Below are 72089 nucleotides of genomic sequence, written 5' to 3' on the forward strand. Positions count from 1 at the left end.
GTGTGTTAACTTTAAAATCAGCGCTCATCTCTTTACTATCTTACACTGACTCAGCTCCAGTAACAGCAGGCAGTGTGGGGGCGGCGCTCACTCACTGACGTCACACGCCTGCTCCTCCCACTAGGCGGCGCAGGCGTGTGACGTCAGTGAGTGAGCGCTGCCGCCCGCACTTGTTACTGGAGGCTGGAGGGAGCTGAATGTAAGGTAGTAAAGAGATGAGCGCTGTGTTAAAATTAAAGTTACTGTCTGCAGCCTGCAGGATACCGATTTATTAATGTATACTACTGTGAGTGGCGGGGAGGGGGATCTATGGATGACGGCACTGTTATAGGGAGGGGGATCCGTGGATGGCACTGTTATGGGGGGGGGGGGTCTGTCATGTGGATGACACTTATGGGGGGGGGGTCTGTGGATGACACTTATGGGGGGGATCTGTGGATGGCACCATTATGGAGGGGGATCTGTGGATGACACTGTTATGGAGGGGGATCTGTGGATGACACTTATGGAGGGGGATCTGTGGATGACACTGTTATGGAGGGGGATCTGTGGATGGCACCGTTATGGAAGGGGATCTGTGGATGGCACCGTTATGGAAGGGGATCTGTGGATGGCACCGTTATGGAGGGGGATCTGTGGATGGCACCGTTATGGGGAATCTGTGGATGATACATACCGTATATAACATCTTATGCTATATGTGTCATCCACAGATCCACCCCATGACAATGTCATCCACAGATCCCCCTCCATAACAGTGTTCTGTGGATGACACTATTATGGGGGGGATCTGTGGATGACACTATTATGGGGGGGGATCTGTGGATGACACTGTTATGGGGGGGATCTGTGGATGACACTGTTATGGGGGGATCTGTGGATGACACTGTTATGGGGGATCTGTGGATGACACTGTTATGGGGGGATCTGTGGATGACACTATTATGGGGGGATCTGTGGATGACTGTTATGGGGGGGATCTGTGGATGGCACTGTTATGGAGGGTATCTGTGAATGGCACTGTTATGGAGGGGTATCTGTGGATGACACATAGCATAAGATGCTATATACGGTATGTGTCATCCACAGATCCCCCTCTATAACAGTGCCATCCACAGATCCCCTCCATAACAGTGCCATCCACAGATCCTCTCCATAACAGTGCCATCCACAGATCCCCTCCATAACAGTGCCATCCACAGATCCCCTCCATAACAGTGCCATCCACAGATCCCCTCCATAACAGCGCCATTCACATGTTTTTTTTTGAGTGTGTTTGGGAAAAATAAAGTGGGCCGGTCTGGCTGAAGTCCAGGGCCACTTTATTGTCCCAGTCCATCCCTGGCTCAGTCTGACAGCCTGGAGACTGACCGGTCCCTTCTAGAAGCTAGAGGGCTTTCGGTGGAGGTCCTGAGAACAATCTCTCACTCCAGAGCGGATTCTACGAATCAGAAATATTCCCGCATATTCAAAATATTTATGCGATGGTGCACGGATAGAGAGGTAGTTTCCTCAGATCCTCCTCTCTCTGATATTCTTCAATTCCTGCAGGATGGTCTAGACAAGGGTCTAAGCCCATCTACATTGAGAGCTCACGTTGCTGCCTTGTCAGCATGCCTTGGTAAACCAATTTCTCAGGACCCCCTAATCAAGAGGTTCCTTAAAGGTGCTCAGAGGCTTAGGCCCAGCATCCAGAGACCAATCCCTGAGTGGGAGCTGCCAGTGGTCCTAAGGGGGTTGTGCTCCCCCCCCCCCCTTCGAGCCTTTGGAACAGGTAGACTTAAAATACCTTTCCCTCAAAGTTACCTTTCTCTTGGCCATAACCTCAGCCAGGAGGGTTAGGCAGCTCCAGGCTCTGGGGGCACGGAACCATATTTACGTTTTCTGCAGGACAAGGTCCTGTTAAGATTTCTGCCTACCTTTCTACCAAAGGTTCCTTCGTTTGTGAATACCAACCAGACAATAACACTGCCGGTGTTTTCTCCTACTTCTAACACTCCTGAGGAGGAGAGATTACTTTCCTTAGACATCCCAAGGGTCCTCAGAATATACTTGAACAGAACTGAAGAGTTCAGGAGATCAGAAAATCTGCTGATCTCTTATTCAGGGAACAACAGAGGGCTCAAAGTTTCCAAGCCCACCTTGAGCAGATGGATTAAAGAGGCTATTAAGCTGGCGTTTACGTCCCAAGACTTACCACCGCCATCCTTCTTATCTGCCCATTCTACAAGGGCAGTTTCTACATCATATGCGGAAAGGAAACTAATCCCTTTAGAGCAAATTTGTGCTGCTGCCTCGTGGAGTACGCAAAACACCTTTATTTCCCATTACCACCTGGAGAATAGGCGTTCAGAGGGAACAGCCTTTGGACGGTCTGTGTTAAATGCTGCTCGTCCATAGGTCAGCTCTCTAACTCCTGTGGGATAATTCAACTACTTAGTAGAAAGTCCTTTAGCCCTCCCAGAATTTGTGCAAGGTTCCTTGCTACTTCCCCACTTGTGCTGCTGGTTAGGACGAAAGGGAAGCGTCAATTTTGGCGTAAATTTGTTTTCCCTTAGTCCTAACAGCAGCACACAAATATCCCTCCCTCTATGCTGTTATGATTACTTGTTAAAAAAGCAACTAGCCCTATGGAGGGCGGCCTATATAAGGAGGGGGGAATTAATTAACTAATTAATTACTAATGATGCAGAATTTTATTCAGCAAAAATTCTGCCTGTCCTGACCAGCTTCACAGGGGCGAATACCCCACTTGTGCTGCTGTTAGGACTAAGGGAAAACAAATTTACGTCAAAATTGACGCTATTATTTGAATTTGTGATCTCCATTCATAATTTTTTTCAATGCGAAATATCGGCAATATAATTTTTGCATACGCACATGCTCAAATGCACTATAAAGAAAGTATATCGGTATATAACACCCCGCTTCAATCTGTTTTTTTGGGGGACGACTGGTATATCACACCAGTAGAAATTATTTGTTCCAATAACGTTTGTCCCTCTATATACCTGCAGTATCGCAATACAAATGCACTATAATATACTGTCTAACATAGAAAGTATATTATAACATTGTACAAGGAAGGCAATCCATTAGAATATACATGAAGATAAAACGTAACCTTTAATAATGTTACTATGAGGGTCCATTCACACGTCCGTAAGTGTTTTGCGGATCCGCAAAACACGGACACCGGCCATGTGCATTCCGCAATTTGCGGACCGCACATCGCCGCCACTATAATAGAAAATGCCTAATCTTGTCTGCAATTGCGGACAAGAATAGGACATGTTCTATTTTTTTGCGGAAATGGAAGCACAGGTGCGGAAGTGCGGATCCTCAAATGCGGATGTAGATCCGCAAATGCGGATGCGGACAGCACATTCCAGCCCCATTGAAAATGAATAGGTCTGCACCCGTTCCGAAAAATTGATGTGGACCCATTTTGCAGACGTGTGAATGGAAAAGATATCCCTCAAAATGAAAATAAATGAAATTATTAAAGTTAAGCAAAAAGCATAGATGTGGTCGGCAATAACAAGTGCTCGGCGGCACCAAATCAGAAACCATATGTCCACCACAATCCGGGGGGTTCCAGTGCACATCCATGAATCCCAGAGGGAAAGCAAAAAACATCTATCAGTAGTAGCAGTATTATAGTAGTTATATTCTTGTACACAGAGGTCAGTATTATAGTAGTTATATTCTTATACATAGGAGCAGTATTATAGAAGTTATATTCTTGTACATAGGAGGCAGTATTATAGTAGTTATATTCTTGTACACAGGAGCAGTATTATAGTAGTTATATTCTTGTACATAGGGGCAGTATTATAGTAGTTATATTCTTGTACATAGGAGTAGTATTATAGTAGTTATATTCTTGTACATAGGAGGCAGTATTATAGTAGTTATATTCTTGTACATAGGAGACAGTATTATAGTAGTTATATTCTTGTACATAGGAGCAGTATTATAGTAGTTATATTCTTGTACATAGGAACAGTATTATAGTAGTTATATTCTTGTACATAGGAGGCAGTATTATAGTAGTGATATTCTTGTACATAGGAGGCAGTATTATAGTAGTTATATTCTTGTACATAGAAGCAGTATTATAGTAGTTATATTCTTGTACATAGGAGTAGTATTATAGTAGTTATATTCTTGTACATAGGAGGCAGTATTATAGTAGTTATATTCTTGTACATAGGAGCAGTATTATAGTAGTTATATTCTGGTACATAGGAGGCAGTATTATAGTAATTATATTCTTGTACATAGGAGCAGTATTATAGTAGTTATATTCCTGTACATAGGAGCAGTATTATAGTAGTTATATTCTTGTACAGAGGAGCAGTATTATAGTAGTTATATTCTTGTACATAGGAGCAGTATTATAGTAGTTATATTCCTGTACATAGGAGCAGTATTATAGTAGTTATACTCTTGTACATAGGAGCAGTATTATAGTAGTTATATTCTTGTACATAGGAGCAATATTATAGTAGTTATATTCTTGTACATAGGAGCAGTATTATAGTAGTTATATTCTTGTATATAGGAGCAGTATTATAGTAGTTATATTCTTGTATATAGGAGCAGTATTATAGTAGTTATATTCTTGTACATAGGAGGCAGTATTATAGTAGTTATATTCTTAACCAAAACTCTTTTTATTGAGAGTGCAAAAGGTCTGTTCCAAAAATACGTATCAGTATATAGCCATGTGCAAATGGCAGCAGTAGAATGGGTACAAATATTCTTACAGACCATATCATATCTACTAACATAGTGAGTATGAACAAATTTAGTTAACACAAAACAAAAGAAAAAAACACGGACAAGAGTGGGGAATTGGGAGGAGGGGTAGAGTGGGGTGGGTAGAGGAGGGGAGGAAGTTCTTCCAATTCACTCGGGGTTGCGATACTTCTCCCAAGGTCGCCACAGTTCGAGAAATTTGGAACGTGTGCGCGTTTCCCAGTGGGCTAACTCCTCAAATCTAAACAGTTGGTCTGTTTTCTCGGTCCACATCAACATTGAGGGTGGCGAATCATTCTTCCAGAGGAAGGGTATCAACATACGTGCTGCAGTAAGAAGCATGGTCGGGAGGTCAGCCTTGGCAGGAGTAAGGGAATCATTGGGACACCAGAGGAGAACTAGTTTTGCATCCAAACGCACCTCAGAGGCGCATATCTGGTTAATTTTGTTCTCTATTTGAGACCAGAAGGGGTGTATTTTACTGCAGGACCACCATATGTGTGACAAGGAGCCGACTTCTGTTCCACACCTCCAGCACTGCTCCGGAACATCCGGGTTGAGCCTATGTAGGAATTCTGGTGTTTTGTACCAGCGGGTCAATAGTTTGTAAGAATTCTCTTGTATTTTGATGCATCGGTTGAAGCCATGTGAATGAGCTAAGATAAAGGCCTTCTCCGGCTCAGTCAATTGGATTTTGAGTTCCTTTTCCCAGGCAGACACAAAGTGCAGTGCTGGAGGAGCAGAAGAGAGCAGCTCCCTGTAGAGTGTCGAGAAGGGCTTTTTCGGTAACTCGGGAACACAAAGCTTCTTCTCAAGCCAAGTAGGTGTATCATTAGTAAGGGGAGGTAGCTTAAGGGCTTTAATATCACGACCAAATGCCCCAATAGAAAGGAAGGAGAGGGCTTTGACCCTCGGCAGATCGTGGATCTTGTCCCATGCCAAGTCCCCAGATGTAGAAGCGATATCTTGTAAGGTGAGGTCAGATAGTATGCTCCAGACTCCGGAGGGTCTGAGTATATCGGGGTGAATATAGTTCTGTAGTAGATGCAGGGGAAGGTGGATATTAGGGAACCTAAGGTCTTGGGATTTATATAGTTTGGCCCATTCCACCAACATGCCTTTCCAAATGGGAGAGGCATATGCGTTATTCGGGGTGCATGTGCGGATTCCCCATAGGATAAGTCCTTCTTTGTAGGTGATAAGAGCACGCTCAAGTTGTACGCAAAGATTCGGGGGTTGGCGGGAGAGGAGAGAAAAGCACCTGTTCAGGAGCGACGCTGTATAATAAGTTTGGATGTCGGGCATACCAAAGCCCCCAAATCTCTTTTCTCTTGTCAATATTGAGTAAGCTATCCTAGAGGATTTGCCCGCCCACATGAACAAAGAGAACATACGGCGTATCTCCACAAAAAAGGAGCGAGGGAGCCAAATTGGTAGTGTTTGTATTAAATATAGAAGTTTGGGTACAATGAAGGCTTTAAGGAAGTTCTTCCTGCCTATCCAAGAGATGAAGGGGAGTTTAAGGGACTGTAGATGTGTTCTAATATCTTTGAGTAGGGGGGCGTAGTTAAGATTAAATAGGTCATCTTGGTTAGCTGAGATTCGTATCCCTAAGAACGTAATATCACGGGGGGCCCAAGCAAAGGAGGTGGTGCGTTTGAGGTTCTTGACTATATAGGATTTGCATGAAACATTCAGGGCCATGGATTTGCTATAATTAATTTTGAAATTAGAGATCCATCCGAACTCCTCGAACAGAGAATGGAGCCGTGGGAAAGAAATCGTGGGGTTGGTGGTCATAATTAGCAGATCATCGGCAAATGCTGCGGTGGTATGCATACAAGAACCCATCCTGATACCCTCAATGTCAGGGTCTTGTCTGATCTTGCATAGCAGGGTTTCCATTACTATGACAAAAAGAGACGGGGAGAGGGGGCATCCCTGCCTAGTGCCATTGGATATGGCAAAGGCTGGTGAAAGAGTGCCGTTGACCTTGACTCTGGCAGAAGGGGACGAGTATAAAGAGAAAATAGCCGCGATAAACTGATCAGGGAAGCCAAATTTCGACAGTGCCGCAGACATATACTGCCAACTGACCCTGTCGAAGGCCTTTTCCGCGTCTGTGCTGAGCAAGGCTAGCGGAGTTGAAGTGCTCCGCGCCCAATTCATGAGGTGGAGGAGGCGGACGGTATTTTCGTTCCCCTGTCTGCCAGAGACAAACCCAACCTGCTCCCTATGGATGATATCGGGGAGAATCTGCTGGATCCGCTGAGCCAAGATCTTAGCCCACCATTTTACGTCCGTATTAAGGAGGGAGATTGGGCGATAACTACCACAATTTAGGGGATCTTTGTTCTCTTTATGAATAATCGTAATGTGGGCCGAAAGCGATTGGGGGGGAAGTTGACCTCCGTTCAGAAGGTGATTACACATGGAGCGGAAGTGGGGGACTAGGATATCTTGAAAATTTTTATAGTACGTAATGGAGAAGCCGTCAGGTCCAGGGCTCTTCCCTGAGGGAATAGAGGCCAGTACTTTCCGCGCTTCAGAATCTGTTATTGGGGCTACTAGCTGGGTTGCCTGGGACTGGGTGATATTAGGGAGATGTAGGGAAGAGAGGAATTTTTCCGTGGCGTCCGTGAGGGTATTAGACGACTGATTCGAGGGGGGTGGAAGATTATAGAGCTCCGTATAAAAGGTACTAAAGGCCTTCGCAATGTCAAGAGTGGACTTCAGGTGGGTTCCTTTAGCATCTTTGATAGCAGAGATAAAAGAGTCAGAGTGTTGTTTTTTAACTAGCGCTGCCATAAGTTTGTTCCCTTTATCGCCATGAGCGTACGATTTAAATCTGGAGCGTAGGAGCAGTTTGGCCGATGTTACATTTAGTAAGTTCTTAAGCTTAGTTCTTGCATCACTAAGTTCAGTGGCACAACCAAGTGCCTGTGATTGTTTGTGCGTAAGTTCGAGCGACTGAATTTGGGACATAAGGGTGGCAATGGCTTGAGAGCGCTGTTTTTTAACATGGGAGCCGAGGGCGATAAGTTCCCCACGGATCACCGCTTTATGGGTTTCCCATACAATCGGTGGTGAGGGAGGTGTAAGGCCTGCATTATTCCGCTGGAAGAACTCGGACAGTGAGGAAGCTAGTTTCTGGGAGTTGGCTTGGTCTAAAATGAGGGTGTCATTGAGGCGCCAATTCCATTCCCTTTTTGGAAGAGTAGTCAAGGTGAAATGTATAAAAATTGGGGAGTGATCCGACAGAGTAATATTACCTATTTTAGCACGCAGGAGCAGTTGGGCATGATTTGAGGATAAGAAGAAGTGGTCTAGTCTATGGTATGAGGACTTGGCATGGGAGAAGAAGGTATAATCCCTACCAGAGGGGTTTAGAGTGCGCCATGTGTCAAACACACCTAATTTTTTCAAGGCTAGTTTCAAACGCCTTAGACGTACGTGTGTAATAGCCGATTTCCCGGAGGAGGAGTCTAAGCTAGGATCTAGGGATACATTAAAATCTCCCCCTAAAATGACAATGCCTTCTTTGAAGGAGGATAGGAGCGTGAGGGTCTGAATCAGCCATTGGACCTGTCCCCTATTTGGAGCATAAACGTTAGCTAGTGTGATCTGGGTGTCAGCTATTGCGCCCTTCACAAACAAGTACCGACCATCCGGGTCTGAGGAAGAAGCCGAGACTACGAAGGGTAGTTGCTTGTGAATAGCTATGCTAACACCTCTGCTAGCCGAGCTATGTGTGCTGTGGTACCATTGAGAGAATTTTTTGGGTGGTAGGTTAGGTATCTTACCCGACCGGAAGTGGGTCTCTTGAAAGAATGCTATGGAGACTTTGTCTTTCTGCAGTAGAGATAGGATTTGCGATCTCTTGCATGGCTCATTGAGACTTCTAACGTTGAAAGAAGAAACTATGACTTCAGCCATCCCCGGGCGGTAGTTGGGTACATTGCATATCAACAGTTGTAGACCAGTCGAGCGTGGAAGAAGGAGGGAAGGACACAGTGGGAGAAGGGAGGACACAGACAAAATGAACAAAACATCTGCAAATAAAGAAAAAGAAAGTTAAATGCAATAACCAGCATAAAACACAGAGAGATGAAAGCTCCACAGGGCACCCGATGTTAAAGCGATCCTTTTTCATGACGGCGGACAGCCGGGATCCACCGGGCGGGGGGTCTCGTGGAGCACTTGAGGGCCAGAAGGAGGCCATCAGGGGGTAGGGTCGTGAACCAGGTTAGATGCTGGTTAAACCCCAGCTTCTCGGGAGGGGAGGGGGAGGTAATGTGAACTATAAAACTTTAGCAATAACAAGGTCCCAAATAGAACGTAGAGGGAAAGTCTCTAACATGCTGTAACAAGGGACGTCATCTGGGTTGTGGCGAAACCAACCTCGCCACTGGGTTTTGGAGAGGACTGGCTGCTGGCCTCTTGCCCCAGGATTATGGGCCATATACTAACTTTTAAACCCCTGAACCGATTCAAGTGAATTTTGGATAGGTTTGTCCCCACGTTATACTGTTTGAATTAATGTAAGTTATATGTATGGCCAATGTAAACTCACAAAGTTGTAACAATCTATAATAATTGTAACTTGTCAGCTTGGGAGGAAAATGCTGGGTGTGTTTCTATTGTGCCATTGTCCCATTGTGTGTTTAAATGGTGATGTCTGTCCTGTTGTATCTACATGTGTATTGGCGATCTCCCTTTGTTCTGAGAGATAATTGGATTGCTCCTCAGGTTGTCTCCAGACAGAGGGGAGGAGACCATGATGCATTGTGGGGATATGTTGTCCTATGTCCCAGTCTTCATTCTGGTCCTCTGGGGGCGTGAACGATTGGTTGCTGTAGTTGCATTGTATGTGTTGTTAATTACTGATTGGTTGTATTTCAAACCCCTGTGGGCAGTACTATGTTTTTGGTTTGTGAATAAAAGAGGCTGTACGTGAAGTACAGTCAGTTCCTGTTTCACCTTCAACATAGAGCCTCGTCTCATGTGTGTGGGGATTGCTATACGTGTATACTCCCCTGGCTATAACTACTAGCTCTTTTAAGGGCTGTTCCTGATCTCTGGTTTTAGGAGAGGTCCACCCACTGGAGCCTGGAGCCTTGTCGTAGGTCCAGGGTGGGTAGGAGACGGTGAGACCTCAACCAAGCTTCGGCGGTTCGTGGGGTCTGCAGTGCGTACGGCGTCAAGTGGAGTGCTTGGAGTCCTCGGAAAGCACTAGGAGCATTCATTCAACGGAGGTACCCGGTCGGTGTACCAGGTGATCCGTTACATTGGTGGCAGCAGTGGGATGGCGTCCTAGTGTGAGGAGAAGCAGCTCGGAGTCACCGTTCGTGGAGTTACAAATTGAGGGCAACGCTAGTATCCGTACAGCGCCCCTGGGAGCAGAGGTATCCAGCGACTTGGAGCAGACAAGTATGGAAGGCTCTGAAGATGACTGGCTGGCCGAGGTGAGGCAGCGAGTGGCCCAGTATGGAGGTAATGTGTCCATGGATATATACCAGGCCATCTGGAACCAGGTCACAGCCAAGCGACATGCAAGGATGGAACAAGAATTCCGACTGGCGAAAGAGAGCGAAATTGCCCAGCGGAAGGAGTGTTACAGCAGCCGAGCAGAGGCTGCATCCGAGGAGGTTAGCAGTCTCCCCCTGAGGCGGCCAGAGGAACCCGAAGTAGGGGTCCTCATAGACTGGTCCTGTGAGGAACCACAACAGGCAGGTGGAGACGGGACCGAGGTCTCTCCACCGGGATGCTGGGCAGCTGGCCCAGACGCTCAACAGCAGCCGGAGTTGCCAGGTGTGGACGCAGGTGGTTCTTACTCGCAACTGTTGAGGGACCTCACAGACTGGTCCTGGGAGGACCCACAGATGGCAGGTGGAGATGGGACCGAGGTCTCTCTACCAGTCCTACAGGGATGCTGGACGGTTGGTCCAGATCTCCAGCCATCTCCGCAGGGATACCAGGAGGAGGAGGTAAGCGAGCCCTCCCCTTCCCAGGTACGTCCCAACCGAGTTCTGGGGGCAGGGGATGAGCCTGCGATATCCACTGATCTCTCTCCCCAACCACAGGGGGACAGCACCCCTAACTCCGATGGTGCAGATGGGACCACGGTCTCTGCACCAGACCTACCGAGATACTGGACGGCCGGTTCAGATCCCCCACCAACCCTGCAGGAATGCCAGGAGGAGGAGGTAAGCGATTCCTCCTCTCCACAGCCGATCTGCAACAAGGTCCTGGGGATAGGATTCCCTGACCACATCCCAGCGGAAGAGCTGGCATCTGGGCAGAGCGCAGTCGGCCTCTGCCCTCCCCTATCCTCTTCTCCAGAGCCGGACTTCCCACAGGCTACCCCAGCAGAAGAGCTGGCATCTGGGCAGAGCGCAGTCGGCCTCTGCCCACCAAGTACCTACAGCTCCAAGCTGGAGAACCACAAGGAAGCGAGGAGTAGCAGATGCCCACTCAACAGCTGGGGACATACAGAACAGAGCCAGGCCCCAAGATTCAACAGGTCCAGTATTGGGTTGTGGTTGGACTGCCAGACTAACTCCGGTACTGACCGTGAGGTCAGGTATCTGGTTAGTCTTCCCTGGGAGGGGGAGATGTGTGGCGAAACCAACCTCGCCACTGGGTTTTGGAGAGGACTGGCTGCTGGCCTCTTGCCCCAGGATTATGGGCCATATACTAACTTTTAAACCCCTGAACCGATTCAAGTGAATTTTGGATAGGTTTGTCCCCACGTTATACTGTTTGAATTAATGTAAGTTATATGTATGGCCAATGTAAACTCACAAAGTTGTAACAATCTATAATAATTGTAACTTGTCAGCTTGGGAGGAAAATGCTGGGTGTGTTTCTATTGTGCCATTGTCCCATTGTGTGTTTAAATGGTGATGTCTGTCCTGTTGTATCTACATGTGTATTGGCGATCTCCCTTTGTTCTGAGAGATAATTGGATTGCTCCTCAGGTTGTCTCCAGACAGAGGGGAGGAGACCATGATGCATTGTGGGGATATGTTGTCCTATGTCCCAGTCTTCATTCTGGTCCTCTGGGGGCGTGAACGATTGGTTGCTGTAGTTGCATTGTATGTGTTGTTAATTACTGATTGGTTGTATTTCAAACCCCTGTGGGCAGTACTATGTTTTTGGTTTGTGAATAAAAGAGGCTGTACGTGAAGTACAGTCAGTTCCTGTTTCACCTTCAACATAGAGCCTCGTCTCATGTGTGTGGGGATTGCTATACGTGTATACTCCCCTGGCTATAACTACTAGCTCTTTTAAGGGCTGTTCCTGATCTCTGGTTTTAGGAGAGGTCCACCCACTGGAGCCTGGAGCCTTGTCGTAGGTCCAGGGTGGGTAGGAGACGGTGAGACCTCAACCAAGCTTCGGCGGTTCGTGGGGTCTGCAGTGCGTACGGCGTCAAGTGGAGTGCTTGGAGTCCTCGGAAGGCACTAGGAGCATTCATTCAACGGAGGTACCCGGTCGGTGTACCAGGTGATCCGTTACATGGGTGTCATCAGGGGTCACTGGCTGGGTGACCGCCGAAGGAAGTGCCCTTATAGTGGGCTGTAGAATTGGTGTCCCATAAACGTCATATCATCTCAGCGGTGCGGAGGAAATTCGGAAGTGGCGGGAAGATGACGTTCCCGGTTGGGTCTGGGAGCTTTACCCGAGGTGACAGTGTTCCACTGGGCCGAGCTTGGAGGCGAGGGTATAGGCTCTCCCTGGTCGGCGGGCATCCAGGACGGTATCTCCATAGGTGAAATACCCATGTGATCCCAGGCAGCATTTAGATCCTGAGGGGAGCGTATAGTAATCTGCCTCCCGTTCTTCATAACGGCCAGGCCGAATGGGTAAAGCCATCTGAACTGGATGGCAGAGGCCTTGAGGGCATCTAGAAGTGGCCGGAGAATTCGGCGTTTCGCCAACGTAGTAGGAGCCAGGTCTTGAAAAAACAAGATCGGTGTGCCTTCAAATTCCAGGCGTTCTGCTTCTCTACTTGCCTTCAGCAGAGCCGCAGTGTCCACATAGCTTAGAAGGCCACAGATGACATCTCTCGGCGGATCAGAGCCTTTAGGCTTAGGTCTCAAAGCTCTGTGTATCCTCTCAATTGTTATTTTCGCTGCTCTGTCTGTTCCCAGAAGATTCGCAAAAATTTTGCATGCGATTTTTTCCAGAGCTTCCGATGCGAATAATTCAGGTAGGCCCCGGATCCGGATGTTTCGTCTGCGGCTGCGGTTTTCTTGATCTTCGATGCGAAGCAAAGCATCATTAAGCAAGCCATTATGCGAATTTAATGCCGCGCATATTTCTCCCTCGTGGCGAATAATCGCATCATGCGAATTTTCTAAGTCCGCCACCCGCTGCCCCATGCTGCGCAGATCTACCTTGATCTCTGCTAGGTCTTGTCGCAGGGGAGCCAGAGCGGAGTCCAGGACCTCCCGAAGTGCCTTCTTTGAAAGAGTTCCACTCCGTTTTCGGGCTCTGTAATCTGAGATGTCAGAAGCGCTTCCTGCTTCAGAATAGTCTTCTCCCTCAGATTGCTGAGATGCAGCCGGCGCCATCTTGGGAGTCTCAGCCACACGGGTCTTGGGCTGCTTCTTCAGGTATTGCTCCATGTCTGGCTGTTTGGAGCGGACCTGGGTGGTCTCTAAAGGGTCCTTGGTGCGGTCTCTCCCCGCTTTGCCCATTTGCGCAGGTAAAAAGGTGCTTTTAATGGGGTTAATCACCAGCTAGTTGGAGGAGCTCAGCAACAGGCAGCCATTCAGCAAGGCAGCCATAGTAGTTATATTCTTGTACATAGGAGCAGTATTATAGTAGTTATATTCTTGTACATAGGAGCAGTATTATAGTAGTTATATTCCTGTACATAGGAGCAGTATTATAGTAGTTATATTCTTGTACATAGGAGCAGTATTATAGTAGTTATATTCTTGTACATAGGAGCTGTATTATAGTAGTTATATTCTTGTACATAGAAGCAGTATTATAGTAGTTATATTCTTGTACATAGGAGGCAGTATTATAGTAGTTATATTCTTGTACATAGGAGGCAGTATTATAGTAGTTATATTCTTGTACATAGGAGCAGTATTATAGTAGTTATATTCTTGTACATAGGAGGCAGTATTATAGTAGTTATATTCTTGTACATAGGAGTAGTATTATAGTAGTTATATTCTTGTACATAGGAGCAGTATTATAGTAGTTATATTCTTGTACACAGGAGCCGTATTATAGTAGTTATATTCTTGTACATAGGAGCAGTATTACAGTAGTTATATTCCTGTACATAGGAGCAGTATTATAGTAGTTATATTCTTGTACATAGGAGCAGTATTATAGTAGTTATATTCTTGTACATAGAAGCAGTATTATAGTAGTTATATTCTTGTACATAGGAGGCAGTATTATAGTAGTTATATCCTTGTACATAGGAGCAGTATTATAGTAGTTATATTCTTGTACATAGGAGCAGTATTATAGTAGTTATATTCTTGTACATAGGAGACAGTATTATAGTAGTTATATTCTTGCACATAGGAGAAGTATTATAGTAGTTATATTCTTGTACATAGGAGCAGTATTATTATAGTACCTATATTATTGTACATACAGTAGGAGCATTATTGTAGTAGAAATATTCCTGTTTATTGGGGATGGTATTAAAGTAGTTATCTACCTGCCCATACAGGCACTATTGTAGCAGTTATAATCTTGTATATAGAGGACAGTATTATATCAGCAGTATTTTTGTGCGCAGCACATCACATATTAGCTGTCTGCAGCTTGTTACTAATCTTGATATGAATTTCATAGTAATTACAGTATATTTAGACATTGTATACGACAGGTATAAGATTACTTCACAGTTGGAGTAATTTGAGCATTGTATGGTTGATTTATGTGGGAGTGCTTCTATGGCACTATAAGGTATTATTTTGCAGTAATGGTGTTAGCACTGTATGGCATTGTTATTTAGGCGATAAAAAGAAGATCCTGCCAGGCTCTGTGGGGTGAACTCAGAAATCACACTAATTATTTATTCCCCTCTGCCCTGTCATGGAAAAAATGTTAGTTTTCTAATGTGACACAATTACTCTAATTATTTTACCATGCTTTCTGCTAACCCCACAAGTAACAAAAAGTGAAATGTGTGTACAGAGCTGCCAAATTACACAAATTTTTTGGATGGCAAATTGTACCCTGCCAGTGTCACAGGTGGAAATGCTGCAGCAAAATTAACAAAGAGCGGTGGAAAAAATAACTCCTGACCTGTTGGGACTTGTGCTGCCTATAGGGCTGCAGTAAACGATTATTTCAGTAATGGAGTATTCTATCGATTATTTTTTACGATTAATCGAGTACTCTAATAAAAAAAAAAATGAATCAATAGACTGTTTTCCTTTATAAAAACTCATCAGACCTCCTGCCATCAGTCCCCAACACCCTTCATCCCCCCTGTGTGATCAGCTCAAGTGCTTCAGTTCCCCCCAGTGCCTTCAGCTCTCCTCCACTCCAGAGCTATCAGCTCTACCCCCTTGTGCCAGCAGCTCTCCCTCCTTGTGCCAGCAGCTCTCCCTCCTTGTGCCAGCAGCTCTCCCGCCTTGTGCCAGCAGCTCTCCCTCCTTGTGCCAGCAGCTCTCCCACCTTGAGCTATCATCTCCCCCCCTTGTGCCAGCAGCTCTCCCTCCTTGTGCCAGCAGCTCTCCCTCCTTGTGCCAGCAGCTCTCCCGCCTTGTGCCAGCAGCTCTCCCCCCTTGAGCTATCATCTCCCCCCCCCTTGTGCCAGCAGCTCTCCCTCCTTGTGCCAGCAGCTCTCCCTCCTTGTGCCAGCAGCTCTCCCGCCTTGTGCCAGCAGCTCTCCCGCCTTGTGCCAGCAGCTCTCCCGCCTTGTGCCATAATATCACCCCCTTGTGCCAGCAGCTCCCCCCCTTGTGCCAGCAGCTCTCCCCCCTTGTGCCAGCAGCCCCCCCCCCCTTGCAAAATCATCCCCCCCCCCCCCCCCTGCTCCTCCTGACACCCGGAGTGCACAGTGTCATTGGTTGTTATGACGCTGTGCACTCCGGGCACCCGGCCTTAGTCGCGCCAACTAACCTTTCCAGCAGGGGGGCGCCGCCGACACTCCATTGTTCCGCACTGCTTCGCGTCAGGTCACGGCGTGCGCACATCAGGAGGTCAGTGCAGCGCCGGACCATGGATGTGCTGTGGAGTGTCGGGAGGTCTCCTGCTGGAAAGGTGAGTATTGCGGGCCGGCGGGAGACCACGGAGCGGGAGTAATAGCAAGCGCTTCACTCCCGCTCCGTGGTCATGTGACACAAACGAATCTTCGATGCAAAAAGTTTACATCGAGGATTTTTTTTGTGTCGAATTCAATCGAGTAATCGTTTCAGCCCTAGCTGCCTATGCCTTCTGCACCCTGGCACACACCCACTTTAACATTACACTGCCTAGAATTTTCTACATAGTATCAGAAAATATTTCTCCATAGCTCAGCAAGTAACAAGACGCTGGATCCATGCAGTAGCCACGTCCTATGGGTAGGGATGCTCTATGGGGAGGTAGGGGACTTGTTTCTGCACGCCAGGCTGTCTGGACAGGAATGTGTATGACAGAGCTAAAAATGCTTTCTAGCTGGAGGGAGAGTCTTGATCCCCCCCAGCTTAACCCCCTTCTAGTCCTCCCCTCCCTGTCATATAAAGGATTGATGAGCTTCTTAAAGACATTCTTGAGATGAAGTTCAAAGTGTGACTCCACCAGAAGTAGTCAGCTGCTGCTGAACTACAAGTGCAATCCTAACCATTCATTGTGCCAGACATGGACACCCTAAAAATGATGCAAATGCTGAGACTTCTAGTTCCACAGATGAGTAGAATCATGAACTGGTGGTGGACACCAGACAGCTGAAGTCTCCTCATAGCCTGCATGTGGTAATGATGATGATTGATGACCTCTGGGATCTCTATAGTAATAGGTTATATTTGAAGAACGCTGGAAGAAGGTACTGGGTGAACAAGGTGTCCATGCCGCCTTTGTCTGGTAGGATAAGCTGGGACTTATGGTTCCACAGATGTTGGAGAGTCACATATTCTCTACTTGCAGAAAACTAGAATAATAGGACACAAAGTCATTGTATGATAAAATATGCTGGGATGTGTAGTCCCACAAACTGGGTATGTATACAGGCTTTGGTAAGCTGTGCTGGGATTTGCAGTGTCACCAAGGTTTTGGCATGGTAGGAGATCCTGGTACTTATAGTTCTGCAATAGTTGGTGACCTCCTGGCTGCATGGAAGGTAAGTGTATGTATTCAGATTCTTAGTATATCACCATGACTTTTTATCAGAAACTGGATTCAGCCTCCTGGAAAATATGACAGAGCCGGGGGATGAAGCTGGTGGTGGGGTTGGGTTCTAGCAACCTGTATCTTTAAGACACACACTCAACAACACATGTTTCCTATCAGTGGTGTAGGAAGGAACAGCGGAGCAGAGAAGTTATAGCAGATTGTAGAACATCCCCCCTCCACTGCAGCCCACAGGACAATAAGGGGTTAAACAATCTAACACATCATCAATCTGGAAAACCTTGGCTCAGAGGCCAAGTAGAGGCTCCACTTATCCCTCCCCAACATTGTGGTTGGTCCTGAAGCATTATGGAGTCATAAAGTAAAGCAGAGACCGACCCTTAAGAATTTAACTACTCCTCCTTACATTTCTTTAAGAACCCCGCCTGATTAATCTAAGACAGATCTGTAATATTTGTGCTTTTTCGTGTGGTGAGGGACCACAACACCCAACGTGCCCCACCGACACTGGATACTTCATATTGATTTAGGGGACATGGATGAAGAAATGACCATGGGGCACCTTAGAAGTGATCCCATAAGGACCTTCTACCTGATGCCACCAGACAGCCAGATTCTTTAGTGGTGGAGAGAACAATACCCTTGTAGTGATTACTGGGTGACCAGAATACTTTCTACCTGATTTCATCTCAATGGTGGAAAAAAAAAACTTAAAGACGCTTATAGTGATCAGTAGGTGACCAGATATTGCCATATCCATCACCTCAGTGGTGAAGAGGACAAAGTCTGTCCCCAAGCAGGGACCCTTTGTATATTGACCTTCTACCTGATGCCACCTAAGATCCATCCCATCAGTGGTAGAGGAGACAGAAGGTGTATACCTGTATTAATCACTTAAAGGCCTATGTAAAGATCAGAAGTTGTCCAGATCTTATGTCATCTCTTCAATGGTGGAGAGACACAGCCTGTACCGTTGTAGTTATCATTAAATGTGGCTGTGCCCACAGTAACCTGTCTCCTCAGTGATCGATAAGTCATAGTCTGTACCCCTGAAGTAATCTCATAAAGACCCTTCCCTTAAAGTTATTAGTAGATGACCAGGTAAGGACCCTCTACCTTATGCCATCTGCTCAGTGATGGAGAAGACCAAGAAGCCTCAGTTTCTATTCTTGTATCAATAATTAGGTGACCAGATAACGACCTGTAGTGATTCCATAAAGATTCCTATCATTACGTGACCAGATATTGACCATCTATCTTATACCACCAGGAACCTATCTCCTCTGTGGCAGAGAAGACACAACCTTTAACCCTGTAGTAATCCCTTAAAGAGCTTTTTAGTGATCACTATGTAGATAGATGCGCTCCTTCTTCTACCTAATGCCACCTTGAGAAGACAGAACCTGAAGCTCTTTAGAAAGACATCAGATCCTTAGTAGAGCCCAGGTGATCAGTAGGTGAGAACTTTCCACCTGATGCCACCATGAGAAGACAGAACCTGCAGTTCTTAAGAAAGACATAAGATCCTTAGTAGTTCCCAGGTGATCAGTAAGTGAGAACCATGCCACCTGATGCCACCATGAGAAGACAGAACCTGCAGTTCTAAGATCCTTAGTAGTTCCCAGGTGATCAGTAGGTGAGAACCATGCCACCTGATGCCACCATGAGAAGACAGAACCTGCAGTTCTAAGATCCTTAGTAGTTCCCAGGTGATCAGTAGGTGAGAACCATGCCACCATGAGAAGACAGAACCTGCAGTTCTAAGATCCTTAGTAGTTCCCAGGTGATCAGTAGGTGAGAACCATGCCACCTGATGCCACCATGAGAAGACAGAACCTGCAGTCCTAAGATCCTTAGTAGTTACCAGGTGATCAGTAAGTGAGAACCATGCCACCTGATGCCACCATGAGAAGACAGAACCTGCAGTTCTAAGATCCTTAGTAGTTTCCAGGTGATCAGTAGGTGAGAACCATGCCACCTGATGCCACCATGAGAAGACAGAACCTGCAGTTCTAAGATCCTTAGTAGTTCCCAGGTGATCAGTAGGTGAGAACTTTCCACCTAATGCCACCAGGACCCTCATCATCTCCACAATGGTTCTGCTGAAGAAGACACAACCTGCAACTACAAGTAAAAAAAAAAAAAAAGTGAAATCTTTTTACACTGTCCACGTCCTCAAAAAGAATGGAACTAATTTAACAACAGCACTGCCTTCGTCACCACCTCTCCTTTGTTGCCAAAAGTGGTGGGGAAGGCTGGAGATGCAGCAGCTTAGGTCTCTCCTCATTGGTCTACAGGCTCTTGATGACACTGAGCAGAGGGAACCTCCTGCTGTATATATGAGGAGGACCAGGCATTATTATCTTAGCATCAAGGCAGCAGGTTTCTGCAAAGTTTGGAGTAAATCAGTTACACTGCATGCCAGAAACCCAAAGAACCTAAGCAGTACCACCTTCTCACAAGGAGTCTGCATGTCTAGCCAGCACTAGCCATGCTCAGCTTTGTGGATATACGGAGTCTGTTGCTGCTTGCAGTGACTACCTACCTAGTAACATGTCAAAGTAAGTGCTTTCAACATTTCTTCTCAGCAGCTGGGGCTGGTGCATGTTTTTTGGGGGGTTGGAGGGGCTTGCAAGTCTGTTGCTTTATTCTCCCATTTTCTGCAAACTTTCTTAAGTGTGTAGGTTGTGTCTAGCACTCTGCACTGCAGCAGATGTTTTATGTCTTTAGATATCAAGGCAAGGGGACTTTCATGTCTTGTGCTGTATATATGCTATTTGAAAAGAAATAAAAGAATACTAAGCTCCAGCCTGGCTTTATGTTATTTGTGTAGTGGGCAGGGATGGATAGAACAAAAGTTTTTGGTACTTGGCGCATCTGGAAGTCAAGGGCGTGGGTCTGCATTGTCTGTTGGGGGGAAAATTGTACGTCTGCGCCATCTAGTGGCCAAGAAGTTTAACGCAGGTAGTTGACTGTATAGATTTTTATAGGCTGAGCCTTTGGGGTTGTCACCCTATTAACAGCAATGAATGTAGACATTACATCAGTAAGGAAAAATTCCTGCAACTCTTCAGAGAAAACCGCAACACTGAGCGCAAACTTGCACATTTCTCTAAATTTGTGCTGTAATGCCATTTTCTCATGTACCACAGTGCCCACTGGGCACCTACATGTATATAACACCTAGACAAGGAGAATATATCTGTAGCACTACATCAGAAACAATCAGTTGTTTAGGGGTTGCTGTATGCATCATGCAATGGGCAGCTCCACTGGAACCTGTAGTGCCATACAGTCTACAGACTACAGCTATGTATTGCCAAAACAGCACTAGGCAGATGAAGAGTTAATGCAGATGATCTCTGACTTTTCCCACAGCTGCCTCCAGGCACCCCCAAGTACAGACTGGTTCCCTTAGGAATGCACACAGAAGGCAGAGCTGTGTATACCTTCGCCCTCTAGTGGTCATTTAACGATATTACAGACCTTACATATTTGAACTGTACAGATACAGATTCATAGTTTAGAGTTTGTAATTTGGGGCAGTTTATCGTCCTGGCATGATGTGCTATTGTTTGACATACATTTGCAGGTAAACCTTTAACTATAAAGAGACACAAAAGTTTATCCCCTCAAAAAAAAAAAAATGCTACAATCTATATGGTGCACCAAATATTGCAGGGGTTGCATTTCTTCATAGCACCCATCAGCCAAGGTTTATAGGCTCAGTGGATTAGATAGTTAGTTTGCAGCACTGATTGCAGCTTGCAGCCCCTTTACAATTACAGTATACGTTACTGGGTAGGAGAATTTGAAGAATGATTTTTTTTTTCCCCCTAGGATCTGTCCATAGAATCTAAAAAAAAAGTGCTCCTGCGGGAGATAGGGCCCAGGGGTCTAGCTAGGCTCCTTCACCTGGGGGGGATTCAGTTTGCTGTCCTCTATGTAAACACCCTGGTTTTGGCAGTGCCACACCAATCACCCTCCAACCGTTACACCCTAAGGCTAGAGCTGCGACAAAAAGGGTCGCGCGACAAAAAGAGTACAACCACATTGTGACTTTTATTTGTAATGCTAGTCTATGGTGTCGCACTGCGAGATGCTGCGACTGCAACACAACAGTTGCAGAAAAATCCAACTTGGATGGATATTTGTGCGTCTGCCGCGTCTTAGTCGCAGCATGTCACATGTCGCAGTGCGACACCTTAGACTAGCATTGCAAAAAATGTTGCGCGACAGTGATAGGCAAACTGCGGCTCTCCAGCTGTTGCAAAACTACAATTCCCATCATGCCCTGTTGTAGGCTGAAAGCTGTAGGCAGTCTTTGCATGCTGGGAGTTGTAGTTCTGCAACAGCTGGAGTGCTGCAGTTTGCCTATCACTGCACCTAGCCTAAAGGTCTAAAAACTGCTGCTGAGCTGGAAACACCATTGCCAAAAAGTCCTGCCAGGGATTAAACGTGGCGCAGCATGCTGGGCCGTGTAGTTCTAAAGCAGTTGTTGTTCTTAGTATTATAGTTTATTATCTTGCTATATTATGAGATTATTTAATGACTATTATTTTTATATGTTTCTCATTAAATTACTACATTATTATTAGTTCATTAATATGTTAAATTAAAAAAAATTATAATAATAATAATACATTATTAATAGTAGTATTTTTACATTACTGTTATTATTTTTTATTATTATTACTATTATTCTATCATTTTCATAACTGTTATTATATTCCATTTCATTATAGGACTATATTAATATATTTTTATTACTATTTTATTATCTTAATATGTCATTATTATATTATGTGTATTATTTTACTATTGTTATTTTAGTATATTATTTTTTATATTATTATTATTATATTTTATTATCACACTACAGTATTGTCATTCTATTATTTTCATGACTATTACTTTACGATTTCATTATTATATTGCTGTATTATTAGGATATTTTTATTATTTATTTTATCATGATTTATTATGTCAATATAAGGAAATATATGGCTACACTTTTATTCCGATTTTAATTTCATTTTCCTTCTTCTTTTTTCCCCCCACCTCTTTATCAATCTTCATTTCTCCTGTGCAGATCAGGTCAGTACATTTTCTTTTTCCTGTCCCGTTTTCCCATGCACTTGTATGTTTGCTTAGATTAGACCAATGGGAGGGCCATCGGAGAGCTCGGCGCTGGGCACCTCATGGCTTGAGCCCACCCAGATGTACTGTGTGGGTTGGCTTTACCTGTGGGCCTCACTCATATAGGGGGCAAAATGGCACAGTCCCTATAACTCTGATGAAGAATCTGGGAATTGGGCTAAAATCTTCACTGGATTTATTCTATTCCATTGGACTCTACCTATTTACTATGGATGAACTCGGGTGAGGATACAAATTTACCCAAAAACATTTTTATTTTTTTATTAGAATTTTATCTTGGACCAGTTTTACAATTTCCAGATTCTTCATGTTGGAAATCCACTTGATTCATTGCTTGTATCCTGCCCTTAGTTGCCAAGGGAACAGGTGATCTATATTAAGGAATAGTCATAAAACTAACAGAAAACATCTGTGCGCCTCTGCGCTGCGCTGGAATGCATTTGGGGGGGGTTGCAAAATTTTGGCTTTTTTTCTATTTTTCAACATTTTTGGGTACCTTTTTTGCTCAATTTTTACTTTTCGTTTTAGATACAAAGGGTAAGGCATTTATTTTATTTTTTATCTTGTATGATACTTGCATAGCAGTTGCGGTAGATGCAGATTTAGCAGAGCTGAGTTTGTCATTTGCCAGAACATACTGGGAGAGACAAAACTGGTGTAAAGAAAAAACTGGCAGCAACCAATCAGATTCCAGAGGAGCTCGGAAAAATGAAAGGTGGAATCTGATTGGTGGCTTGGGACAACTAGGCCAGTTTTTTCTTTACACCAGTTTTGATTAATCTCCCCCGTTGTGAGAGTAGATTTTACATAGGACTGCAAGTATACCTATTGCATTATCTCATCACAATGCATTAGGACTGCATGCAAACCTGCTACCCTTATGTAGGACTTCAACCTACCATACAATGCACACACGATAAAGAATGCAAATGACAAACCCAGCTCTGCTGCACGAGGTTAAGCTTGCTTGCAGAAAGCAGTCTGTGGTCTGCACCTGGTGGAATGTAGGTGCCTGGGGTGACAGGTCAGGGCAGCTCCTGTAACATAATAGGGGCCGCCGGAGGCTGTTTCAGGACTTGAAGGAATGAAGATGCTTTGCTTTGATTGACATTAGGGTTACAATGTACATGACAGTGTTGCGTTGGTACATGCAGCAGTGCTGAGTTTATCACAATGCGAGGTGAAAGGATTGTATTGAATGGTTAACACCTACAGCATAGCAGAGTTAGGTTTGTGATTGAGCTCTCTGCAGCAATGCTGTTGTCCTCATCACAATGAGTTGTACAGATTACCAGCTCAGCTCTGCTATGTCTGACAACGAGTTCAGCTCTGCTACATCTCTAACCACCGTCAGGTTGCAGAAATATGATGTATGTATTTCTACATAGACTGCTATGACAAAGGCTTTGTCTGATCATAGAGCCAACCGTTCTTCCGAAAGGGTTTAACCATTAAATGGCTGCAGATCGCATTGTTTTATGTTTAGCGTCCAAGGGCCAATATACACACGGCAGATTTGTCGCAGGCATTTCTGCGACTGTCCCCTTTATCTAAATGGAGCCTTGCTGTAGAATAGGGATCAGCAACCCTTCAGCACTCTCCAGCTGTGGTGAAACTACAACTCCCAGCATGCACACTTGCTTGGCTGATCTTAGGTCTCTTATAGAAGTGAATGGAGCATGCTGAGAGTTGTAGTTTCACCACAGCTGGAGTACCCAAGATGCTAATCCCTGCTATAGAACATGAGTGGAAACGGATTTTCAGCCGCAGAAATGACTGCAGCAAATCTGCCGCGTGTGAATTCGCCCTTACGATTTGCGCTTGCTGCGCGCGCCGCTTCCGCAACAGCTGTGGTGACTCATATTGTTACTTGCAGGGCCCAAGCGGAGATAGAGGACCAAGAGGAGAGCGGGTAAGGAGCAAAATGACTCAAGGATTCTTAAACTTTCACCCAAAAAAAGATAATAAAATAGAAAAATAAATACATTTATTGTCATTTGTAATAAAACAATAGATTTTATAGTTATATTTTACATTATTTTATATTTAATAAAACTATTACAAGGAGCCACTTTAAGGATAATGGAATAAACCAGTGATCTACCTATGTGGAACTACAACTCCTAGCATGCTAGTATTTTGCTAACAGCTGGAGAGTCAGTGGTTACAGACCAGTAAGATAGACTATCCATGTATGTATCTATAAGCGATGGGTAAATTATGTCACCAGTTGAATAGATTTGTTGGACTGTAAGATGCTATAGAAAGGAGTAACTGTCCCCGGCATGGAGAGTGCATAAACTTTCTACTACATTCTCTGGGTCAACATTGGTCTCCGTTCCATATTGACTACATGGACTATGTAGAAGTCTATACCTGTAGCTTGGCCTGGTATGGTCATGTGTGTAGACACCAGACTTCCAAGAAGAACCTTCCACCAAGACCTGGCCTGGAGGACTGAGTTGACGTGGTGAACACCTTGTTCAAGCATTCTCCATACTGCGGGCAATTAGTCAATTCCTTTAGTCCAACACAACCCATTAAACCCATCACAAACCTAAAATTAATGGTTGACCCATTGTGTAGGTGATTATAGACCTCGGTCAACTGTTGGCCAAACTGGTTGGTTGACAGTTATCAGCACCATCTCCCCTGGTCAACTGCTGAGCCAATCATATCCCTGATTTCCCCAGTTAAATCCTAGGTTTGCTCACTCAGATCCTTGTTTTGCTCATTCAGATCCTTGTTTCGCCCAGTCAGATCCATGCATTACCCAGTCAGGTCCTTGTTTTGCTGCGTAAGATTCCTGTTTTGCCTAACTGGATCCCTCTTTTGCCAAGTAGAACCCTGTTTTACCTAGTCAGATCCCTGTTTTGCCTAGTCAGATCCCTGTTTTGCTAAGTCAGATCCTTGTTTTGCCGAGTAAGACTCCTGTTTAGCCCACTTTTGCCAAGTAGAACCCTGTTTTGCCCGGTCAGATCCCTGTTTTGCCTGGTCAGGTGCCCAGTCAGATCCTTGTTGTGCCCGTTCCGATCCCTGTTTTGCCCAGTCAGATCCTTGTTTTGCCGAGTAAGACTCCTGTTTTGCCCACTTTTGCCAAGTAGGACCCTGTTTTGCCCAGTCAGATCCCTGTTTTGCCCAGTGGTCATTCTCCACTTGAGGTCTCAAAAAGCAGCTGCTTTTGGTGCAGCCCTATAGGCTGACTATAGTGACTAATTGATGAAGGAGCACAATGTAGTTGTAAGGTGTCCAAATTCATCATTTCCATGTTCTAAATTCATAATGTGTCTGCAACTTATAGGGTCCACCAGGACCTCCAGGCAAAGATGGCCAAGATGGACTCCCAGGCCTTCCCGGACCCCCAGGCATTCCTGGACTTGGCGGAGTAAGACATTAGATTTAAAGGCTAATTCTAAAAATGTTTTTTTTAAAAAAAGTCGTTTTTTTAAAATATGTTCTTCTCTCTCCTAGAATTTTGCAGCTCAATATGACCCATCCAAAGCTGGCGGCTTTGATTCTGGAGCACAGGTGAGGAACCATCTTTGCTTCATAATAGTGTTAGTAAAACCAGGTTTGGTCATTGTTTGACTGTGCCCTTATATTCATGTCAAGGATTGAGTATGTAGTACATATCAAGTTCAGCCTTTTGATGGTTCTTATATCCAGTGTCATCAGCTGATATCATGAAGAACTGAAAAACACAGAAGAAAATTTTGATATGATATTATTAAGGGGTCTGTAATAATGAAAGATATTTTAATTTTTTTGTAGGGTATCATGGGACCTAGAGGCCCTCAAGGACCCTCTGGAGCTCCTGTAAGTATATCACCATCTGGACCAAAATCATGGTATGAGGTTCATGAAGCATATAACCATGGTGAAGCTTTGGATCAGTGGGAAATAAGTAGAATAAGGGATGATTAAGCTCTAGAATATATTGACTTAGGGCACTTTTTCATTGGCCAAAGGTTGGGTGTAAATGGGATGTACTGACGACAATATGTGAATCGAGAACAAGCGATCGTAGCAACATTGAGTCATGTGAAAGGCACTTTCAGCAATTGTTATAGGCCCATCACAGGGCAGAGGCATATATGAGCTATGGGAAGATACAGCTGTGAGATAAGAGGGGACAAGGGAAATAAAGTTCTGGGTTAAGGATAGTGTAGCTCTTGGATAATGATAATAAAGCTCTTGAGTAAGGATTATGTAGAATTTGTATAAGGATAATAAAGTTCTGGGGTAAGAGTGGTGTAGCTCTTGGATAGGGGCAATACAGTACTAGGGTAAGGGTGAAGTAGAATTTGGACAAGGGAACTAGGGTATGGGTGAAGTAGAATTTGGATAAGGGTAGTAAAGCTGTGAGATAAGGATTGTGAACCTGTTGGATAAGGGTAATAAAGCTCTGGGGTAGGGGCCATGTAGAATTTGGACAAGGGAACTAGGGTACGGTTGATGTAAAATATGGATAAGGGTAGTAAAGGTATGGGGAAAGGTGATGTATAATTTGGATAAGGGTAGAGTTTGGACAAGGGTAATAAAGTTCTTGGATAAGGGTGATGTAGAGTTTGGATAAGGGTAGTAATGTTCTTGGGAAAGGGTGATACAGCTTTTGCATAGAGGCAAAGAAGCCCTATGGTAAGGATGGTGGATTATTTGGATAAGTGTAATACAGCTCTAGGATAAAGAAAATGTAGGTATTGTTTGAGGACCATGTAAGGCTGGTATAGATAAACACAAGGAACAACGTATCCACCACTTGCTAGAGTGGATTCATTTATTTTGGGAATGGAGTAAGAAAGACAATTTCTTCTATATCATTTGTGTCATTTGTTTGTTTTTCTGTAGGGTTCTCAAGGTTTCCAAGGACTTGCAGGAGAGCCTGGTGAGCCCGGTCAGAATGTAAGTACCTCCAGATAATATTAATTTTCACAACATGATGTTAAAGAAGAATATTCCTTGTAAAGATACCTCTTTTTGTATTTTTAGGGTCCCGTAGGTTCCAGAGGACCCTCTGGCCTCCAAGGAAAACCAGGTGAAGATGTAAGTAGCAAGGACAAAGCTAAGATATGCCAAGTAATAGCAGTAATACTATTACTTATGTGATAACAACAAAAAAAAGGACCCTTAAAATCACAGTTTTATTTCAATTACTTTAAAATGAAAACCAGCAGATAGAGGTCACCAAGGGGGGCCCGCAATTAGGGAACCCTAATGGTGAAGTCAGTAGGTAATCACAAATGATAATCACAATGAATATATAAAGATATAAAAAAGGGATGGGGGGGGGGACCAGGGGCGTAAAGGACGATAGAGAGGAGGAGGAGGGGTATTCTAGGGGAAACTCCCTGTGGAAGTCCTAGTCTGCCCTCTGCCCGGAGACCACCCCTAATGGTGGGATCTCTCCGTCCTCGTGCCTGTCCTAATGCACCCTGGAAAACCGTAGACAGTTAGACCAATTTTTGACCTGACCCCAACGCGTTTTCCCCATGTGGGTTCATCAGGGGGTTGGTAACGGTTGAATAAGCCCCAAGTAACGAATAGATAAACACCAAATAAAAGAGATAAATGAGGCTGGTTGAGCACATGTAGTGGGGCAAAAAAGATGTATATATATATCTCACATGTAGTTCCCGATGGATTAAGTGCAAGGGATGCTACATGTGGGGGACCCCTGTGCAGCTTACCGCCTAGCAAGTGCTCGATACTGCAGAGAGAGACCAGGGTGAGGGAGCTCTAATTACTTATATGATGTGTTGACTAAAACCATATTTTCTTGGCACTTTTAGGGTCACTCCGGCAAACCTGGAAGACCTGGAGAGACAGGTCCAGTTGGTTCTCAGGTATGAGCTCTCCTATGGAAACATCATATCCATATATTTGTGAAATTGCAGATTTAAGGGGTACATTACTCGCCCATAACTACCTTACCTTTCAGAGTTGGGGTAGTACCCACCATGTATCCACCCATAATGCATGATCTAAACCCTCTAATGGTTCATATTATAACTTATGGACTGGAACCAGTATGGGCTTTTAACCATGGCAACCCTGAGCCACGAAAGTATCACTAATTCTAACCCCCAGTCCATGACCTCATCCCAAAGCACCATGGTCTAAAATTTCTAGACCATTAAAACGACGGTATATTCTTGCCACATGGTAACGTAGAAGTCATCTTGCACATCACCCCTGACCCACTAATGTGCCCATAATTAACTCTTTTTTTAGGGTGCTCGTGGCTTCCCTGGAACTCCTGGTCTCCCTGGATTCAAAGGCATTAGAGTAAGTATCACCCCTGCTGTTTATATATGAATTATATAGGAGCAACAGGCCTACATGACTTATCCCACTTCCAATGTATGACAACCTATATTAGACTGGTGTCATGAAATGACTGGGATGGTGGAGGTCTAATGGCAAAACATTGGTTTGGGCCCCTCCATTTTTTTGGAGGAGAGGAAACAGAGACTAAGGTCCTCATCCAAATTGCTAATAGCAACCAATCAGAGCTCAGCTTTCATTTTTCCAGAGAGGATTAAGAAATAAAAGCTGAAGTCTGATTGGTTACTAAGGCAACAGAGATAAATGAGGCCTGTACAAAGATATCTGGGATATCTCCTGTGATGATGATGATGATGGTGTATTTAGCATTTCCTATATCTCATGTGGTGTATGATACCACACAGACCTATTATGTAGGCCAAGGTAGTGCTGATCTGAGTAGCAACACGCCCGTAATAGATAGATATTATTGCATATATAATATTAGATAGTTTTCATAAGTGTGTCCTGGATGAGAACCTTCAAGTGGTGGAGGGAGGCCTTACGGCCATTGCCCTCCTTATATTCTGCTGATCACACTGGCATAGTTGGCAACAGTCCTAAATTTGCAGGGACTGTCCCTAATTTTCAGAGACAGTCCCTGCAAATATGGTCTGTCCTGGGCCAAAAATGGGTGGTGCTTATGTAAACACTGGGTGGGAGGCGTTCCTAGGGGGCACTGGATTTACCAACTGCTAATAAGTATGCTATAGGTGAAATGTTTTTGGCTTGACTGACAAAATAATTGATATTTTTTCTGTATTTTAGGGACATACTGGCAGCGACGGACAGAAGGGAACTACTGGTGCCATTGGTGTCAAGGTATCTATTCCCATGATCTATTCCCTTAGGTTTTAAGGATAGTAGGACGAGTATAATAATATAATATGTCACACAATTTACTTCAAAAGATGTTAAAATGGAACCATACACTAATAAAAGGGGCAGAGCTGGGACAACCTCTGTAAGCGGATATGGGGTAGAATTATGAAAACTTGTCTCTTCTGCCCATAGCAGCTACTCAGCGTGCAGCTTACGTTTCCTATAGTAACCTTAAAAATTAAAAGACACTTTTTGTTTTAGACATTTTTCATAATTTTTTTCCACATACGTTTTTAAACCTTTACAACGCCTTTAAGCCCCATTGACTATAGATAACCAAGAAGGCAGAGAGTGATGTTACAATAGTGGATATTATGGGTGGGATTCTCTTCCTGACTACGACTACTTTAAAGTCACATCCACATTCTTAGTAATTTTATGTTTTATTTTCTCTTTAGGGTGAGAATGGTGCTCATGGTGAAAATGGTTCTCCAGGTCAGGCTGTAAGTATTGAATTCACTTTATAATTAATATTACTGTTGTTATTATTATTATTAGGTTATTAGTCATTTTAATTATATATCACATCTGCTCATTTTTATTAGTAGCATTATATTAATATATAGTAATATATAAATAATAATTAGCATTTTTAGGTTTAGATGTTAGGTTCAATTTTTCATAATAAAGGAATAAAAAAGCTAATCCGTTATCTTTGTGTTATTTTAAAGGGCGCTCGTGGTCTCACTGGTGAAAGAGGACGCATTGGAGCCTCAGGCCCTGCTGTAAGTAGCATAATATCTCAACACTCATTGAAATAATAATCCCAAAGATACTAATTGTTAGGGGTATTCACATGTTATAACATGAAGGCATATTTTTATGATCGGTGGTGGTCTGACCGCTAGGACCCCCATGATCCAGAGAATGAATGGGCCTTAATGGAACCGCTTCACAGTTTTTTTTCCGGCACATTGGTGCTTCTTGGCACCCGACTCTGCAGAGAACTGCAGCTGGCCACATTTACTTCCCTGTACAAAGTGTGACCTTACCTCTTCCAACATGTCATATACAAGTGATCATTGGCAGCCAGACTGCTGGTACCCCCACCAATCTTAAGAACAAAGCCTTGCTTTCCTCTATGTGCAGCAGAAATACAGCCACCATTATAGAGTATCCCTGCGTAATGGGTTGTTTCCAGACTGCACATGTTCAGGCACTTCTCAAAGAGGGGACCTAGGATATTGAATGTAATGTGTGGTCTTTGAATGGAGTAAAGGGTCTTATCCAAGAACACCCAAGACATGATAGGCTGGCCAGCACTTCTCTATGCCTTGCCAAAATGACAGTCTTCGGGACATTTTGAAGGATGTTAGGTTCACGTATCGACTTTTCTAGTTCTCTAGTTATCGTTATTGAGTTGTTTAATTCATAGACGTATTTATAAGGGGTCCAAAAGGCCCTGTGTCTGATGAACTACCAGTGGTATTCATAAGAGGGTACCAAAGCAAAACGGGGCTATATGATCTTCATACCATCACACCCCAACATTTTGGTCTAGGAGGGCCTAGGGCTTGTAAGAGGAGAGGGCAGCATCATTCTTTAAGAGAAGAGGGCAGAATTATTCTTTAAGAGGAGAGGGCAGCATCATCCTGTAAGAAGAGAGGGCAGCATCACCCTGTAAGAGGAGAGGGCAGCATCATCCTGTAAGAGGAGAGGGCAGCATCATCCTGTAAGAGGAGAGGGCAGCATCATCCTGTAAGAAGAGAGGGCAGCATCATCCTGTAAGAGGAGAGGGCGGCATCATCCTGTAAGAAGAGAGGGCAGCATCATCCTATAAGAGGAGAGGGCAGCACTATCCTGTAAGAGGAGGGGACAGCATCATCCTGTAAGAAGAGAGGGCAGCATCATCCTGTAAGAAGAGAGGGCAGCATCATCCTGTAAGAGGAGAGGGCAGCATAATCCTGTAAGAAGAGATGGCGGCACTATCCTGTAAGAAGAGATGGCAGCATCATCCTGTAAGAGGAGAGGGCAGCACTATCCTGTAAGAGGAGGGGACAGCATCATCCTGTAAGAAGAGAGGGCAGCATCATCCTGTAAGAAGAGAGGGCAGCATCATCCTGTAAGAGGAGAGGGCAGCATAATCCTGTAAGAGGAGAGGGCAGCATCATCCTGTAAGAGGAGAGGGCAGCATCATCCTGTAAGAGGAGAGGGCAGCATCATCCTGTAAGAGGAGAGGGCAGCAGCATCCTGTAAGAGGAGAGGGAAGCAGCATCCTGTAAGAGGAGAGGGCATCATCATCTGTTTCCTTCTCGTTAGTCTGAGCTGGGCCCTCTCTTCACAGGGGCCACGTAGCAGCTCTGTGGCCCTCATTAGTAGGCATGCTCTTGGTTACTAGAGCATTATGTATATCAGACGCCAGTCACCAAATTGGCACCTGATACCTGGAATTGCTAGTGCTAGCTATGAGGGTAAAGTTGTAGATATATATATAAATCTAGACAAAAGTAATAGGTATTTTTCTAAAACTACATAAAAAAGTAATATTTGGAAGATAACTTTTCATGGATTAAACTTATAGACACACAGTACATTGCTATTCTAAAATTCTACTTTACGTCTATTTTTCATAGGGTGCCCGTGGAAGTGATGGTAGCTCTGGCCCAGTCGGACCTGCTGTGAGTACAACTTGTACTTAAAGTGTCACTTGATGCAAATTAGTAGAAATGCAGTCATGTAATATGATGCGTGATAGTTTAGTTTTATATTGTAATATAAAATATCCTTCTCTATAGACTAATGACATATAATAGGCCATGGTGCCAAAAGGAAAAAGCCACATGGTAGACCTGTGGATTGTCAGTGTTATCATGTTGGTCTTTGTGGATTCTTCTTTGATATGTGTTTTTTTTTTTCACTGATTCTTTTTTAACTAGTTGTCTGTGTTTTAGGGCCCAATTGGTTCAGGTGGTGCCCCTGGTCTATCTGGTGCTCCTGGTCCCAAGGTAAGTTGGTCAGTTTGAAAAACTCAATCTTAAATCATAAATTTTAAGGAAGACAATATTTCTATTATATTTTGGTGCAGCATCATAATGGTTTGTAACTTTTTAATAGGGTGAAATAGGACCTGCAGGTAACACTGGCCCAACTGGTGCTGCTGGAGGAAGAGGTGAGCCCGGACCCTCTGGTGTTCTTGGCCCTGCTGGACCACCTGTAAGTACTGCCTGGATTTAAAAAAAAATCAAGTATATCCTGTATGAACGAGCACAATATAGTTAACAAATTATTATTATCTTTTTAGGGTAACCCTGGAAACAATGGTGTCAATGGAGCAAAGGGTGCAGCTGTAAGTATATACCGATATGTTTGGATTATGTTGGTTGGAGGGATTGTCCATGGGCTGTTTCTAATATTATAGCATAGCCCCATATGACCGATAAAAGCATGAAACCTCTCGATTTCATCTTAAACAAAATGGCAGAGGAGATGTAGGGAGTCAGGTGACTGAATTGTTATATGACACTATTATAATTTAAATTAACCTGTTTTTAATTCATTTTAGGGTCTTCCTGGTGTAGCTGGTGCTCCTGGTCTGCCTGGAGGTCGTGGTATTCCTGGACCATCTGGACCTGCTGGCCCTGCTGGAGCCAGAGGTCTTGTTGTAAGTTACACCATTATGTCTATACCTCCATATAGCTCAATTGTATTATTTTATCTTCTATCTGTTATACTCATGAGAATTCTTTAATCACAGGGAGATCCTGGTACTGCTGGTGGTAAAGGAGATACCGGAGCAAAGGGTGAGCCTGTAAGTAGAGTTCCTAAAAATTACATACCCAATCACATGAGAATCTCAGAAATTTAAAAATACTTCCTATTGTTCTACATTCGTCATCATTGTATGTCTTTTAATGTAGGGTTCTGCTGGTCCCTCTGGTAATGCTGGTCCTTCTGGAGAAGAAGGAAAGAGAGGACCCAATGGAGAGGCTGGATCTTCTGGCCCCGCTGGAAATGCTGGAATTAGAGTAAGTTTGCTTAAAATCTTATTTTATTTTAATTATTTTATTTACTAATCTTTTTTTCTACTGGGGCCTCAATAGCCAGAATAGGGCAATACCTGTTGCTTAAAGAAGTCAAAGTGTAAAATTTTAAACCACAATTTGTCTTCTTAACTTAATACAAAATAAACACATAAATAGTCAGGGATAATAACCAAGGATTGCTGCATATTACGTTTTTTTTAAAACTATCTACCTGGCTGCACCTAACCAATAACTAAGGAGTGTCTCACTTGTTAGGCTCCCGACGTAAACCGGCCACACTGCTTTAAAGGACCTTCAACCATATTGTTTCTTTACTGATCTGCACAATTAAAAAATTGCAAATATTGTAGTTCCAGATGTGACATCTAGATTTTCATGGTTTGAGAGCGCTACATTGACGACATCTTTTATTGTGACATACAGATTGCATATGGTTATACAGAGAATACACCAATACAATATGTTGCCGATAAAACAAAATGAGTCAGGTGTGTCAGTGCTATATATCCTGGCATCTTGACCACTTTCTAAACTTTGAAGAGCCACTAAAAGTGCCCATACATTAGACATATTAGATAAGTTTGCCAAAACTCTCACTTTGAGTAGGAGTCCTGCCATCTACCCTGACAGCAAATTCAGGAAACAGAAGGATCAGGCATGTTGCATTTCCGGAAAAAGGAAAATAATCTAGAGGAGGCTTATTGCCCCCTTCCCAAATTGAAAATGCATACTTGCATGTATATGGTGGAATGGGGAGAATAGATTTTGGTGAACAAGTGTTCAGCAGATGTCTATGTAAAATGTACGGGCAGTTTTAGTGAAGTCTAGCCTAGTTCTGTCTACTATTTTACTACATTTAGATAACTGCAGCATTCAATGTTTAACATGAATCTTGGTTATTTTAGGGTGTTCCTGGAACTCGTGGTCTGCCTGGTCCTGATGGAAGAGCTGGCGGCATTGTAAGTCAATTTCACAATATTTTATATTATTACCTATTATTTCTACCCACTCCATACAAGTTTAATTCATCATTTTTATTTTACTTAGGGCCCAGCTGGTAACCGTGGTGCTTCTGGTTCTCCAGGAGCAAGAGGTCCCAATGGAGATGCTGGACGCCCTGGAGAGCCAGGTCTTCTTGGAGCAAGAGTAAGTTAATGTCTGACATCTCTTTCAAAAATTGTCCTACATTCATGTTAAGTGTTATAAATGTATTGTACTAATCACAAATATTGTTGTTGTAGGGTCTTCCTGGCTTCTCTGGAAGTCCTGGTCCTGCTGGCAAAGAAGGTCCTGCTGTAAGTTATTAAATAGCCAAATAGATTATAGACCGCATTCAACTTAGTTGTGGGCCACATTGAAGAGTTATGAATTTGCAGATATTTTAGTGTGAAATTAGACATACAGTACTGGTATTATACTATTCTGGTATTAGGATAATTTTGCAATATTTTCAGGTTGGATGTTGTATTGTAACCAGTATATATGATCATAACTGAGGGCTCCTATGATGAGCCACAGAGAGGGGGGTTGCTAGCCACATGTGGCTGCCAAGCCACAGGTTGGGTATCACTACCCTACAATCTAGTGGCAAATTTGTCACTTAAATAAAGTGTATCTAGATATCTACAATTCCTATAGATGAGAGAGAGAAAACCCAGTATTACGTTTAGCATTTTGATGCTTTGTTGACTGTAGTTGGGTAACCACAGATAAGGTCAATGTTACATCCTTTGGTACATATTATCCTTAGAAAATAATTATCATTGGTTTGATTAAACCTCATATATTCTCTATTTTGACCTTACCTATTTGTCTTATAGGGTCTCCAAGGTATTGAGGGTCGTTCTGGTCCTGCTGGTCCAGCTGGAGCCAGAGGTGAACCTGGTAGCATTGGATTCCCTGGACCCAAAGGTCCAAATGTAAGTATTATAAAAAAATATAACTTTCAGTATAACCAAGAGGGCAGTAAATGAACCATAGCATAACCATACCAGGCATTAATGCTGTCTTCTCCACCAAGGGTGAGCCCGGAAAGAATGGAGAAAGAGGAAACCAAGGTCCTTCTGGAAACAGAGTAAGTACGATATCTAAAGTGATTGCAAATTGTTTAAAGACATACATGAAACTAGAGGTCTGTAGGTTTATAGATAGTACAAACTTTAGTTCCCGCTCTGCTGTGAAAGCTGTAGTCTAAATCATGTACATGTAACGGCTTCTACAATGTGCCAACCTTGTATAATTAGTAGATGCTAGTTATCGCTGGTGCACTCTATATGAGTCATGGGTCTAAGGGTCCTGTTATATGAGCAGATTTTTGGCTGAGAGCTAATCGATGAATATGTTCACATAAAGCAATCATCACTGATATGATTGTTCATCCCCATAAAGTTTTCATTGATTTTGATGATCTTAAGTGCCACATAAAAATGTGATCAACTGGAAAATGAGCGTTTGTCAGGTGATCAGTTGCGTGTTTACATGGGGCAGTTATTAGGTATGAGAGTTGTTCTTTACCGATGATCACAAGGGCCCTTAGTGTCCTTATAGAGGAATAAGACTCCAAGTTGTTTTTTTTTGTAATTGAAATTAACCGCAGTAAATGTTTTTTTTTGCCTTAATTTCAATGTGTAATTTTTCACTCTTGTTTTTTAGGGAGCCCCAGGTTCTGATGGAAACAACGGTGCCCAAGGTCCTGCTGGTCTTGGTGTAAGTTAAATCTTCTAACACTTTTATTGTACTGTCCTGCGTTGCATCTGTAATACAAGCCTTCTTTCTAAGACAACTTATATGTCTTGTATATGTCTATAGGGTTCTCAAGGAGAAAAGGGTGAACAAGGTCCATCTGGTGCCCCAGGTTTCCAGGTAAGAATTTTTGACAATTGTCTAAATGCAGTATAAAGAAGCAGACTTAGATCCAAGCATATCAATATTAACCATTGTTTATTCTATTTCAATAGGGTCTGCCAGGTCCCGGTGGTCCCCCAGGAGAAGTTGGCAAACCCGGTGAAAGAGTAAGTAGCCAACTATTTTAATAAATTAATAAGTAGCTTGGCAGACACTTGAGGCATGGGTTCACTTGTGTCTTGCCTGCATGTTGTTTGAATCAGATATCTACTGTATTATTTCCCGTTGCTTATGTGGCCTATTCCACAACGATGTACATAAATTGTCCTCAATGGAGCTCACAAGTTCTCCTGTCAGGCATGCACTCACACTAGGGCCAGTTTTATAGGAAGCCATTTTGCCTATCACTAACTCTTTGGAAAGTAGGAGGAAACTCCATGTACAGTAGATGTCATTATCATCATAGGCGGATTCGTACCCTTCACTCGAGTGCTCTTCCCTGCGTTACAGCGCTGCCCATTAAGTGACTTCAGAACAATTGTCCAATCTATGTAGCAGTTTTTTCCATGACCACTAATTTGTATACTGTAGTTAGAAGCCTTTTGACTGATTGGTGAGGTGTTTAGATGAACCGATGTTCAGCAGAATGCTCACTTCCATTCATTGGCCGTGTGGGCCCATAACCTATCAGTAGATTTTTAGAGTGTGGGAGGAAATACTAACCACTGAACCATCATGCTGACTTGACTTGTAATACCTTAACCATATGTCTTCATGTATTTCTGTAGGGTGCCCCCGGTGATTTTGGTCCTTCTGGTGTTGCTGGTACTAGAGTAAGTATTAATTGAATTGACCTAGTCTTATTCTGCCCTCTATCACCTTCTTAAAATTTCCATATTCATTGTTTCCAAAGTCCAATTTGTTGATATTCTGTAAAAAAAAATGTCCACAGGCATAATGCAAATTTTATTTTATAGGGTGAGCGTGGTGCCCCTGGTGAGAGTGGAGGAGCTGGTCCTTTTGGAGCCCTCGGACCCCGTGGACCAACTGGTGCCCCAGGAACTGATGGAAACAAAGTAATTTTCTTGTTTTGTTTTTCTGTACAAATGGATCAATTGCTTAAATGCTACTTTTTGGGTCACATAAGTAGTACATAAATCATACACAAGCAACACTAAAATATGAGGATACTAGTGGTATAGTAAGTACTCATGTGATGAAAGCCAGTTATGATCACATAATTAGTAACTGTGTGATCATTAAAGAGATTATACGTGTATGATCACTGGAACACCCATCAATCACTAGAACAGGGTCCAGTACATCGCTCAGCCTCATAGACATTTAATGGAAGTTGTATGTGTGACCACAGCTCCCGCACTTATCCTCAGTTATAATGAAGAGTAGATTATTGGGGGGCAAATCCTTGGGAAACCAAGTCAGTTCCAATTAAATATATTGTTTTTAAAGTATTAGGATTTAGAACGAGCGCAAAGAAAAAAAAAGTTCCACCACATGTGTTCTGTGGTACTCCTAGTGCAGGGCTTAAAGGGATGGTGCACGACACAGGATTTGGGAGAAGATCTTGTATTTTGTATCTCAATGTATCAATCTTTTTAATGAGGATACTATGCATTGACCATTGGAAAAGTAACGTAATATGACTGTTATCTCTAGGGAGAGCCTGGTGCTGCTGGTCTAAATGGAGGTCTTGGACCCCAGGGACCTGGTGGAATCCCAGGAGAGAGAGGTGCAGCTGGAATCCCAGGAGGCAAGGGTGAAAAGGTAAATTAAAAAAATTATAAACATCTTGAAGTTTGTAGAGTATTAGCATACTGACATGGGTAATGTCTTTTTAATCCATAGGGTGACGGTGGCAATGCTGGAGATTATGGTAACCCTGGAAGAGATGGTGCTCGTGTGAGTATATTGTAATTTTGACTTGAGTTCTTCCAAACTTATGCTTTCTTATATGTACCTCTACCCAACTACAGAATATATCATACGTTCTCCTACCAGCGGTACACAATATGCACAATTCCCTGACCATACATGATCCATATACAACCCATCACTACTCTTCACTATCTAAGATATGAACTTTCCAACTCTACACCTGTCCCTTCTTAAATATAGAATATCTGTACTCCTTTCCAACTCTATGATTACATGATATGTCTCCCTATCTGACTCTTTACTATGTGATATATACCCTTTGCCAACTCAGTGCTATCTTATTTGCCCACATCACAACATATGCTGGCTGTATCTGCCTCTTCCTGATTTTATACTATGTAATATGTGTCCCTTCTTAACTCTGCCACACTGCACTACTCTTCGGGTTTGGGAGGTAGCCATGTGCAGATTCATCAGAACACTTCCTCCTTGGAAATGCTGTTCTTGCTATAGAAAAGTCAATTTGCATAGGAGAGCTTGGACAACCAACCACCTGTATATGCACTTGAAAATTGGAGTGTTTTTTTGCCATTAGTAGTTGTCCTGCTGCTGTTGATGGTGGATTCCATGAACACATAATAAGAAAAGGATCCAGACATTACTTCTTCCATTTTCTATTCATGTTTATGTCCCATATTTCTGTTCCCCTTGTTCTGACACTGTGTACATATTTTGCTTTCTATAGGGTCCCGCTGGTGCTGCTGGTGCCCCTGGTCCAAGTGGTGCTCCCGGTGACAGGGTAAGTATGTGATCTAGACACAGTACAAGAATCTCTTATAATATAATATTACGCTACCATTCATATCTCTTCTGATTTTAATATTTTATGTCTTCTTTTAGGGTGAATCTGGACCTTCTGGTGCTTCTGGTGCTGCTGGTCCACGTGGTACTCCTGTAAGTGAAATCTATTAGGATAAATTGATTAATATACAGTACCTAAGTAAAAGAACCAGGAAAAACTCTGATCATCTTCTTTCTTTCACAGGGTGAACGTGGTGAAGCTGGTCCCGCTGGTCTTACTGGTTTTGCTGGACCTCCTGTAAGTCATCAGTTTTTTTAAATACTGTCCAATGAATTTACCTGTACTCACTGTAACTATGATAGATACTAATATAAGGTATTATCCTCCTAGGGTGCTGCTGGTCATTCTGGAGCTAAGGGAGAGAGAGGTCCAAAGGGAGTCAAAGGAGAACTTGGTTCTTCCGGTGCTCTCGGCCCTGCTGGTGCTGTTGGCCCTAATGTAAGTAACATAATCTTAAACCACCATGGAAATAGTATAGCTACAAGTAATATAATAATGGGTTATAGGGCGGATAGCTATGTGGATGCCTTACCTATCCTTACTGGCACAATGACCCCAAAAATTGAAGCTTTAATATCAAAAATTTGCTCGCCATTCTTTAGTTCTAGATAGAACAACACTGCAATGAGTAACATCTATTTGTCTTCTGTTTAGGGTCCCAATGGACCTGCTGGATCCCCTGGTGCTCGTGGTGATGCTGGTCCTTCTGTAAGTCAAAGCCCTTGATACCATATATTAGAATTACTTATCATAAAGCATTAACTATACATATCACATCTATTTTCTTCTCAACCGTAGGGTGCAACTGGATTCCCTGGCCCTGCCGGAAGAGTTGGTGCTCCCGGACCCTCTGTAAGTGTTCGCCACCACAACTGCTGGAAATATGTGCTTATAGACTAGATTAGTTCCCACAATGCACTTTACAAAAACTGCAATTTAATTGTAGAAGATGCCATAACTAGTATATTTCTTAGAGAGGAACATTACCTTTGATGAGTACCATACAAGGCATACAGTAGGCCATCTCTGCAAGCATTAGCTACATATCCTGGTCCTACAAACAAGATTAGGTGGTACCCCACTTGTAATATCACTTGTAATGAGTAAAGATCAGAAATATTACATTTTCCAAAATTTTCCTTTCAGTCCATAATTATGGAGAAATCACTAGGCCTTACACTAACACAAACGCAGCTACAGCTCAGGTATACACTATACAGACTAGAAGAACATGCTAGGGACTTTCTCTGAATATTTGACTATCATTCTACAGTCTATGCATAACATACCATGTAGCATCGAAGATCATATCTCTTTTTTCCCTTAGGGTATTGGTGGTCCTCCTGGTCCAACTGGTTTCCCTGGCAAAGATGGTCCAAGAGGTCCACGTGGTGACAGTGGCCCTGTTGGTCGTCCTGGTGAACCAGGTCATGCTGGCCCACAAGGTCTGGCTGGAGATAAAGGTTCTTCTGGAGAATCTGGTCCTGCTGTAAGTAACTACATAATAAATTCCACTGGTATTAAAAGAAATTTTTTTTAAGAAAAAAGAATGGAAAAAAAAAAAGCTAAAACACAGAAAACCAAGACTAATCTAGATTTAGAGGTTCATAGAATTGTGCTTTTCATGAAGATGATCATAGGTCTTGACAATGTGGCCTATTGACCAATATTATTTTTACAAATTAAATCTATATTTACAACATAAGTACAATTTACAATCCATTTTTCTTTATTTCATATCTTATGTTTTTTTTCTCTTAGTACATATAGTCTTATACTATGCTCAATGCCTATTATTCCAGGTTGATATCCTAGTGGTCATAAGAGTATGCATGTTGTCCGCCCTCTCTAAAACTATTTACAACTTTTGTTCTTGAACCATAGGGTCCACCTGGTACCGCAGGTCCCTCTGGTGTTCTTGGTTCTCGTGGTATTCTTGGTCTTCCTGGTACAAGAGGAGAGCGTGGTCTTCCTGGTGGAGCTGGTGCCCCCGTAAGTATCCTAATATTAAAGATATATCAGCAAAAAAACATTGCAGGTATTGATGCAGATGCCTTGGTGCTGTATAATCCAGCAGTCGTAAGGGAACAACCCTGCTATTTCGGACTGGTTTTCTTGGTGGGCTTGTGCAGTCACACAACAGCCAAACTGAGTTTGCAGAGCTGCAGTATGAAGTATAGAGATGGATCTGAGGAGCCTTGAGGGAAACTTTTGACTACCTTAGGTCCCAGTAGACAATGTTACTAAGTTAGGGTCACTTATCTTAGTTGTGGCCTTGTGATGTAGGCAAGCATTGCCCATAGTGACAAGTATTATATTCAAGGCCAAAGCCTATCGTGTTTTAATAGATAGGTCTATGTATAGATACATTTTATGAAATTAACGTGATCATCTACAAACACTGTTGATATTCTAAGGCAGTTAAAAAATCCTTAAAAAGGCATTTTTCTTGTTTTCCCTCCCTAGGGTGATTTTGGTCCTTCTGGTCTTGCTGGTTCTTCAGGTCCTCGCGGTCCTTCTGGTGCAGCTGGAAATCCGGGACCTGTCGGACATGCTGGTGAAGCTGGTCGTGATGTATGTAACATTGATATATTCCATGCTGTGTCTTTTAGGAAGAAAATTATGACCACTTGTTATATCGAATAGTCAGACATGGTCATACCATGTCACCCATAATCATATTCGTTCACAGTGGTTTCCGATATCACATATAATTCTACGCTGAGACGTATAATAGATTAGATTAATTCATAACCCATTTCTATACATCCTTCGTGTTGGCTTTATACATATCTTGAAGACCCAATCCCATCATTTACTCCAGCTGGTCATCAGACCAACCTGCCCTCAAATCTAACACTTACCCAGTTGATCTACATAGGTTGTGCTCACCATTCATATTTGTTTCTAGTTCTTTCGGTAGTAGTGGTAGAATTTATTATAATTTCTCATAAACCGATTGCATCTGTTTTATTCTAGGGCAACCCTGGTAACGATGGACCTTCTGGTCGTGATGGTCTTCCAGGCCCTAAGGTAAGTGTGACATCTTTGCCCTTATATGATGGTGAATATTAATTTCTCTAGAGAAGAAATCCATAGCTTAAAACATTGTTGTCTTCGCTGTTTTTTTTTATTTTTAGGGAGAGCGTGGCTACCCTGGTAACACTGGCCCTTCCGGTCTCGCTGGAGCTCCTGGTCCCGCTGGATCTACTGGTGCTGCTGGTAAATCTGGAAACCGTGGTGAGCCTGTAAGTTGAAATTTGATAATCTTACACTTTTTAGTTAAGATGTCACCAACCTGTAAGAAGTAAAATAGGGGCCATTTAAGCCCAGCCCAGCCCCTAGGACCACCTTGTATTGCTACAAAATTGCCTTGGACTGCCTGCAAAATGCCCACTTTGGGATTAGGTTTTATTTGCATAAGTTCACAGGATTGTCCCAGCAAGATCAGGGCACTTGGTAAATATAGTAGGTTATATACTTATCTAATGCTATAATGACAAGCCAAGTGCCATCGCCATGTGGAATACAGACACACACAGAGGGGCTTATAAGCACCGTAATATAAGACAGATCTGTAACATGGTTGTATGTTTTAGCTGAAAAAAGCTGTATGTGCGACTCAAACCCAACATGAGATGATGGGGGTTTCTATGAGAAAAATGGTATTATATATTATTTTTTGGGAACTCAACCTAATGGATACAATTATTTATTGTTCTAATGCAAATAAAACTTTTGAAATAGTCTTCATTAAAAATAGCCTACCAATTTGTGTCTACAGCTCCTATGCAGACCTTTGTGTCTCCATGATAACAGACTACAAACAAACCTTGTGTAGTCTGACAGTAGAGTCATACTCTCTTCCATCTGTCCCTTAGTTCTTCCCAACATTCAGTACATTCAGGTCTTTTGCGTTTGTATAAGTCATGTGTCAGAATAAGTTCTTCCTGCTTGTAGACCTATTCTCTATGCCAATTAATTTATATATATATATATATATATATATATATCATTACATGGCATACACTGTAATACACTTAAAGGGTTATTCCAGTTGTGAGAATGTATCACCTAACCACAGGAAAGGGGATAACTATTAGATCAGTGGGAGTCCTACTACTGGGACCCACACAATCATGAGAATAGGAGCCCCGTAACCTGTGGGGCCCCCCGGAATGAACAGAGCGGCCAGCTGGGCATGCACGCAGCCGCCCTATTCATTTCTAAGTAAGTTCTGGAGAGAGGCTATTTCTGGAACTCCCATAGAAATGAATGGAGCGGCTGTGCGCTCGCCCGACTGGCTGCTCTGTTCATTTCCAGGGGGCTCCACGGGGTACTTGTTCCCCATTCTCATGATTGGTGGGTGTATCAGCGTTAGGACCCCCATCGATGTAATATTTATCCCCCATCTTGGTAATAGGGGATAATGTCACATAACTGGAAAACCTCTTTAATTGTTAAGATGAGTTGAGAGATATTCAAATTATCCACTAAAATGTTTCATTTGGTTTATATTTTGCAAATGTTTTCTCTATTCTAGGGTCCCTCTGGTTCTGCTGGTTCTGTTGGTCCTGCTGGTGCAAGAGGCCCTTCTGTAAGTAATATTTTTTTATTTTTTTTCTGCATCAACTTATTATAGGATTTTACTGAATATGCTTAAAGGGGTTTCCGTGATCAGTAGGGGTCTGCCTGCCAGCGCCGCATCTGTTCAGCTGTATGCAGCGGCTACTGTGCTCAGAAGAGAGCTGTGGCCTCTTCACAGTATTCCAAGCACAGCGCCATACATTGTATAGTGGCTGTGTTTGTTATTGCAGTCCAGACCCATTCACTTGCAGAAAAGCCATGTGACCGATGGATGTGACATCACTCATCCAAGTGTCGCAGACCCTTCAACCAGCTGATCGGTGAGGGTGCCAGTCATCAATATTTAATTCATAGACAACCCCTTTAATCAATTACTTACAGTTCTAGAGAACATACAAGTTTAGTGTAGTTGGTATAGATTTACTCCCGACTTAAAAAATGAGGCACCCAAACATAATCCAAGTAAAATTGGTTCAGAAAATCAATTTTCTAATAAGCTTGTTGAGAATTCTGAGTTAATAGATGGTAGTCCCACATTCAGGATCAGTTGTCATCTGTTACCTTGAGCAAAGAGTGTCTACAAGGAACATCTTTAGTGGGAGGACCCAATATGTCCATGCATTACATTGACAGCTCATTCATTTTATTGGCCACCATGTAATACTTAATATCCCCTGAGGTGGTACCGCAGAGATATTTTAGATTTGCTGCCAGGTTCCTCCACCGATTACTGCTGAGGGTCTTATTTCTGATTGGTTTATTAATAAAAAAATAAAATAAATGGGTTGTCAAAATTGGGCAGCTCTTTAAGTACTAAACTATTATGCTGTCCAGGTATAGGACATCATTCTAATGTATAAATCTAGCTCTTTCCCCCCTTTATATCGATTATGGGCATAAAGACTAGGGAAAGAAAGTGTAGACAGTGTTAATATTTTCATATTAATCAAATCTAACATCACTGTGTAATTATTAGGGTCCCCAAGGTATTCGTGGTGACAAAGGTGAAGCTGGTGAGAGAGGAGGCAGAGGTCTTGAAGGTCGCAAAGGACACAATGGTCTGCAAGGTCTTCCCGGTCCTGCTGTGAGTATATAAATTATGAAATTAGATAGATACAGACATATGGATATCTGAGCTCAGGTCCGTGATGGTGTAAGATGTCTGTTAACTCTTTGCCTGTGCCTTTCAGGGTTCTTCAGGAGAGACTGGTCCCGCTGGTTCTGTTGGTCCAGTTGGTCCTCGGGTATGTAAATTTAATCAACACTATAAATTATTTAACCCTGGAACTTGTGTTTTTTTATTTGCATTCCTAATATGTAAACTACTATTCCAGGGTCCATCTGGTCCATCAGGTCCTCCAGGCAAAGAGGGTCGTTCTGGACATTCTGGCTCCATTGGTCCCGTTGGTCCCCGTGGTCCACCTGGTTTCACAGGTCCCGCTGTAAGTGACACCCTGAGAAAAGCTTCTTTTTCTTTTAAGAAAGTTGCACATATAAAGTTCTAGAATAAAAAATAATCATGACCATGTGAACTTAAGGACTTTGAACAACTATTTAGACCTGTAGCTTGAATGTAGCTAAAGCATGGGCTAATGATTATTTGTAATGTTACATAGGGTCCTCCTGGTCCCCCTGGTCCTGCTGGTTACCCTGGTCCATCTGGTGGTGGATATGAAGTATTTGAAGGAGGTGAATACTACAGAGCTGACCAACCTGCTCGTAAACCCAAGGATTATGAAGTTGATGCTACTCTGAAATCTCTGAGCAACCAGATTGAGATCATCCTGACCCCAGAAGGCTCAAGAAAGAACCCAGCCCGTACTTGCCGCGATTTAAGACTCAGCCACCCTGACTGGACAAGCGGTATGTATGCACTGTGAAAGAAAATAGGTTGACAAATCTTCCATGAATTGCTACTTCAGTATTGCCTTTGAATTACCCATGCTCAGTCGAAATGTCCACCTATGCATAGTGATTGGGGGGTCAACACCACTTTATTGTGTGCCGGTTACTGGCTAACCAATGAAAAGAAAAAAAATATTATAATGGGAACAATGTGAAAGTGTTTTCCAAAAATGAATGACCTCTGTGATGTTTTACTACTTGACAGGATTCTACTGGATTGACCCCAACCAAGGCAGCTCTTCTGATGCCATCAGAGCATTCTGCGACTTCTCTACTGGTGAGACCTGCATCCACGCCAACCCAGACAGCATTCCCCAGAAGAACTGGTACATCAACAAATCCATCAAGGAGAAGAAGCACGTCTGGTTCGGTGAAACCATCAACGGTGGCACACAGGTGAGTCTCATTTCCAAAATTTGTTTACTATAACTATGCCAATGTATTTTGTTTAAAGATCATAAAGTTATGCCATATCCTAGTAAAACGCTATCACTTGCTCCTTTAAGAAAAAATTCATCACCTACTTTAGATAATGGATAGACATAGAAATATATAGATTGTAAATTTTATATTTTTTCTATTTTTTACCAGTTCGAATACAATGAGGAAGGTATCACTCCCAAGGATATGGCCACTCAATTCGCCTTCATGCGTCTGCTGGCTAACTATGCCTCCCAGAACATCACCTACCATTGCAAGAACAGCATTGCCTATATGGATGGAGAAAATGGCAACCTGAAAAAGGCCATGCTTCTTCAAGGATCCAATGACGTTGAATTCAGAGCAGAGGGCAACAGCAGATTCACTTTCAACGTTCTTGAAGATGGCTGCACGGTAAGTCCACAGAGCCAATTTAGGCAACACAGTTCTTGATTATCTGCAATCTAGCTCTATCCACTTTCATGACAGCACCATTGATATGTATACCAATTCAAAATGGCCTTCCATTAAGGCAGGTGTCGACCCAGGGCCTAATGTAACCCTTGGGTGCTCACTCTGTGGCCCCTGGCTCCATTCAATGCAGCACAACATCCAATGAGCTGTGTAGTAAAATACACCACCTTGACACACCCCCCAGCCCCCTGTCTGTGCGACACACGACAATTTTTAGAATGTGTGGCACTCGGATGGACTGGAGGGCCACATCCAAAACCCCATAAAGTGGTAGGTTTGACCACCTCTGCTGAAAATTGTATATAAAAAAGGGTCAGAATGGCTTACAAAAAAAAAAGGAAAAAGTCATACTGACTGATTCCCAAAACTCTTGTTACAGTTCTTTCCGGGTCCCTCACTGGTTTCCACTTTATGGCTCCTCTCAACATGAAAATGAGACTGCTCAAATCACCGAGTCACCACTGTAGCCAGTGACTGGCTGAGTAGCCACATTTCCTGTGTCAAAAGGAATCATAAATGAGAGACCAGTGGGGTCCCAGGAAGCTTTATATCAATAGAGGATCGGTGAGTAGAGTATACAGTAACTTATTTTAAGCTATTTTGACCCTTTAATCAAAATTAAGGGTCGGGCGACCCCTTTAAGGTGTGCTACACTTTTGAATTTACATATCCAACTATTGTGATTTTTTGTGTAGGCACGTGCACCAATTCATCCGATCTTCACAGATCTAAACTCAACAGCATAAATAACTTTATATAAAAGCAAAAAGCTCTTTAAGGCTGATCACAGTGGAGGCCGCCATTTTTTCTTTAGATAATTTAAGACCGTAATATTGATCTGCACGAGGACATGTAGTTATCATGTGCATCCTTTCATTACAGAGACACACGGGCGAATGGGCCAAGACAGTCATCGAATACTCAACGAACAAACCATCGCGCTTACCCATCCTAGACATTGCACCTTTGGATATTGGTGGTGCCGACCAAGAGTTTGGAGTGGACATAGGCCCAGTCTGTTTCAAATAAATGAACAATTTCAAATGAACTAACTTAAGACACGTCCTCTCTTTGCCCCATTTTTAATACCAAAAGCTGACACCTTTCAACCATCTGGGCAAGAGGAGGAATTTTTGTTATATAAAAAAAAAAAAGGAGCATCGTGCAATCTAATACGTACCAAAAGAGGATACGAAAAGTGTTTCACAATCGTAACATCAAAACAATGTCAGCTTTTGTAATACAAAAAAAAATACAAAAATCTGAATAAAAAACGTGAAAGTTTGCATCTTTGTGGCCTTTGACTATCGACCACGGAGGAAGTTTAAAACCGCGGCTTCCACAGGTTTTAGCTACCTCATGCCCCATGTTCAAGGCTCCAGGGAGCATCCAAAAAGTGGTGCTAAGAAAAGGAAGCAGAGGTGCTAATGATGGTGCTTGAACCCATGAAACGGTGCTAATAAAAATACCATCCAGTTTCTTGTACTAAGTTGTGTTGTGTTTTTTTGGGGGGAACAGAATCTCTGCCCAAAGCAGGTGGTCTCTGATTTATTTATTTATTTACAAAAATGATCATCTGCATTGGGCGTCTGAAGGACCCGTTGTCTCTTCTTTTTGTTTTTTCCATGTGAAGTGCAAAAAAATTTGCATGTCCCATGCCCGTCACCAAATAATATTGGCAGGTAGGCAGAAGTATGTGAATGGAGGTTAGAAATGGATGTAGTGAGGATGGTTACGAAATTTACAACAACCACTTTAAAAGATTTTAGATGACTAAATTTAAAGGAGAGGCTCTACCCGTCACATGTTTAGACACGGATGTCATTGTTATCAGCGTATAAATATGGCATTGAGAGTAGTCTGAAAAAAATTGTCCTCAAATACCTTTTTCTTGATCTTAAGATCTGGATGATGCACTGCACCATTTAAGCGTCTTCTAGGGTGGACTCTAGTACAAGTTGGGAAGGGGAGGAGCAACTGCAGTGGAAACCGCAAATACAGTAAAGGGGAAACATACTGCCATACTTGTCAACTTGGATCTGGCAAATTTGGGTCACATACGCCCCTGGGGATGCTCCAAACCCACCCACGACCATGTGGTTTACAGAAACCATGCCCATTTTCTGCCTGGGACAGACAGAATTTTCAGGGACTCTCTTTGAAACTTAGGAACAATCCCCGCAAATTGAGGACTCTTGGCAACTATGATGTCAACTATAAAAAAGTTTTATGGGTGATATTTGTAACTGGTGTGTTTTTGGTACTTTAATGATGCCTTTTTTGGAAGTGTTTTGCTATATTGCTGTACAGTAGATTATGTTGAGTTTTGTTTAAGCCCTTTCCGCTGCAGCCAGTTGTAGTGTTTTAGCTTTTTCATCCCCGCCTTCAAATGGCATAACCTTTTTATTTTTCCACATACATAGACAAATGAGGGCCTTTGTTCTTTTTTTTTGTATGTTAAATTTCTGGTTTTTCTGTAGTGGAATGAGAAAAAAAAAAAATTTTTGGGCTTTGTTTCTACAGTGTTCCCTGTGCAGTACAAATGATCGTTATTCTGTGGGTCACTCCTACCAAATTTATATCGTTTTCTCTTACTATATACTAGCATTAATCACAAAAAAAAATGTTTTTAAATGTCTGTGAAAGTTTTCAATTAGGAATGAGTGAACCCGTAAAAGTTAGAATTCTCCAGGTTCGGCCGAACTTCAGGTCAAAGTTCGGGTTCGGGACCTGAACTTGACCCCACTGAAGTCAATGGGGACCTGAACTTCACTTTATTATTTTCCGCTATAACAAAAAAAAAACTCACCTCATCCACTTGATAGTGCTGCAGCAGTTTCTTCTATCTTCATTCAGCAGGACCTGCCAAAGGAGCTGTGATGTGCGCAATGACATCACCACGCTCTCCTATGTGGTGTGAAATAGTCCGGGTTCGGGTCCGGGTACCTGAACTCACAAAGTTCGGTACCAACTGAAACTTTTCAGTTTTCATACATCTAGGTCATGGTATATCAGCAGTAATAAGTGAGAGCAACTAGACTTGTATTTTTTCATGAAGCTGTTTCACTAGTCATCCGACTGGCTTTCTGAATCACAATGACTTGTACAAAGAATCTCCGGCATTAAATATTAGTGACCCATGCTTCAGACAGCATAAAAATCTGTTCATCTTAATCAACACAAAGCCCTCATGGAGGTAAGATGTTGATTGTATTTGCATGACTGAAGCTATAAGGTGTGATTAAACTGCCCAGAGAGAGGTGATAGAACAGCACTGTAAGTGGCAGACAATATATATATTTTTATTATTTTTTATTATTGCTTTGTGTTGCTCAATTGAGATCTATAACTTTTTTTATATTTCTGTTAATTAAGTTGTTTGAGGGCTTGATTAGTTTTATCAGTATTAATTATTTTTATGAGGTGAAGTGACTGGCAAACCACGTTTCTGGCATTGTGTATTTTTATGGCGTTCACCATGCTGGATAAATAAGTTAAATTTTAATCATTTGAACTGGACTAAGTAAATAGGGAAAATGTTTTGTTTTTTATAACAAAAAATATATTTTAGAAAATATTTCTAAAAATTTTTAAATGATTGATTGCTTGTATAATGCACTACTATACTTCTGTACTGCAGTGGATTGTGCTGTCAGCGATAGTCCAAGGTGGTGGCCCCCGGCTGCCATGACCACCACTGGGCACCCTGTGATCAAACCCCCTCCCTCTGGCATCTAAGGAGTCATCTCTGATCCCGGCGGTTGCACCCAAGTGTAACACAGACGGCACCCACAGTGTGTAAAACAGGATCAGCTCTTGAGCCAGCTCCATAAAATCCCCTGTGACGTGACGTACATGTAGATTGCATGTCAGGGAAGGAGTTAAAGGGGACTTTCAGCGGGAATCTGTGTGGGGGTCTGAAAGCAAGTATTTAGTTTGCCTGCAGTAAAAGGGGGTTAGTTAGCACCTCCCAGTGCGCAGGTGCACGCCGCCAGGGCAAAGACCTAGAGGAAAAAAAGAGACAATGCAGCAGCACCCTGCAAATCAGATAAAGTACAATAATGCCAAAAATTATAGTACTAATGCTACGCTTATTTATAAAGTGAGATGCTTGGCCAATGCATTTTGTACAAAACCATCTGAGCCCGTCTGCCGTACGTCAAGGCGATCTCTGTTAGACGGGTCCTAACACTAAATACTACCTGTTATGCGCCATAATGGCCGTAATAAAGTTCAGGGAGTGTTGGATCCACATGCATGCTGGATCCACTCTGCTTTTTACCATTTTTGGTGCCATAATGCACTCCTGATTAGCCTGTCTGCCCTATAGGTTGATTTTAATTAGTTTCAGTATAAAGCTGTAGCCTGCTCTCACTACATTCATTGGAAGCTGTCTGGCACAAGGAAAGGTATAGAGTGGGCTCGGCATGCATGTTGGTACCTGCGTTCCTTGTAATGGAGGCCATTATGGCACCAAAAATGGTAAAAAGCAGAGTGGATCCAGCATGCGTGTGGAACCAACACTCCCTGAACTTCATGGCGGCCATTATGGCGCATAACAGGTAGTATTTAGTGTTAGGACCCGTCTAACAGAGATCGCCTTGAGGTACGGCAGACGGGCTCAGATGGTTTTGTACAAAATGCATTGGCCAAGCATCTCACTTTATAAATAAGCGTAGTATTAGCACCATAATTTTTGGCATTATTGTACTTTATCTCATTTGCAGGGTGCTGCTGCATTGTCTCTTATTTTCCTCTAGTTTGCCTGCAGTGCCACCACTGGTGAAATGAGGCATTACTCAGTTCTAATTTATATCAATGGACTTTCTGTGTAATCCACAGCCATGTGGGGTCCTCCAGAGATACTCTTTGTAACTGCTCTCATCTGGATATCAGAAGAAAGCCATGAATGTGAGACTCCAATCTATGATCTAATAGAGTAGTTTAAACATGGGTTTTCATGTGATTATCCTACACCAGGGGTCAGCAACCTGGGAGTTTCTCCACACCTGGAGTGTCGAAGGTTGCTGATCCCTGTCCTACACCATACAAGGATGGCATATTGGAATATAAATCATCAAAGTAAGATCAGTCTGTGGGCAATGGCTGGGATCAACGCCTAGTCCACATTCCTGGTGACTTGGTCGCTCCCGTTAAAGTTAATGGAAGATATGGAAACAATGAGTATGTTCCCCATAACTCCTATAGATTTAAGGCTGTTGAGATTAATGGTGGTCCTTACTGAGAATCCACGCTATAGAAGCACACTTCATACCAAGATAAAGTATTCCCTTCCGTGATTCACAGTCCAGAAATTAATCTTCAAGACTTTACCTAAACTCTATGGAAAGAGCCGATATCTGGTAAGACGTTGGGCAAGAACTTCATTATCTTGTGTGCTGCTGTCATAATGCAAAGGACGTCTTATAAGATCTGAAGGACTGAATCACAGGAACCGTGGCTTTAAAAGGGGAGTAGAAGCCTATGAACATACAATGCTGGGCCTTCCTTTACCTTGGCCTAAGATTTAGTGTAGTGACTATGCCCTATGTCTACATGCCATGGCCAAGGCAAAATGGCTTGTTGGAGCCTTTTTTGGCAACCATCACTACCAGTGCCCCTCGACAATCCATCCAGCCGTGTCTCCGATACAATAGGGAAGATTTATTAATCCATAAACATAGACAGACAGTCTAATGATGCGACAGAATGACCACATCAGGTCAGGCTGTATCCGAGGCAAATTGTCTCATCTTCCTATCTGTCTGTTCATCCCTTTGTGTTTCGGTCTTTATTAACAATCAATTTTGCATGCAAGCAATGGATCCTCATTTTCCTTAAACAGGGGCCCTGTACAGTTTATGCTTTCGCCCCTTGTTCCTGCATCAAATGATGGTGTAAGGTGGTTAGGTTGAGAATTTGCCTCAGCTAAAGGCTCACGATGTTGCAAGAGTTCAGCTTGGACCACCTTACCTCAGTCCTTTGTGGCAGGGGTGCACCTAGCCTTTCTGTTGCCTGAGGCAAAAATTGAATTGGCACCCACTCCCCATGACAAATTCTCAACCTAACCCCTTCCCTCCAACCTTACTGTCAAAGGCATACTTGGAAGACATTACATACAGTGCTACAAAACGTACAGGGTAATACAGCGCCCCATACCTCTTACATCCAGTGATGTCTTCTCTGATGTAGACGTTCTCTTTCTTCATCTTCTCCATTCGTACCAGAACGCCATGATGATTTCTTTCAGCCATCTCTTGACTGTGCAGAGTTTGACAATCAGACATCTTAGTTTCTTACTTTACCATCATACTCCCACCTTCTGAGCACCCCATCCTGCCACCCCAATACTGTGCCCAATGTGCTCCTCGATACTATACTGCAGAAACAGTCCTTCTGAAAGTACTAGTACCACGCAGATAGTGCCCTCTTCAATAATTATTGGAGCACAGTGCCCTAAAAAATAACTGCACCAAGCAAATAGTGTCCCTGACACTAATAGTGTAAACATAATGTCAACCCCAAAAATAATTTTGCTAAACTGATACTGTGCCAGGGTACCCCCCACAGTAATAGTGCTCCCTAAAATCCCACTAATATCTGCAAGAGTGCATTTAATGTTAACAGTGCCCACAATAATAATAATGTCCTCCATTGTACCCCAGAAGTAATAATGCCCCCATTGTGCCTATACTAGTAATCATGTTCCCCATAGTCCCCCAGTAGTAATAATTCTCCTTATAATGTATGCCAGTACAAAAATACCCCCTTATAATTTGTGCCAGTATACAAAATACCGCCTTATAATGTGTGCTAGTACAAACAATACCCCCTTACAATGTAGGCCAGTACAAAAATACCCCATAAAGTGTGCACCAGTGAAAGAAATCCCCCCTTACAATGTGCAGCAGTACCCTTATAATTTGCACAAGCACAAAAATCACCCCCTTATAATTCGTACCAGTGCAAAAAATTCTCCCTTAAAATGAGTGCCAGTACAAATGCTCCTAGTACCCCAGTAGAGCCAAGTCCCCATAGTGCCCCCCAGTAGAAGCCCCGTAGTGCTCCCCCCCCATGGTGGCCCAACTACATTACCTCCATACGACTGTCAGCGATGTGGTACAGGCCTCTTCAGGCCTGTTTCCTGAGTTGTCCGTGCTGTGTTCCTAAAGCCTATCAGAGGGAACGGTGGGGCAGGGAGACATCACTCTTTTGCCCCACAGTAGCACCTTACTGTATCGCCATCCTGAGGACGGTGATGGTGCGCCACTGGCTTAGCGGTCCAGTCTCAACTGAGACAGCTGAGACCCCTATAGATATGCCCCTGACACCCACCTTAAAAGAGCAAAGTAATGAGCGGCACTGCAGCTCCAAAGTGATATGTCAAGAGGAGGTAATGGGCTGTAGTGGAGGGAGCCGTACACTAGGTGGTGCTATTACACCACAAATAGTGGTCCTCTCTATAGAGAAAAGAGAGCAGGGAAAATGCCAGCCCCTTTATGTTATGCAAGGAGTAAAAGGGGCTATGACAATGTCAGCACAGTAGGCATGAACACACAGACAGTGAGCACTAACTGGAACCCAACCTGCTTTCCCTGTCTGCTTGCAGTGCAAGCCCTAGGTGGCAAGTCCGCAACTGGTCCACGTTCCCTACTCTGCTAGGTGCAGGATTGACACCCACAGAGAGAAGAAACTCCACAAAGAGGAAGTCATACAGTAATGCGTTAAACCGGGCCGACAAAGCAGTACTAAATCAGACAACAGAGGGAAGGGGCCTGGTAATTTTGTGACAGATAACCAAAAAAAAGTTAAAAGAAGGGGACAGGACATTCCAAACAGGTACCCATGTTCTCACCTTAGGACCATACCACTTTTAATGCATTAAGTACTGGATTGAACCTTGAGTCAAGATTTCTCTCTAACTAATACTCAATGTCATCCAGAATAACCACTGGATCAGGCGGTTTAGATGGAGAAATTGCAGGAGGAACATATCTTTTAACCACCTCAGCCCCCAGTGCTTAAACACCCTGAAAGACCAGGCCACTTTTTACACTTCTGACCTACACTACTTTCACCGTTTATTGCTCGGTCATGCAACTTACCACCCAAATGAATTTTACCTCCTTTTCTTCTCACTAATAGAGCTTTCATTTGGTGGTATTTCATTGCTGCTGACATTTTTACTTTTTTTGTTATTAATCGAAATTTTACGATTTTTTTTGCAAAAAAATGACATTTTTCACTTTCAGTTGTAAAATTTTGCAAAAAAAACGAGATCCATATAGAAATTTTGCTCTAAATTTATAGTTCTACATGTCTTTGATAAAAAAAAAATGTTTGGGTAAAAAAAAAATGGTTTGGGTAAAAGTTATAGCGTTTACAAACTATGGTACAAAAATGTGAATTTCCGCTTTTTGAAGCAGCTCTGACTTTCTGAGCACCTGTCATGTTTCCTGAGGTTCTACAATGCCCAGACAGTACAAACACCCCACAAATGACCCCATTTCTGAAAGTACAAACCCTAAGGTATTCGCTGATGGGCATAGTGAGTTCATAGAACTTTTTATTTTTTGTCACAAGTTAGCGGAAAATGATGATTTTTTTTCTTTTATTTTTTTTTCTTACAAAGTCTCATATTCCACTAACTTGTGACAAAAAATAAAAACTTCTATGAACTCACTATGCCCATCACGAAATACCTTGGGGTCTCTTCTTTCCAAAATGGGGTCACTTGTGGGGTAGTTATACTGCCCTGGCATTTTAGGGGCCCAAATGTGTGGTAAGGAGTTTGAAATCAAATTCTGTAAAAAATGACCTGTGAAATCCGAAAGATGCTCTTTGGAATATGGGCCCCTTTGCCCACCTAGGCTGCAAAAAAGTGTCACACATCTGGTATCTCCGTACTCAGGAGAAGGTGGGGAATGTGTTTTGGGGTGTCTTTTTACATATACCCATGCTGGGTGAGATAAATATCTTGGTCAAATGCCAACTTTGTATAAAAAAATGGGAAAAGTTGTCTTTTGCCAAGATATTTCTCTCACCCAGCATGGGTATATGTAAAATGACACCCCAAAACACATTCCCCACCTTCTCCTGAGTACGGCAATACCAGATGTGTGACACTTTTTTGCAGCCTAGGTGGGCAAAGGGGCCCATATTCCAAAGAGCACCTTTCGGATTTCACAGGTCATTTTTTACAGAATTTGATTTCAAACTCCTTACCACACATTTGGGCCCCTAGAATGCCAGGGCAGTATAACTACCCCACAAGTGACCCCATTTTGGAAAGAAGACACCCCAAGGTATTCCGTGAGGGGCATGGCAAGTTCCTAGAATTTTTTATTTTTTGTCACAAGTTAGGGGAAAATGATGATTTTTTTTTTTTTCATACAAAGTCTCATATTCCACTAACTTGTGACAAAAAATAAAAACTTCCATGAACTCACTATGCCCATCAGCGAATACCTTGGGGTCTCTTCTTTCCAAAATGGGGTCACTTGTGGGGTAGTTATACTGCCCTGGCATTCTAGGGGCCCAAATGTGTGGTAAGGAGTTTGAAATCAAATTCTGTAAAAAATGACCTGTGAAATCCGAAAGGTGCTCTTTGGAATATGGGCCCCTTTGCCCACCTAGGCTGCAAAAAAGTGTCACACATCTGGTATCTCCGTACTCAGGAGAAGGTGGGGAATGTGTTTTAGGGGGTCATTTTACATATACCCATGCTGGGTGAGATAAATATCTTGGTCAAATGCCAACTTTGTATAAAAAAATGGGAAAAGTTGTCTTTTGCCAAGATATTTCTCTCACCCAGCATGGGTATATGTAAAATGACCCCCTAAAACACATTCCCCACCTTCTCCTGAGTACGGAGATACCAGATGTGTGACACTTTTTTGCAGCCTAGGTGGGCAAAGGGGCCCATATTCCAAAGAGCACCTTTCGGATTTCACAGGTCATTTTTTACAGAATTTGATTTCAAACTCCTTACCACACATTTGGGCCCCTAGAATGCCAGGGCAGTATAACTACCCCACAAGTGACCCCATTTTGGAAAGAAGAGACCCCAAGGTATTCGCTGATGGGCATAGTGAGTTCATGGAAGTTTTTATTTTTTGTCACAAGTTAGTGGAATATGAGACTTTGTATGAAAAAAAAAAAAAAAAAATCAGCATTTTCCACTAACTTGTGACAAAAAATAAAAAATTCTAGGAACTCGCCATGCCCCTCACGGAATACCTTGGGGTGTCTTCTTTCCAAAATGGGGTCACTTGTGGGGTAGTTATACTGCCCTGGCATTTTCCAGGGGCCCTAATGTGTGGTAAGTAGGTAAATGACCTGTGAAATCCTAAAGGTGCTCTTTGGAATGTGGGCCCCTTTGCCCACCTAGGCTGCAAAAAAGTGTCACACATGTGGTATCGCCGTATTCAGGAGAAGTTGGGGAATGTGTTTTGGGGTGTCATTTTACATATACCCTTGCTGGGTGAGAGAAATATCTTGGCAAAAGACAACTTTTCCCATTTTTTTATACAAAGTTGGCATTTGACCAAGATATTTCTCTCACCCAGCATGGGTATATGTAAAATGACACCCCAAAACACATTCCCCACCTTCTCCTGAGTACGGCGATACCAGATGTGTGACACTTTTTTGCAGCCTAGATGCGCAAAGGTGCCCAAATTCCTTTTAGGAGGGCATTTTTAGACATTTGGATACCAGACTTCTTCTCACGCTTTGGGGCCCCTAGAATGCCAGGGCAGTATAAATACCCCACATGTGACCCCATTTTGGAAAGAAGACACCCCAAGGTATTCAATGAGGGGCATGGCGAGTTCATAGAAATTTTATTTTTTTGGCACAAGTTAGCGGAAATTGATATTTTTAATTTTTTTCTCACAAAGTCTCCCGTTCCGCTAACTTGGGACAAAAATTTCAATCTTTCATGGACTCAATATGCCCCTCACGGAATACCTGGGGGTGTCTTCTTTCCGAAATGGGGTCACATGTGGGGTATTTATACTGCCCTGGCATTCTAGGGGCCCTAAAGCGTGAGAAGAAGTCTGGAATATAAATGTCTAAAAAATTTTACGCATTTGGTTTCCGTGAGGGGTATGGTGAGTTCATGTGAGATTTTATTTTTTGACACAAGTTAGTGGAATATGAGACTTTGTAAGAAAAAAATAATAATTTCCGCTAACTTGGGCCAAAAAAATGTCTGAATGGAGCCTTACAGGGGGGTGATCAATGACAGGGGGGTGATCAATGACAGGGGGGTGATCAATGACAGGGGGGTGATCAGGGAGTCTATATGGGGTGATCACCACAGTCATTGATCACGCCCGTGTAAGGCTTCATTCAGACGTCCGTATGCGTTTTGCGGATCCGATCCATCTATCAGTGCATCCGTAAAAATCATGCGGACATCTGAATGGAGCTTTACAGGGGGGTAATCAATGACAGGGGGTGATCAGGGAGTCTATATGGGGTGATCACCACAGTCATTGATCACGCCCCTGTAAGGCTTCATTCAGACGTCCGGATGCGTTTTGCGGATCCGATCCATCTATCAGTGGATCCGTAAAAATCATGCGGACGTCTGAATGGAGCTTTACAGGGGGGTAATCAATGACAGGGGGGTAATCAATGACAGGGGGGTGATCAGGGAGTCTATATGGGGTGATCACCACAGTCATTGATCACGCCCCTGTAAGGCTTCATTCAGACGTCCGGATGCGTTTTGCGGATCGGATCCATCTATCAGTGCATCCGTAAAAATCATGCGGACATCTGAATGGCGCTTTACAGGGGGGTGATCAGGGAGTCTATATGGGGTGATCACCACAGTCATTGATCATGCCCCTGTATAGCTTCATTCATAAGTCCGGATGCGTTTTGCGGATCCGATCCATCTATCAGTGCATCCGTAAAAATCATGCGGACATCTGAATGGAGCTTTACAGGGGGGTAATCAATGACAGGGGGGTGATCACCACAGTCATTGATGATGCCCCTGTAAGGCTTCATTCAGACGTCCGGATGCGTTTTGCGGATCGGATCCATCTATCAGTGCATCCGGAAAAATCATGCGGACATCTGAATGGAGCTTTACAGGGGGGTGATCAGGGAGTCTATATGGGGTGATCACCACAGTCATTGATCATGCCCCTGTAAGGCTTCATTCAGACGTCCGGATGCGTTTTGCCGATCGGATCTATCTATCAGTGCATCCGTAAAAATCATGCGAACATCTGAATGGAGCTTTACAGGGGGGTGATCAGGGAGTCTATATGGGGTGATCACCACAGTCATTGATCATGCCCCTGTAAGGCTTCATTCAGACGTCCGGATGCGTTTTGCGGATCCGATCCATCTATCAGTGGATCCGTAAAAATCATGCGGACGTCTGAATGGAGCTTTACAGGGGGGTAATCAATGACAGGGGGGTAATCAATGACAGGGGGGTGATCAGGGAGTCTATATGGGGTGATCACCACAGTCATTGATCACGCCCCTGTAAGGCTTCATTCAGACGTCCGGATGCGTTTTGCGGATCCGATCCATCTATCAGTGGATCCGTAAAAATCATGCGGACATCTGAATGGAGCTTTACAGGGGGGTGATCAATGACAGGGGGGTAATCAATGACAGGGGGGTGATCAGGGAGTCTATATGGGGTGATCAGGGGTGATCAGGGGCTAATAAGGGGTTAATAAGTGACGGGGGGGGGTGTAGTGTAGTGGTGTTTGGTGCTACTTTACTGAGCTACCTGTGTCCTCTGGTGGTCGATCCAAACAAAGGGGACCACCAGAGGACCAGGTAGCAGGTATATTAGACGCTGTTATCAAAACAGCGTCTAATATACCTGTTAGGGGTTAAAAAAAACACATCTCCAGCCTGCCAGCGAACGATCGCCGCTGGCAGGCTGGAGATCAACTCTCTTACCTTCCGTTCCTGTGAGCGCGCGCGCCTGTGTGCGCGCGTTCACAGGAAATCTCGGCCATCGCGAGATGACGCTTATATGCGTGACTGTGCGCAGCGCTGCCACCTCCAGAACGCGATCCTGCGTTAGGCGGTCTGGAGGTGGTTAAGCAAGGACTTATGAAAGACATCATGAATTCTGAATGACGAAGGGAGCTGAAGACAAAAAGATACTGGATTCTATGGTACAATAAATTTAGGTGCAAGTTTGCCATGTGTCAGACACTGAAGACAATCTGACCACAGGCTCACAACTCAGAACAATAAGAGCTAAGAGGCCAAACCCAGCTCCACCTTGCACACGCCTTAACACCATACACACCAGAAATGGGAAGGGAAACAGCCGTAAAGGGGAAGTGCACAAGCAAGCATAAAACAAACAACACGCTGCCACCGGCAACCATCATGCGCGGCGAAAGTGTCACGGCAAACTACCACCAAGCCGTGACAGTCACCTGGAAGAAAAATGTAAAGCCAGTGATAATGGCAGGACAGTAGGCAGGAACACACAGACAATGAGCACTAACTGGAGCCCGGCCCGCTTTCCTTGCCTGACTGCAAGCCCTAGGCGGCAAGTCCGCAACTGGTCAACATTCCCTACTCTGCTAGGTGCAGGACTGACACACACACACAGAAGAAACTACACAAAGACGATGTAGTACAGAAAAAGGTCAGAATCGGGCGGACAATGCAGTACTAAATCAGACAACAGAAGGTACTCAGAACAGCCAAGCCGAAGTCAGAACCAAACAGGAAAGTAGTCAAAGGGAAGCTGAGCTCAATACAATAAGCAATCCAAACACACACAGAACAGAACTGGGAGCACAGCTACTGTAGGGAGTGAAAACCTATCACTGGCACTGGTATATGGCCAGGAAGGGGTTTAAATAGAGCGCAGGATCAGAACCTGATAGGTCCATTACTCAGCGCTCCATTAATCAGAAACACTAGCACATAGGAATAGAGCAGCTGAGCCGTCAGCTCACTGCTTATCTCCCCCAGCACATGCCCGCTGTGTGGAGAAACCAAGGATGCTGTCGCATCACCAGGAGGCGTGGATCAGCAGCACGTCTTTCAGCTGGAGATCTTGCTTCTGGGGCCCCGACAGGTTAGTGTTATCTGTCAAAAACTGAATAGGGGCTGAACAGTGCCATCTTGGAAACTGCAGAGTATATGACCTGGTGAAGCTTGAATCCCCGTGCTGGAAAAACAGGCCAGTAAGGGCCTTCTGCAGCAGTGGCTGCAGCAGATGAGTGCCAGACAACTGCTCAATGGCGAAGGGAGCAGGCTGTCTAACCTGCCATTGAGAAAAGTGGTGCAGCAGCCTGGGTTTGTGGTGAAGTAAAGCCTGAGTCGCTAATGGGGCCTGAGTGTGGAGGCCAAAGTAGAGTCCCTGGATAAGGATGAGTAGCAGCAGTCATCGCAGTGACCTGCAGATGGAGTGAGGTGCAATAACTTGTGGACGGGAGGGTGTCACACTTTGGTGTGGGAGGGAAACACCACACCGAGCATAGAAGGGAAGCGGGAAGCAGGGTATCAGGCCTGAGAACTAGGGAAGGAAGATGGACACCTCCTAGTGAAAACCCTAACCAAAATCCTGACTGACTACCAGTATGAACAGACCCCAAAGGTAGGTGAGTTCATAGGCAGGTATACCTAGAGTCCTATCTAGCCCTATAGAACCCTGGTTCTAATGGCAGGGAAGAGACTACCTCAGCCCCAATACAAACAATAGGGAAATGCAACACACAGAACCCAAACAAAATACAAAAGAGAAAGGAAAGACATAACTTAACCACCTCCGGACCGCTGTACGCACAGACGCGTCCTGGAGGTGGTTGATTCATTCCGAGTGGACGCGCCGGCGCGTCCTCTCGCGATGGCCGAGATTTCCTGTGAACGCGCGCACACAGGCGCGCGCGCTCACAGGAACGGACGGTAAGAGAGTTGATCTCCAGCCTGCCAGCGGCGATCGTTCGCTGGCAGGCTGGAGATGTGTTTTTTTTAACCCCTAACAGGTATATTAGACGCTGTTTTGATAACAGCGTCTAATATACCTGCTACCTGGTCCTCTGGTGGTCCCCTTTGTTTGGATCGACCACCAGAGGACACAGGTAGCTCAGTAAAGTAGCACCAAGCACCACTACACTACACTACACCCCCCCTGTCACTTATTAACCCCTTATTAGCCCCTGATCACCCCATATAGACTCCCTGATCACCCCCCTGTCATTGATCACCCCCCTGTAAAGCTCCATTCAGATGTCCGCATGATTTTTACGGATCCACTGATAGATGGATCGGATCCGCAAAACGCATCCGGACGTCTGAATGAAGCCTTACAGGGGCGTGATCAATGACTGTGGTGATCGCCCCATATAGACTCCCTGATCACCCCCCTGTAAAGCTCCATTCAGATGTCCGCATGATTTTTACGGATGCACTGATAGATGGATCGGATCCGCAAAACGCATCCGGACGTCTGAATGAAGCCTTACAGGGGCGTGATCAATGACTGTGGTGATCACCCCATATAGACTCCCTGATCACCCCCCTGTAAAGCTCCATTCAGATGTCCGCATGATTTTTACGGATGCACTGATAGATGGATCGGATCCGCAAAACGCATCCGGACGTCTGAATGAAGCCTTACAGGGGCATGATCAATGACTGTGGTGATCACCCCATATAGACTCCCTGATCACCCCCCTGTCATTGATTACCCCCCTGTAAAGCTCCATTCAGATGTCCGCATGATTTTTACAGATGCACTGATAGATGGATCGGATCCGCAAAACGCATACGGACGTCTGAATGAAGCCTTACAGGGGCGTGATCAATGACTGTGGTTATCACCCCATATAGACTCCCTGATCACCCCCCTGTCATTGATTACACCCCTGTCATTGATCAACCCCCTGTAAAGCTCCATTCAGATGTCCGCATGATTTTTACGGATGCACTGATAGATGGATCGGATCCGCAAAACGCATCCGGACGTCTGAATGAAGCCTTACAGGGGCGTGATCAATGACTGTGGTGATCACCCCATATAGACTCCCTGATCACCCCCCTGTCATTGATTACACCCCTGTCATTGATTACCCCCCTGTAAAGCTCCATTCAGATGTCCGCATGATTTTTACGGATGCACTGATAGATGGATCGGATCCGCAAAACGCATCCGGACGTCTGAATGAAGCCTTACAGGGGCATGATCAATGACTGTGGTGATCACCCCATATAGACTCCCTGATCACCCCCCTGTCATTGATTACACCCCTGTCATTGATTACCCCCCTGTAAAGCTCCATTCAGATGTCCGCATGATTTTTACGGATGCACTGATAGATGGATCGGATCCGCAAAACGCATCCGGACGTCTGAATGAAGCCTTACAGGGGCGTGATCAATGACTGTGGTTATCACCCCATATAGACTCCCTGATCACCCCCCTGTCATTGATCACCCCCCCTGTCATTGATCACCCCCCCTGTCATTAATCACCCCCCCTGTCATTGATCACCCCCCTGTAAGGCTCCATTCAGACATTTTTTTGGCCCAAGTTAGCGGAATTATTTTTTTTTTTTCTTACAAAGTCTCATATTCCACTAACTTGTGTCAAAAAATAAAATCTCACATGAACTCACCATACCCCTCACGGAATCAAAATGCGTAAAATTTTTTAGACATTTATATTCCAGACTTCTTCTCACGCTTTAGGGCCCCTAGAATGCCAGGGCAGTATAAATACCCCACATGTGACCCCATTTCGGAAAGAAGACACCCCCAGGTATTCCGTGAGGGGCATATTGAGTCCATGAAAGATTGAAATTTTTGTCCCAAGTTAGCGGAACGGGAGACTTTGTGAGAAAAAAATAAAAAAATATCAATTTCCGCTAGGGGCCCCAAAGCGTGAGAAGAAGTCTGGTATCCAAATGTCTAAAAATGCCCTCCTAAAAGGAATTTGGGCACCTTTGCGCATCTAGGCTGCAAAAAAGTGTCACACATCTGGTATCGCCGTACTCAGGAGAAGTTGGGGAATGTGTTTTGGGGTGTCATTTTACATATACCCATGCTGGGTGAGAGAAATATCTTGGTCAAATGCCAACTTTGTATAAAAAAAATGGGAAAAGTTGTCTTTTGTCAAGATATTTCTCTCACCCAGCAAGGGTATATGTAAAATGACACCCCAAAACACATTCCCCAACTTCTCCTGAATACGGCGATACCACATGTGTGACACTTTTTTGCAGCCTAGGTGGGCAAAGGGGCCCATATTCCAAAGAGCACCTTTAGGATTTCACAGGTCATTTACCTACTTACCACACATTAGGGCCCCTGGAAAATGCCAGGGCAGTATAACTACCCCACAAGTGACCCCATTTTGGAAAGAAGACACCCCAAGGTATTCCGTGAGGGGCATGGCGAGTTCCTAGAATTTTTTATTTTTTGTCACAAGTTAGTGGAAAATGCTGATTTTTTTTTTTTTTTTTTTTCATACAAAGTCTCATATTCCACTAACTTGTGACAAAAAATAAAAACTTCCATGAACTCACTATGCCCATCAGCGAATACCTTGGGGTCTCTTCTTTCCAAAATGGGGTCACTTGTGGGGTAGTTATACTGCCCTGGCATTCTAGGGTCCCAAATGTGTGGTAAGGAGTTTGAAATCAAATTCTGTAAAAAATGACCTGTGAAATCCGAAAGGTGCTCTTTGGAATATGGGCCCCTTTGCCCACCTAGGCTGCAAAAAAGTGTCACACATCTGGTATCTCCGTACTCAGGAGGAGTTGAGGAATGTGTTTTGGGGTGTCATTTTACATATACCCATGCTGGGTAAGAGAAATATCTTGGCAAAAGACAACTTTTCCCATTTTTTTATACAAAGTTGGCATTTGACCAAGATATTTATCTCACCCAGCATGGGTATATGTAAAAAGACACCCCAAAACACATTCCTCAACTTCTCCTGAATACAGAGATACCAGATGTGTGACACTTTTTTGCAGCCTAGGTGGGCAAAGGGGCCCATATTCCAAAGAGCACCTTTCGGATTTCACAGGTCATTTTTTACAGAATTTGATTTCAAAATCCTTACCACACATTTGGGCCCCTAGAATGCCAGGGCAGTATAACCACCCCACAAGTGACCCCATTTTGGAAAGAAGAGACCCCAAGGTATTTTGTGATGGGCATAGTGAGTTCATAGAAGTTTTTATTTTTTGTCACAAGTTAGTGGAATATGAGACTTTGTAAGAAAAAAAAAAAAATCATCATTTTCCACTAACTTGTGACAAAAAATAAAAAGTTCTATGAACTCACTATGCCCATCAGCGAATACCTTAGGGTGTGTACTTTCCGAAATGGGGTCATTTGTGGGGTGTTTGTACTGTCTGGGCATTGTAGAACCTCAGGAAACATGACAGGTGCTCAGAAAGTCAGAGCTGCTTCAAAAAGCGGAAATTCACATTTTTGTACCATAGTTTGTAAACGCTATAACTTTTACCCAAACCATTTTTTTTACCCAAACATTTTTTTTTTATCAAAGACATGTAGAACAATAAATTTAGAGCAAAATTTATATATGGATGTCGTTTTTTTTGCAAAATTTTACAACTGAAAGTGAAAAATGTCATTTTTTTGCAAAAAAAATCGTTAAATTTCGATTAATAACAAAAAAAGTAAAAATGTCAGCAGCAATGAAATACCACCAAATGCAAGCTCTATTAGTGAGAAGAAAAGGAGGTAAAATTCATTTGGATGGTAAGTTGCATGACCGAGCAATAAACCGTGAAAGTAGTGTAGGTCAGAAGTGTAAAAAGTGGCCTGGTCATTAAGGGTGTTTAAGCCATAGGGGCTGAGGTGGTTAAAAGAGGCTATGGAAGCACCAGGAACTCAGCCGAGCTCCAACCACAAACAATCCACAGGCACAGAAGCTATAAACTGCACAGCATTGCGGGAGAAGCAACTATAAATAAGGAAGGTTAAATGACCACATAAGCAACACCTGGAAACAAGGGGTGTGGCCTTTTCCAGAAACAACACAGACGCCTATTGATCCACAAGGAAAACCTGTCAGATCAAACCACGCGTTGCCAGTCTCACAGATCTCCTGCCACTCACTGTCGCTGGGACGTCCATATGTCTCGGTACGTCCGTAACAGAGGGCTACAGGTGCAATGGCTGCAGCACTAACCCAAAGAGGCATGTGAGAAGAGCTGGGGGCCCCAAGAGAGCAGCAGTAAGGGTTAGTGCCACCAGGTCAAACAAGATATAATGCCTCTGTCCATGCTTCAGGCCCTGGGAACATTGGAGCAGAGGGAGGAGTAATTCCCCAGGGAGGTGTTGTGGCTGCAAGTGAGTGAAGACCCCAAGCTGGACACCTGGGGTCTATTAGCCTATGAGTGCCACAGTAGCAGGGAAGCCTCCCTTTAGGACTACTATATCTGGTCTGTAAATAGTTAAAGTGAGTGCCTCTGACTGTGAACCACCAAGTTTAAGGTGCCCTTTAAGAGACTGTGCAACTTCCAAGAGTATATACCCTCATTTGAGACATTGCAACCATTAAGCGTACTGTAAATATGTGTTATGCAGCATTTTTTCAGCACTATCCCTTCCGATCAGGGGCGGATCCAGGGGGGGGGATAACGGGGCAATTGGGCACATTGGGGGGGCTGTTATTGCTGGCACATGGGGGGCTGTTATTGCTGGCACATGGGAAGGCTGTTATTGCTAGCACATGGGGGGCTGTTATTACTGGCACATGGGGGGCTGTTATTACTGGCACATGGGGAGCTGTTATTACTGGCACATGGGGGAGCTGTTATTACTGGCACATGGGGGGCTGTTATTACTGGCACATGGGGAGCTGTTATTACTGGCACATGGGGGAGCTGGTATTACTGGCACATGGGGGAGCTGTTATTACTGGCACATGGGGGGCTGTTATTACTGGCACATGGGGGGGCTGTTATTACTGGCACATGGGGGGCTGTTATTACTGGCACATGGGGAGCTGTTATTACTGGCACATGGGGGGCTGTTATTACTGGCACATGGGGAGCTGTTATTACTGGCACATGGGGGGGCTGTTATTACTGGCACATGGGGGGGCTGTTATTACTGGCACATGGGGGGCTGTTATTACTGGCACATGGGGAGCTGTTATTACTGGCACATGGGGGGCTGTTATTACTGGCACATGGGGGGCTGTTATTACTGGCACATGGGGAGCTGTTATTACTGGCACATGGGGGAGCTGTTATTACTGGCACATGGGGGGCTGTTATTACTGGCACATGGGGGGCTGTTATTACTGGCACATGGGGGCTGTTATTACTGGCACATGGGGGGGCTGTTATTACTGGCACATGGGGGGGCTGTTATTACTGGCACATGGGGGGGCTGTTATTACTGGCACATGGGGGGCTGTTATTACTGGCACATGGGGGCTGTTATTACTGGCACATGGAGGGGCTGTTATTACTGGCACATGGGGGGGCTGTTATTACTGGCACATGGGGGGGCTGTTATTACTGGCACATGGAGGGGCTGTTATTACTGGCACATGATGGGGGGCTGTTATTACTGGCACATGGGGGGCTGTTATTACTGGCACATGGGGGGCTGTTATTACTGGCACATGGGGGGCTGTTATCACTGGCACATGGGGGGTTATTACTGGCACATGGGGGGGCTATTATTACTGGCACATGGGGGGGCTGTTATTACTGGCACATGGGGGGGCTGTTATTACTGGCACATAATTGGGGGCACTATAGGGGCATCTACTGAGGCCACAAAGAAGGGTTATTTTATATGGGGCGCTCTGTACAGTACAATTTTATACTGGGACACATTATGGTGGGTACTATGGGGAAAGGGGGAGAGGAGTACTATGGGGTCATCTACGGGGGCACTAAGAAGGGGTATTTTATACTTGCAAATTATGGGGGACACTGAGGGCATCTACTGAAGAATTTTATACTGGTACATTATGGGGGGCACTAGGAGAAAGGGGGAGAGGAGCACTATGGGGGCATTTACTTGGGGCACTATATAGGGGTATTTTATACTGGCACATTATGGGGGCACTATGGGGACATTAGCTCAACTGGGGGCATTACAAGGGGGTATTTTTTGCACTGTCACATTATAAGGAGAATTATTTCTACTGGGGGGAGCATTATGGTGGGCTTTATTACTCCCCCATGGTATGACCCCCTAGTAGCAGCACCAGCCTCTCCCTGCTCTGCTATTCCTCTGCCCCTTCTCCAAATCCTTATTATAAAATCTTTCTCATTAGGATAAAACACAACATCAGCTCCGCCGAGCCCCCGGCCAAAGTGTTGAAGTGGCATCCGAGATCCCCAAGGGCCAAGCCAAGAAACTGTAAGTTTTCATGTGAAATATGTTTATGTTATACACATATAGCCTACACTGTGCCCCACAATATACAGTATACCTCTACACTGTGCCCCACAATATACAGTATACCTCTACACTGTGCCACACAATATACAGTATACCGCTACACTGTGCCACACAATATACAGTATACCTCTACACTGTGCCACACAATATACAGTATACCTCTACACTGTGCCACACAATATACAGTATACCTCTACACTGTGCCACACAATATACAGTATACCTCTACACTGTGCCACACAATATACAGTATACCTCTACACTGTGCCACACAATATACAGTATACCTCTACACTGTGCCACACAATATACAGTATACCTCTACACTGTGCCCCACAATATACAGTATACCTCTACACTGTGCCACACAATATACAGTATACCTCTACACTATGCCCCACAATATACAGTATACCTCTACACTGTGCCCCACAATATACAGTATACCTCTAGACTGTGCCACACAATATACAGTATACCTCTACACTGTGCCACACAATATACAGTATACCTCTACACTGTGCCACACAATATACAGTATACCTCTACACTGTGCCCCACAATATACAGTATACCGCTACACTGTGTAGTCTGTTCTATAAGCACCATTGTTTTGTGGCGGCGGACAGAAAATAATCTGGAAGTGCCCCTCCCGAGACCAGGCTCTGGATCCGCCACTGCTTCCGATGGAGTGAATTGTGCATATACATATACAGTAAAGTTGTGTTCTGTGCTGCACAGTGATTTACGTGCCTCTAAGTGCATAATTTCAACACAATGGCACTCCGTCCTTTGCATCAGGAGGGTGCTGATGATGTTTCACAACCAGGCCCTTCTTAACTATTTTGACACAGACAGGGACAGTGTGGCCCCTGGGCCTGTGAGAGCCACCTGTCAACTAGGGTTTTCCAAAATATGACAACGAAGTGAACGCACAGTAACATTTAATATACTGCACGGCACACTTATGATGCAAAGTGTCCATTCTTTATTAAAGTGCTCCAATAAAGACAGTATTTAGTGTTTTGATCCATCCCTGGACTTTGGTCACAGCCTACAATATACAGTATATAAAAATATTTACATATGTAAGTACAAAGGAACTGGTCTTAGAGCCCAATAAATGACAATGTCGTAAATTATAGGTCATGTTGTAGAAACAAAGTACAATTTTGCAGGATTGCACTGATAGTGTCTAAGTGTAACACACTACAGAACCCTGTCCATAGTACTGCCCCTGAATAATGGTTAACCAGATGACGTAGTAATATATGCAACAGGATATCAAAGTCGGGACCAGCCGAAAAAGACTAATAAAAGAACAAATAAGCAGGTGTGTACAGTAGTGGAGATCTATGGTGACATAATGCACACAGATGCCAGTAGCAATGTTAAGGGCTATGTACACCTTCGGTTAAATTTTTATATGATTGCATTTTACTCATTTTGGGCTAAAAAAGATTTTTTACTTAGGTCTGTGATGGCTAACCTCCAGCATTCCAACTGTGGTAAAACTACAACTCCCAAGATGAACACTTGCTTGGCTGTTCTCAGAACTCCATAAAAATGAATGGAGCATGCTGGGAGTTGTAGTTTCACCACAGCTGGAGTGCCGGAGTTTAGCCATCACTGACCTACAGTAGGTCTTTTTTTAAAATGTTCAGCCGTTTCTGAGATACAGGGTAAACCATAATCTGACGGCTCATGTGTAGCTCTGATCTACTGACCTCTTAACCCCTTAGGGACCAGCCTGTTTTGGGCCTTACTGAACAAGCGTTTTTCTACCTTCTTTCATCGTCGCGTTCCAGGAGCTATAACTTTTTTATTTTTCCGTCTATATAGCTTTATGAGGGCTTGTTTTTTGTGGGACAAGTTGTAGTTTTTAATGGCGCCGTTTTGGGGTACACATAACTTTCTTGCTAACTTGTATTAACTCTTTCTGGAAGGGAGATGGGAAAAACAGCAATGCTGCCACTGCGTTTTTACGTTATAAATTTTACAGCTTCCATTTTTCAGTATAAATAACATAATATCTTACAGTGATACCAAATACATATAGTTTTTTTTTTGCCTTTTACTACTTTTTTGCAAACAAAATCCCTTTTTTTTAAAGAAAATAATATTTTTGCATTGCCACTTACCAAGACCGATAACTTTTTTATTGTTCGTTATATGAAGTTGTGTGAGGGCTTGATTTTTGGGAAACTACTTATATTTTTCATTGGTATCATTTTGGAGTAAATGACGCTTTTTGATCGATTGTTATTACATTTTTTCAGTGGCAACTAATTAGCAATTCTGTCTATTTTTTTTATGCCGTTCACCGTAGAGGATAATTTACATGATATTTATGTAGTCCGGGTCGTTACGGACACGGAAATACCAAACATATGGGGAAGATTTGTTTTTGCAATTTTTTTCTTTGAAAAGCGCATTTTCAATGGGGAAAAAAAGCGTAATTTATTTTTATGGGATTTTTTTTACTGAATAAATGAGGTTTTTTTTAACTTCTTTTTACCACTTAATAGTGCCATAAGGGGACTATAATAGACAGCTTTTTGATTGCTTTTAAAATGCAATGCACTATCCCTATAGTGAATTGCATTTTAATGGCAATGCTATTCTGAAATTGACCAGCAGCCTGCTGGAAATTACTAAAGGCTGGTCTAGGGCCTACATCAGACCCCAGGCAGCCTTCACACACATCGGCACCCCACAATCGCATTTGCGGGGTGCCAATGGGAGACAGAAGGAGTCCGTTCCTCTGTCTCCTCTGTCAGCACTTTACATGCGGTGGGCGCCCTTGCCCGCGGCATGTAAAGTGTTAAACAGCCCAGATCGGCACTCCTGCCGGTCCGGGCTGTTAGAGCAGGGCCGCGACTCTCATGTGAGAGCCAGGTCCCCGCTCTCCGCTGCACGGGGAACCTGTGCAGTGCTTAGACTGGGCCGCCGTAAAAAAGCGAGTTGGTGGTCACTAAGGGGTTAAACACTTATTGTAGCTCAAATCTTATCAATCGTATAAGAATATGGTTTAAATAAGTGTTCATGAGGTCAGGAGATCAGAGATGAGAGCTACACATAAGCCGTCAGATGAGGAAATTCAAAGAAACCTGAAACTGACAGCTTTACAAAAAGACTGATTTATAACCCCTGTACCTCAGAAATGGCTGAACATTTGTAAGAATTGAAAGACCAATTGAAAAAATGATTTTTAACCCAAAATGAGTAAAATGCAATAAAAAAAAAGGCCCTCAAAGGTGTCTGTGACTGACTGAACCATCACTGGGGCTGCTGGAGAAGCCTAAGGGCCAGCCTCCTTCCTACAGACTATGGACCGAGAACTATGGAGACCCCCTAAGACCTTTTGGGGTTACAAGGAACTATGAACCCTGATTTATGTGTGTAATTTATATGCCACATATTTTTTGTGTTTAAAATGTAAAGGATTGGCTGCTATGTCATGTCCTCAGTTCCCAACCAGGTCCACGGGGGTGGTACCCTGGTTGGAAAATGTGTAACTAAGTCAATGCTTCTGTGTTCAATAAAGAGTTCCTGTTTTACCCTTCATCATGTTGAGGCTGGTGTTTGGGTAACTAATCGACACTGGGGATTGCTATACGCTGAAGATTTGCTATACTCCCCTGGCTATAAGTGCTAGCTCTTGTAAGAGCTGTTCCTGCTCTCTGGATTTAGGAGAGGTTCACCCACTGGAAGCGGAAGCCCGGTCTTGGGTCCAGTGTGGGTGGAGGACGGTGAGACCCCCAACCAAGCGGTTCATGTTCCTGGTTCCTGTGGTGGTTTTGGTGTAGAGCGGAGTGCTTTGAGTCCTCGGGAAGCACTAGGAGCATCCATCGACGGAGGTACCCGGTCGGGGTGCCAGGAGATCCGTTACAGTGTCCATATCCTTTAAATGATGATAAAATAATCTCAGTCTGCAACAGAAACACAGAAGAACTAATACAGAACTTTGCCCAAGTCGATGAGCCTAGTAGCACAAATAACATCAGTAATAGTCATGGGTATAATATACCTGTGTCCGATTTATTTCACTGTATTGTCCTTGTAATTTATTGAGCTGTGATACCATATATATATTTTATATAAATTCAGAGCCCATTGGCTATAATGGGAACTGGCTGGGATCCAGCCACTCCTCGGGATAAATGCTGTGATTTCGCTGGACAAAAACTGTTGCATGCAGTGATTTTTGTCTGCCCGAATCCTGGCATTTATGCCTGCCAGTTCCCATTATAGTC

General features: G+C 43.6%; 1 protein-coding gene across 1 annotated transcript; it reads left to right on the top strand.

Annotated features, from left to right (window-relative positions):
- Positions 1–15972: 15972 nt before the first annotated feature.
- COL1A2 (collagen type I alpha 2 chain) lies at positions 15973–47645 on the top strand. The gene is made up of 49 exons (XM_040434060.1): positions 15973–16014; positions 25544–25627; positions 25714–25770; positions 26014–26058; positions 27091–27144; positions 27232–27285; positions 28032–28085; positions 28474–28527; positions 29335–29388; positions 29847–29891; positions 30120–30173; positions 32022–32066; positions 32340–32393; positions 32503–32601; positions 32690–32734; positions 32951–33049; positions 33143–33196; positions 33306–33413; positions 34337–34390; positions 34479–34577; positions 34673–34726; positions 35252–35350; positions 35452–35505; positions 36084–36137; positions 36240–36293; positions 36389–36442; positions 37064–37108; positions 37253–37351; positions 37953–38060; positions 38142–38195; positions 38917–38970; positions 39072–39125; positions 39217–39270; positions 39364–39471; positions 39688–39741; positions 39832–39885; positions 40361–40522; positions 40918–41025; positions 41500–41607; positions 42013–42066; positions 42174–42281; positions 43577–43630; positions 44597–44704; positions 44811–44864; positions 44955–45062; positions 45237–45483; positions 45731–45921; positions 46117–46359; positions 47302–47645. The coding sequence occupies exons 1-49, from the start codon at positions 15973–15975 to the stop codon at positions 47446–47448; spliced, it is 3999 nt and encodes a 1332-aa protein (XP_040289994.1). The 3' UTR covers positions 47449–47645.
- Positions 47646–72089: the final 24444 nt, after the last annotated feature.

Source organism: Bufo bufo, chromosome 5 (assembly GCF_905171765.1).
Source record: "Bufo bufo chromosome 5, aBufBuf1.1, whole genome shotgun sequence".
In the NCBI taxonomy this organism is placed as follows: domain Eukaryota; kingdom Metazoa; phylum Chordata; class Amphibia; order Anura; family Bufonidae; genus Bufo; species Bufo bufo.

What these genes read in the sequence shown, in the direction of transcription:
- COL1A2 (XM_040434060.1), top strand. Translation starts at nt 15,973, where the DNA reads ATGGATGTGCTGTGGAGTGTCGGGAGGTCTCCTGCTGGAAAG. An exon ending in CTGGTGAAGCTGGTCGTGAT is followed by an intron (nt 41,608 to 42,012) that starts GTATGTAACATT and finishes GTTTTATTCTAG; the next exon opens with GGCAACCCTGGTAACGATGG. An exon ending in AAGGTCTTCCCGGTCCTGCT is followed by an intron (nt 44,705 to 44,810) that starts GTGAGTATATAA and finishes TGTGCCTTTCAG; the next exon opens with GGTTCTTCAGGAGAGACTGG.